Here is a 71,288-nt window from a genome sequence, read left to right on the forward strand (position 1 = left end):
CTCTTTAGTTCCTCTTCACTTTCTGCCACAAGTGTGGAGTCATCTTCATATCTGAGGTTGATATTTCTCTTGGCAATCTTGATTTCAGCTTTCGATTCATTGAGCCAGCAGTTCTCATGACGTACTCTGCATATAAATTAAATAATCAGGGTAACAATATACAGCCTTGACATACTCCTTTCCCAATTTGGAACCAGTCTCTTGTTTTATGTCCAGTTCTAACTGTTGCTTCTTGACCTGCATACATATTTCTCAGGAGGGATTGGGGGCAGGAGGAGAAGGGGATGACAGAGGATGAGATGGTTGGATGGCATCACCGACTCGATGGACATGAGTTTGGGTGAACTCCGGGAGTTGGTGATGGACAGGGAGGTCTGGCGTGCTGCAATTCATGGGGTCTCAAAGAGTTGGACATGACTGAGTGACTGAACTGAACTGAACTGTTGCTTCTTGACCTGCATAAAGATTTCTCAGGAGGAAGGTAAGGTGGTCTGGTATTCTCATCTCTTAAAGAATTTTCCACAGTTTGTTGTGATCCACACATTCAAGGAATCTTGACTTTAGCTTAGTCAATGAAGCAGAAGTAGGTGTTTTTCTGGAATATTCGTGCTTTTTCTATGATCCAGCAGATGTTGGCAATTTGATCTCTGGTTCCTCTGCCTTTTCTAAATCCAGATCGAACATCTGGAAGTTCTTGGTTCACATACTCAGTTCTCAGTTCAAGGTTCAGAAAAGCTGTATAATTAATTCAAGATCATACATCTCACGAGTTTTGGAACCAGCACTGGATTCTGAGCTCAAAGATCTCTTGTAATACATCTTACTGTCTTCTTTCATTGAGAGGTGCTGTGGAAAAATGAAAGCAAGCTTTTTAAATTCAATTTTGGAATTAAAATGAACTGATGACCCAAATTCTTTATATAAGGTATGTTGTTCAGTCACTAAGTTGTGTCCGACTCTTTGTGAACCCATGGACTGCAGCCAGAGCGTCCCCGTCCTTCACCAACTCCCAGAGTTTGCTCAAGTTGTCCGCTGAGTCGGTGATGCCATCCAACCATCTCATCCTCTGTCGTCTCCTTCTCCTCTTGCCTTCAATCTTTCCCAGCATCAGGGTCTTTTCCAATGAGTCAGCTCTTCTCATCAGGTGTCCAAAGTATTCGAGCTTCAGCTTCAGCATCAGTCCTTCCACATAAGACATGTATAATGTATTACCAGCTTAAGTGGGTCATGTGCATGTAATGTGATGAGTGACTAACCAGTGGGACAGTCTTGTCAGCTGCTGACTTATGGGCATCTTGACCATGTGGAGTGAGGTATGGACGCCCCACAGACATACTAGTGACTTTTGCTGGAGACCCCCTTCTGAGAATGCCAGTCAGCTCATCTCAGGCAGGGGCCGTCTGGAACAGTTACTGCTTGCTTTCTCTGGTCCAGAGTTGCTCTGAATCTCAGCGGAACATTAATTCGTGTATAAAAATTGAGGGAGAATACTTAATCTCTTGTCCCCTTTTTTTGTGGTGTTTCACAGCTTGTCGGGCACAAACTTTGAGGGGTGTGACCACAGCTGTCATCCAGCCTCTGCCTTGCCTGTGATGTCACTGGCTGCCTCACTCATGAGAGTTGGCCTTGATTGGGGCAGATTCATGCTGACTCACCAAGAGCTCCCAGTAGCCTGAAGTTTCTGGACACTGTCATTAACTGCCCCACCCACGGTTCCCTTGACTCACCTGTAAGGGGAGGGACAGTATATAGTGCTTCTGGGCTTGCCTGGGCTCAGATGGAAAAGTGTCTGCCTGCAATGCAGGAGACCCGGGTTTGATCGCTGGGTCAGGAAGATCCCCTGGAGAAGGAAATGGCAAAGCATTCCAGTATTCTTGCCTGGAGAATCCCATGGACGGAGGAGCCTGGCAGGCTACAGTCCACGGGGTCACAAAGAGTTGGACACGGCTGAGTGACTTCACTGTGTCTCTTTCAGTTAAATGTAGGACTCGTATATTTTCTGTACTCACATAAGTTTTGAACAGGTACATTTTTGTTAGCGGATCATAACACAAAAACTTTGGTTTTGAATGTAGACTTTGAGTTTGAAAGAGGGATGAGGGTTATTCCAAACACTGGGAATGTTCCGGGTTCTAAGTTGTCCAGTCGTGCTCTGAATGATCGCTAGAACGCTACTGAGTAGGGCTACTTTTGTGCGATGCATAATTGAAACCTGAGTCACCCACTGACGTCTGTATGCCCTGTGTGAATTTCTCTCTCTCCCTTCCTGTGGTCTGAAGCGACAACTTCAACCTGCAGGTGAACGGCAGCCCCTTCTGCCCACCTGCTTCTCTGTGTGGCAGACAATTCTGCCTATATATTAGTATATGTATATATACATCATATGGGCCACCCTACATACATAATATGCGCAGCACTGAAGGGCGAGCGGCCGAGAGGAGATACCCCATGTCAAAGGTCAGGAGTGGTGGCCATGAGGAGGTACACCACGTCCGAGGTTTAAGAGAAATCCCAGTAAGACAGGTGCTGAGAGAGGGCATCAGAGGGCAGACAGACTGAAACCTCAGTCACAGAAAACTAGCCAATCTGATCACACGGACCACAGCCTGGTCTAACTCAGTGACACTAAGCCATGCCCTGTAGGGACACCCAAGACAGACGAGTCACGGTGGAGAGGTGACAGAATGGGGCCCACTGGAGAAGGGAATGGCAAACCACTTCAGTATTCTTGCCTTGAGAGCCCCATGAACAGTATGAAAAAGCAAAATGATAGGATACGGAAAGAGGAACTCCCCAGGTCGGTAGGTGCCCAATATGCTACTGGAGATCAGTGGAGAAATGACTCCAGAGAGAATGAAGAGACGGAGTCACATCCACAACACCCAGCTGTTGCTTCTGACTGGAGACAGAAGCAAGGTCTGAAGCTGTAAAGAGCAAACTGCACAGGAACCTGGAACGTCAGGTCCACGAATCAAGGCAAACTGGAAGTGGTCAGAAAGGAGACGGCAGGAGTGAACGTCAACACTTTAGGAATCAGTGAACTAAAATGGACTGGAATGGGTGAATTTAGCTCAGATGGCCATTATTTCTACCGCTGTCAGCAAGAACCCCTTAGAAGAAATGGAGGAGCCATCATGGTCAACAAAAGAGTCTGAAATGCAGTACTTGGATGCACTCTCAAAAACAACAGAATGATCTCTGTTTTCAAGACAAACCATTCAATATCACGATAATCCAAGTCTAAGCCCCGAGCAGTAACTCTGAAGATGCTGAAGTTGAACGGTTCTATGAAGACCTACAAGACCTTTTAGAACTAACACCCCCAAAAGATGTCCTTTTCATTATAGGGGACTGGAATGCAAAAGTAGGAAGTCAAGAAACACCTGGAGTAACAGGCAAATTTGGCCTTGAAGTACAGAATGAAGCCGGGCAAAGACTAATAGAGTTTTTCTATGAGAACACACTGGTCATAGCAAACACCCTCTTCCAACAACACAAGAGAAGACTCTACACATGGACATCACCAGATGGCCAACACCAAAATCAGATTGATTATATTCATTGCAGCCAAAGATGGAGAAGCTCTATACAGTCAGCAAAATCAAGACCAGGAGCTGACTGTGGCTCAGATCATGAATTCTTTATTGCCAAATTCAGACTTAAACTGAAGAAAGTAGGGAAAACCACTAGACCATTCAGTTCAGTTCAATTCAGTTCAGTTCATTTCAGCCACTCAGTCGTGTCCAACTTTCCACGACCCCATGAACCACAGCACGCCAGGCCTCCCTGTCCATCACCAACTCCCAGAGTCCACCCAAACCAATGTCCATTGAGTTGGTGATGCCATTCAGCCATTTTATCCTCTGTCATCCCCTTCTCCTCCTGCCCTCAATCTTTCCCAGCATCAGGGTCTTTTCAAATGAGTCAGCTCTTCAAATCAGATGGCCAAAGTACTGGAGTTTCAGCTTCAGCATCAGTCCTTCCAATGAACACCCAGGACTGATCTCCTTTAGGATGGACTGGTTTTATCTCCTTGCAGTCCAAGGGACTCTCAAGAGTCTTCTCCAACACCAACACCACAGTTCAAAAGCATCAGTTCTTCAGTGCTCAGCTTTCTTTATAGTTCAACTCTCACATCCATACAGACCATTCAGGTATGACCTAAATCAAATCCCTTACGATTATACAGTGGAAATGAGAAATAGATTTAAGGGCCTAGATCTGATAGACGAGTGCCTGATGAACTGTGGACAGAGGTTCATGACATTGTATAGGAGGCAGGGATCAAGACCATCCCCAAGAAAAAGAAATGCAAAAAAGCAAAATGGCTGTCTGGGGAGGCCTTACAAATAGCTGAGAAAAGAAGAGCAGTGAAAAGCAAAGGAGAAAAGGAAAGATACCCATCTGAATACAGAGCTCCAAAGAATAGCAAGGAGAGATAAGAAAGCCTTCTTCAGTGATCAGTGCAAAGAGATAGAGGAAAACAATAGAATGGGAAAGACTAGAGATCTCTTCAAGAAAATTAGAGATACCAAGGGAACATTTCATGCAAAGATGGGCTCAATAAAGGACGGAAATGGTATGGACCTAACAGAAGCAGAAGATATTAAGAAGAGGTGGTAAGACTACACAGAAGAACTGTACAAAAAAGATCTTCACGACCCAGGTAATCACGATGGTGTGATCACTCACCTAGAGCCAGACATCCTGGAATGTGAAGTCAAGTGGGCCTTAGAAAGCATCACTACGAACAAAGCTAGTAGAGGTGATAGAATTCCAGTTGAGCTATTTCAAATCCTAAAAGATGATGCTGTGAAAGTGCTGCACTTAATATGTCAGCAAATTTGGACAACTCAGCAGTGGCCACAGGACTGGAAAAGGTCAGTTTTCATTCCAATAACAAAGAAAGGCAATACCAAAGAATGCTCAAACTACTGCACAATTGCACTCATCTCACACACTAGTAAAGTAATGCTCAAAATTCTCCAAGCCAGGCTTCAGCAATATGTGAACCGTGAACTTCCAGATGTTCAAGGTGGTTTTAGAAAAGACAGAGGAACCAGAGATCAAATTGCCAACATCCGCTGAATCGTCGAAAAAGCAACAGAGTTCCAGAAAAACATCTGTTTCTGCTTTATTGACTATGCCAAAGCCTTTGACTGTGTGGATCACAATAAACTGTGGAAAATTCTGAAGGAATTGGGAATACCAGACCACCTGACCCACCTCTTGAGAAACCTGTATGCAGGTCAAGAAGCAACAGTTAGAACTGGACATGGAACAACAGACTGGTTCCAAATAGGAAAAGGAGTACGTCAAGGCTGTATATTATCACCCTGCTTATTTAACTTATATGTAGAGTACATCATGAGAAACACTGGGCTGGATTAAGCACAAGCTGGAATCAAGATTGCTGGGAGAAATATTCAATAACCTCAGATATGCAGATGACACCACCCTTATGGCAGAAAGTGAAGAAGAACTAAAGAGTCTCTTGATAAAGTGAAAGAGGAGAGTGAAAAATTTGGCTTAAAGCTCAACATTCAGAAAACGAAGATCATGGCATCTGGTCCCATCACTTCATGGCAAATAGATGGAGAAACAGTGGAAACAGTGTCAGACTTTTTTTTTTGGGCTCCAAAATCACTGCAGATGGTGACTGCAGCCATGAAATCAAAAGAGACTTACTCCTTGGAAGAAAAGTTATGACCAACCTAGACAGCATATCAAAAAGTAGAGACATTACTTTGCCAACAAAGGTCCATCTAGTCAAGGCTATGGTTTTTCCAGTAATCATGTATGTGAGAGTCAGACTATGAAGAAAGCTGAACACCGAAGAATTGATGCTTTTGAACTGTGGTGTTGGAGAAGACTCTTGAGAGTCCCTTGGACTGCAAGGAGATCCAACCAGTCCATCCTAAAGGAGATCAGTCCTGGGTGTTCATTGGAAGGACTGATGCTGAAGCTGAAACTCCAATACTTTGGCCACCTGATTCAAAGAGCTGACTCATTTGAAAAGACCCCAATGCTGGGAAAGATTGAGGGCAGGAGGAGAAGGGGACGACAGAGGATGAGATGGTTGGATAGCATCACCGACTCAATGGACATGAGTTTGGGTAAAACTCCAGGAGTTGGTGAAGGACAGGGAGGCCTGGCATGCTGCGGTCCACGTGTAACAAAGAGTTGGACACGACTGAGCGACTGAACTGAACTAAGCTGAAATGAAGTGATGGGCCTCCTTGGTGGCTCAGGGGTAAAGACTGAGCGACTAAAGCACCACCACCATCACCATGTATAATATGTATAATGTTTATGAATCTATGGCATGCTCTTCTTCGTCATCCTAAAGCTTCCCTTCACACTTGAACATTTTCTAGTACTATGAAGTGCTGGACATGTTGACTACAGGTAGGATTATCCAAAGGTACCACATACCTTAGGTGAGATAGAATTTTAGAGGCTGACAAATGTACTCTAGATCGGAAAAGATACTGAGAATTCACGAGTAATCACTGCGCCTACCTCTTTCCATACATATGTTTATAACGCAATCAATAGGTTTACGGCATCAATTGCTCTATCATAACTGGTAAACATTTTAACTATAGCATTGTCAAGATGAGACCTAGCTTTTGTTTTCCCTGTGTGTTCATCATCGTATATAATCATTTGTCTCAGAGAATTCTAGAAAACTCTTTCTGTGCATAAAGGCCTCCTGTAAGTTTGTGTTCTATCTTCATGTGACTTTTCCCATTGTTATAACACAACCAGACATAATTTTGATAAAATCACAGTTAGCAGCTATAACCTGTGAGTTTTTATCCAGAAAGTTTGCCTGAAAGGGAGAAGTATTGGTCTCTCTTCTTGTCACTTCTGCTGATCACTCCGATGCTACTTGACCTGAAATCTTTCCTTAATTGGCAAAGTGGCCTGTCTCATTCTATCTGGTAGTTTCCTGGGCTTCTCGTGTCTAGAGGCTGTATATTTCTTAAACTCTTCCTCTCTCTTTCTTTTTAAAGCTTTAGTAAGGAATACTGTGCTTCAAATATATTCATAAGTAGAAAAATACTATAATGAGCCTTCATTTCATCTGTAAAAATATGAGTAGGTATCTCTGACTGAGAAGAATTTTAAAAAGTTGTAACCCTGCTATAACAATCACACCTGAAGAAATTATATTGGTTTTGAAATAATATCTTTGGTATCTGATGAGTCTTCAAATCTCAATTTTCTCATATTTTCATTATTTACAATGTGTGTGAAGCATGTTTCAAATAATTGTGATTTTCTGATACCTCACAAATTTATTTATAATATTACAGATTCCCCTTTGAACTCTTTTTGTGCTTGCAGTTTAATTGTTGAGATGCTTGTAGAATTTCTTAGAGCCTGGATTTTGCTGGTGGAATCTCTAGGGTACAGAATTCTCCTTTATTTCTTATATTTCCTGAAATTTGTAGTTAAATTTAGATGCTTGATCATGTTCAAGTTCTACTTGTTTTGGTTAGACTACTTCAAAGGTAGTAAACTTCCATCCAGAAATACACACTGCCTGATTAAATCTCTTTCGTGATGGAATCAATCACAGATGCTCATAGCCTAGATGTATTCGTTTATTAGAGGCTATAAAATGGTGTTCCAATCTTATAATTTCTTTATTCATTAGCTAGAATACGTCTATAAAGAGAAAATGACCAACTATTTGGTTATCTGAGATTTGCATAGAAAAAGCAAAAATAAATGTTGAGTTCCTTCTTCCTTCATCTGTTTTCAAAACAGTTGCTTAGGAGAGTGTATTCTATTAGACGGCAGAAGAATGCAACTATAGAATATATTTGTTCACTTGTTTAGAGTTAACTATACAGATTTTAAGTACAGTCTCATCTTTGGTTTTCCTAAAAACATGCCAAAGCAAATGGAAAATTCAGCATCTTCTGCCAGATAACAAGCACAAAGAATAATGTGGTAATTTTCATCTTCAAAGCATGTCAGTGCTAATTATTTCTCCCACCTCCCCAAGAAGTAGGTGTTATTAACTTCACTTTAGAGATAAGAGAATGAAGACTTGAAGAAGCGATGAGAGCATTTGCTCCCAGCTAAGATGGCGTCACCATGAAAGACGTGAATAAAATTTGTGTTTGGTTTAATTTAAAATTCTATGCCAAGGAAGAGAGATACATGGAAAGCCATAGGGAGCTGAGGCTACTGACTCAGTCCTGACACGACAAGTTGTGCGGTGTGTGGAGAACTGGAAATTGTCTGGGTCGTGGGGATTATCAGCGAAACGTTTGATATTTTAGTCTGATGAATAGTAGGTGATGAGCAAATATTCGTCAGATGACTGAGAACAAATACTTGCCACACTTCGCTCCTATGGATATCCTTATAGCACGACAAGGACAAAACCTTTCCGCTCGATGCTGACCCTCAGTGAGGTATCCCGGTGGCTGGGATATGTGAGTCATTTTTTTTCCCTCTGTGCTGTGCTCAGTCACTCAGTCATGTTCAACTGTTTGTGACATCCTGGATTTTACCCCGCCCGGCTCCTCTGTCCATGGAATTTTCCAGGCAAGAATACTGGAGCGGGTTGCCATTCCCTCCTCCAAGGGATCTTCCCAACCCAGGGATCGAACCAGAGTCTTCTGCACTGCAAGCAGATTCTTTGCCACTGAACCACCTAGGGAGCCTCTTTTTTTCCCCTCTAACTTAGAAGTATTTAGTGTGTGTGATAAAGCAAAGATAGTGTTTTCATTAGACTTGAATATGCTCTATTCATGTTGACAGATCACATGTAATTGTGAGGCTCCATCAAGCAAGAGATGATGCAATTTAGTTCTCCAGAATAGTCTTCTTTATGCCGGGGTTGGTGCTTAGATTTTTCATGGTATAGATGTTGAGGTTAAAATAATATTCCCCACACTTTGGAGCTGGAACACACAAAATTTGTGTTCTCCACCCAGATTAACTGTCTCAACAGACTATATAATTGCTTAGACCTTGGGTTAGACAGCCTCATTAGTGCAAACACCCCTGTCTGTGGTGGAAGAGCGTGAAGAAAAGAACGTTAAGATGTTTTTCAAATGGAAGAAACCCAGAAATTTCTTTCTGACATAGACACATCTTATTAGTCTCCTAAGCAAGAAAGCTGAGCACCACAGAATTGATGCTTTTGAACTGTGGTGTTGGAGAAGTCTTTTGAGAGTCCCTTGGACTGCAAGGAGATCCAACCAGTCCATTCTAAAGGAGATCAGTCCTGGGTGTTCATGGAAAGGACTGATGCTAAAGCTGAAACTACAATACTTTGGCCACCTCATGCGAAGAGTTGACTCATTGGAAAAGGCTCTGATGCTGGGAGGGATTGAGGGCAGGAGAAGGGGACGACAGAGGATGAGATGACTGGATGGCAACACCAGCTTGATGGACATAAGTTGCCTGGAGTTGAGTGAACTCCAGGAGTTGGTGATGGACAGGGAGGCCTGGCGTGCTGCAATTCATGGGGTCGCAAAGAGTCGGACACGACTGAGCGACTGAACTGAACTGAAGCTAAAACCCATCTAAATGAGCTTTATGACGACTTGGTAACTTAGCTCCGCCTTCAAAGGAGCCACTAACAAGGCTGTGGACTGTAGACTTTCGTTTTTCTTAGAAGCCTTTTTGACTTTGCTACAATATTGCTTCTCTTTTGTTTTGTTTTTTTTTGGCGGGAGGCATGTGGGATCTTAGGCCCCTAACCAGGCTTCGAACCGGCACCCCCTGAGTTGGAAGGCAGATTCTTAACCACTGGGCCACCAAGGAAGGCCCGACTTTTAATTCAGGAAACAGATGCTACAGATTTCATTTATCGGATAAGAAATCTCAGTTTAATTCACACCCCGTGTTTCTTCTATTTAATTCTCAACTCATATGCCAATTGGCTTCCCCGGTGGCTCAGATGGTAAAGAATCTGCCTACAATGCAGGAGACCTGGGCTCGATCCCTGAGTTGGGAAGATCCCCTGGAGAAGAGAATGGCTACTCACTCCAGCATTCTTTCCTGGGGAATTTGTTTTTTTGTTTTTTTTTTTTGTTTTTTTTGTTTTTTTTTGTAAAAGGATCCAATCCGGAATGCTAACAGCTTGAAAAGAGCAGATCTGAAACTCCTAGGAAGGGCGCATGATGTTCCACGAGGAGAGTGAGGGCAGCACAGAGGGCGGCGCGACCCTCCGCCAGTGACCGGCCCTGAGCAGAGAGGGGCGGGATTGGGCGTGACGGTGTTAACACCCAAGTGAGGCAGGGGGGTGGCTCAGCCTGCCGTGAGTCTTTGGGCTTCCCCTTCAAAATCGCTTTTGAAAAGGAAGCTGATAATAAATGTATAAGTATTTTCCTTGTTTCATTCATTCCATCCCCCCCACCCGTCTATTAAAAAAAATTGTTTTTAGTAGTGGAGGGATGCTTAGTATTTGACAGGCTCACATTCTGGAGTCTATGTGGGTGTGAGGTGCACTCCATTTCTAATCAGCATTCACTTAAATTCTAATGTCACTTTCCTCACTTGTAAAATTGGAATCATGGTACATGATTGACTTTGAGAGAGATAATATACATGAAATTTCTGTGGGGAAAAGGCTGGATATGCAATAAAAGCCTATGAACTGCAAAGTATCAAAATAGAAGGGAAGTCCTTACACCACTTTTTTTTTTTTTTTTTTTTTTGATGTTTTGGCTGAGCAGCGCACAGGGATCTCAGCGCCTGAGTCCACAGATCTAACAGGCGCCCCTGCCTGGGGAGCTGGAGTCTCAGGCCCTGGACCACCGGGGAAGTCTCCAGTCACTTTGAACACTGCGCATATCTAACACTGTGGGCCTAGTTTTGGCCGCGTGGAGACAAGCGATCTGGACTTGGGCACGGCCAGACTTCCTTCGGAGCACCCCTTCCCCTTGAAGGCTCATTTGCATCCGGTAGCGAGGCTGCTGAGTCAGCGCGGGCGGTGCTGCCCGGGAGGAGGGAGAAGAAGGAGAAACAGGGTCAGACGCGTCCCCACGCGTGCTCCCTCCGGGGCGGGGGTCCCGTGGGAGGAGCCCCAGTGCCGCAGCTCCTCCCGCCCTGCCTGGCCCGGCTCGTCTCAGGGGCTCAGGGCAGCCTGCTGGTCTGGGATGTGACCCCAGCTTCTGCTGGGCCCCTGAGCGGTCCAAGGTGTCATCAAGGGAAACTCAGGAATTTCTAACTTCTTAAGAAGCACAGCTTCTTCTTTTTTAAAAAACCTGGGTGTCCCTTTATTAACAACTAAAATGGACACTATCTGTTTGCATAACAGAGTAGTGGCTGATGGGAGATTTATTATGCAAAGGCCCTGTTGTGGCAGTTTTTGGAAAGTAAGTTGTCAAGAAACATAACTCTTTAATCATAAGAAATGATATATAATGACTGTAGGAAATTTGGAAGATACAGGAAACTATACAAAGAAAAATCCTCTTTAATTTCATTAAACTATTGCTAAAATTATTTTATGCATTTTGTCTTCTAAGAACACACATATACACACTCATGGAATCTCTTAATACAAATCATATAACCTTAAGTGCATTACAGCACAAAGCAAAAGTTTCCAAATATATAAATGCATATATATACATATATTACCTACTCTTAGACAACTTGAGGGCTTCCTTGGTGGCAGAGTCATAAAGAATCTGCCTGATAAGCAGGAGATTCAGGTTCAATCTCTGGGTGGAGAAGCTCCCCTGGAGAAGGAAGTGGCAACCCAGTCTAGTATTCCAGCCTGCTCAACTGCACAGACAGAGGAAGCTGGTGGGCTGCAGTCCATGGGGTCACAGAGAGTCAGAGACGACTTAGTGACTAAACAACAGGGCACCTTGATCTTGCATTATTCTTGGAAAAAATTTCGTTGCTTCCCTATTGACGGACATTCAGGTAGCTTCTAGTTTTCCTGTTATAAATAATACTGCTGCTACTAAGTCACTGCAGTCGTGTCCGACTCTGTGCGACCCCATAGACGGCAGCCCACCAGGCTCCCCCATCCCTGGGATTCTACCATAGACATTTCTGTATACTAATCACTGACCTTATCTGTAATTATTTCCTTAAGAAAGATTTCTAAAAGCTATATTACTGGGTTGAATGAGATGAATATTAAAAAAGTAACATATTGCTAAATTATTTCCCGGAAGAGTTGGCCAATCTACACTCCTATCAGTTGTGTTGAAATTCTAGTTTTTACTACGTAGCTTGGAAAACTTGCATTTTGATTCTTATATTTGCTTCTTTTGTCCTATAAGGATTATACAAGAAAAGAAAACGCAGACTTTTATATACACAGCTATTTGAACTACTGAGTGTGAAGCCAGTGGATCACGCAGCTCTGTTCCCTAAAGAATTCAAATCCAGTCACTAATGAACTAATATGATTAATTTTTTTTTTGCTTTCATGTCACACCCGAATGTATTCCAGACCACCCATTTTCAAGAGTAATTGCACTCTTTTCAGTTGGGTAAAGGGAAGCTTTCACTCTGACCTTTATATGGAAAACGACCACAGTGACAATGGTTCAACCCCTCTCTCCACTTTATTGGAAAGGATTCTGAGGTCCAGGGAAGGTAAATTTTTGCCAGTGATTAATACACAGTGAGCAGCGGAGTGTGGTTCAGAATCAGCTCCAAGGTGGATTTTTTCCCACACTGTCTCCTCTGTTTTCTCGAATCCATCAACCAGATCTAGGGGTTTGATATTGAATTTTCTGTTTGGATTATGCCTCCCACATAATATTATGGATTTCAAAGGCAAATCTGACACTTATGCCACCTGGTTATCTGTGATTTATCTCTGGAGTCCTGATCTTTTTTCACTTAGCCTTTTTTTTCCCCCTTCCTTATGTTCGCCTCTTAGGAGAATTTCACTCAAATTTGTATAAATTAGAATTCATGTAAATTATTTTTCAAAACAGGTTATCATTTCATATAAAATTTCTCCTAGATGGAATTTTAGGTTTCTCAAACACTGGAAGATGATAATACAAACAGCATGAAGCCACATTAAGCTATTCAGTTCTTGAAATAGGGTTGACATGGGGTAACCCTTGACATAGGGTTAAAGACTGTATATCTGGCGTTTTGGAAACTCTTTGTGTATTCCAGTCAGAAACTCTGAGGTAAAGTTGCCTTATCTTCCTTGACTCAGTTTCTCCTTGTGCGAAAAGGTGATAACAGTCCTCAGTGGCTAGGGAAGACTTCTGTGAGATTGCTTTGCTTTTGGAAGCACGTAAGGCTCAAGTTATTCCTCTGTTGGACAGGGGAGCTGTCGTAGGCATTGGTGAACATCACACTGACCTGTTTGAAAAAACAACACTTGATGATTTGAGGGATTTGGGGAGAGTGTTCAAGAATTTGTGACTGAAATTCGTCTTCTTGGAAGAGAAGCCAGAGAGGGAGAAAGAGATTCTAAGCGTGCTGTAACAAAGCTCCTTTGAGCTGTTCTGGGAGCGGCTGGGTGTGGCAGGCTTTCCCCAGTCAGAATGCTGAGTAATCAACTCATAATACTTGCAATGATTCAACCTGCAGGTAAGAAAAAGCACCAACAAAACAGTCTCCTAGGTTATTAAATATTTGAGCTGATGACTATTTTTGTTGAGCTAGAGGAAACCATTGCTCAATAAAACTGTACAATGAATGGATGCTGTATTTCTTTAAGCTGTATTTCTTCCCTCCACCCCCCACTAACATCTACTCTTTTAAATACAAAGTCAACAACAAGGTTTTTGTGGCAAATCAAAGAGAGTAAAGAAAGTTAGAGATCACTGGGATGTCTCTGGTGGTCCAGTGGCTAAGACTCTATTCTTCCACTGCAGGGGGCACAGGTTTGATCCCTGGTAGGGGAAGGTCCACATGCCGTATGGTATGGCCAGTAAAAAGAAAATTATAGATTCTTTTTGGAGTTATAAAACAAACACTTTCCCCCACAAACAGGGGTATCTAACTTCCCACTAAATATTTTTAAAGAAACATTTATTTCCAAGAATTAGAGTTATATTTGGGTTTCCCTAGGTATTGCTGAATTCCTGTCTCTGGAAGTGTTTCTGCTGAGGTTAGACAAGCCCCGAACAGGAGTGTTGTAGAGATAATTTACACTTGAAAAGAGAGAGTGGACAAAGATTTCTGATTTAAATGCAAGTCTCTTGAAACCTTTGGGTCACAGTAGCAAGCAGAGGGGCTTCCCTGGTGGTTCAGTGATAAAGAACATGCCTGCCAATGAAGGAGACATGGGTTTGATCCCTGGGTTAGGAAGATCCCTTGGAGAAGGGAATGGCAACTCACTCCAGTATTCTTCCCTGGGAAATCCCATGGACAGAGGAGACTGGCGGGCTACAGTTCATGGAGTCACGGACAGCTGGACACAACTGAGCGACTAAAGAACAACAACAGAGCAAGCAGGCTGCAGGAGCTTTTGGTAAATTGCCGCAGTAGCCTAACTGTGAATATCCTGCACCAGCCTTGTGGTCATTATGATTATTCCCCGAGACCGAGCCTGACTAATAAATAGGCAAAGTGCTGATCACCCGCGCTGATCACCAGCGCTGATCACCAGCTATGATCACCAGCTATGATCACCAGCGCTGATCACCAGCTATGATCCCCACCACTGATCCCCAGCACTGATCCCCAGCTATGATCACCAGCTATGATCACCAGCGCTGATCACCAGCACTGATCCCCACCACTGATCCCCAGCACTGATCCCCAGCACTGATCCCCAGCTATGATCACCAGCGCTGATCCCCAGCTATGATCACCAGCACTGATCACCAGCGCTGATCCCCAGCTATGATCACCAGCGCTGATCCCCACCACTGATCCCCAGCTATGATCACCAGTGCTGATCACCAGCACTGATCCCCAGCTATGATCACCAGCGCTGATCACCAGCACTGATCCCCACCACTGATCCCCAGCACTGATCCCCACCACTGATCCCCAGCTATGATCACCAGCGCTGATCCCCAGCTATGATCACCAGCACTGATCACCAGCGCTGATCCCCAGCTATGATCACCAGCTATGATCCCCAGCACTGATCCCCACCACTGATCCCCAGCTATGATCACCAGCGCTGATCCCCAGCTATGATCACCAGCACTGATCACCAGCGCTGATCCCCAGCTATGATCACCAGCTATGATCACCAGCGCTGATCACCAGCACGGATCACCAGCGCTGATCCCCAGCTTTGCGCCAGGCACTTCTTGTTTACCGTCTGTTCATGCGCCATGTGTCTCATTTTACAGATGAGGAAACTGAGGCTAACGAGATTAAGCACTTTGCCTAGGGTTTCTCAGACACTGAATGGTAAGGTAGAGTCATTTTCCAGATTTATGATTTGACTCTTAAACGCACATTTCCCCACCACAGCTCAACGGTGTCATTTTCCAGGGGTAGCTGGCCAACATCACTCTCTAATGACCTTCTTGCCTCTACTAGTTCCCCTGATGCCTGAAATTCTACTTTCAGAGTTCAACTCATTTAGTTTATGACTTTGACCTGGTTCATAATAAAACACCCAAGGCATGGGGAGAAGGGAAGCTATTAGTCACTCTTAGTCACTCTCATTCATATAGCCAATAAGCATTAGTTGGCTGCACAGCTATCAAGACCATACCAAGTGCTGGCATTACAAAAATGAGTGAGGCTTACTTCAAGATTCTCATAGTGAGATAGAGGAGATCGTACAATAAAATAGATGATTATGAGATAACGTGGTAAATGAGCAACAGAGAACATCAAATGAGCATAGCAGATAAGTAATTGGCTCGGATTTAGGTCCTTTCCTGAGAACAGATTCAGGTAGGAAGGGAGTAGCTCCCAGCAAAAGAAGGAGCTGCTGGAAAGCAAGAACACTCTGGAAAACACAAAGAGATTTTCGAGCAAAGCTGGGTACTCCTAATCGCCGTATTTCATCCGAGGCCCGTCAACAATTTCTCCCAATCTGGTCTTACAAATTTTGCTGAGTAGCATGTATTCACAGAGTCTGTTTTGTCTGTGATCACTTTTCTCTTTTCTGGCATCTAGCAGAATGAGCTATGGAGGTGAGAGTACTTTCTGCGGCACCACCGTATTTGAAGAGTATGAATTGTCACGACCATCACATAGTCCTTCTATTTTATGTAATGTCACCTTCCGGCCCCACGTGGCCTGCTAGGGTAGCCCGTCTGTGTGTATGCATGTTAGCCTCAGGGAGAATCCGCCGACAGTCCCGTCCTGCCTGAGCACGTTGGAGGCCTTCAGAAGCTGTGCGGACAACAGCAACTTCAGTCTGAATCATTCTTTTCAATCGTGGACAAGCTGCCAAGAGGCGGGAGCCAGAAGAGCAGGCGCAGAAGTGGGCGGGCCCTAAGGGCGTGGCGTGGCCCGGTGGGCGGGGCCCCAGTCGCGTCGGGACTCCGGTGGGCGGGACCCAGGGGGCGTGGCGGGCCCGGTGGGCGTGGCCGCGGGCGAGTTCAGGTGAGCCGCTCCGGCCCAGCAGAGCTCCTCTCACGCCCAGGTCTGTCTGCATCTGGCTTGCCTTTCCCCGACCGTGCTGTAACTTCAGGTAAGCAAAGCGCAGGTAGCAGGGCTTGGTGGTGTCCCTGTTTTGGGCAAGTCTTAAAAGAAAGTAGCACTTTGAGATGATTTGCCATGGTGCGGAGGGGGCAGCACCGCGTCTTTTCGCCGGTGGGCTGTCGGCTGCGCGTGGCCATCATCCCTGCAAGGGCAGCGTTTGCTGCGCCCGGTCCTTTGGGAGCCAGGCATGCCAGGTACAAGGTCAGAATATGCAGAAACGGCAGGGGCGGGAGGTTTGGTGTATATGGAGAGGGGAGCCGGCGGGAAAGAGTGATCTACGGGGGAGAGTTGTCTCTGAGGACGTTTTCAGCCCTGCTTTGGAGCTCAGACTGTTTTGCGGCGCTGGTTCCAGAGAGGGTGTGGCGCCCTACCCTGAGGAAGCGGAGACGCACGGGACCGTCTGGGCGCCTTCCTGGCTGGCGCTGAGCGGGGAGGTTCAGACTTCGGAATCGCTCTTCTGCGCATTTTAAAGCATCCAGTTGCTGTCCGTTTATTTGCACCAGCGTTCTTCAGGGCTGGAAGTAGTCTCTCTCCCTATCTGGATTTCAAGATACTTGAAGCGAATCACATATTTCCAGCGTGTGTTCCTGGGCGACTTTTCGAACAGGTTGGCTCCTAGTTTCTTCCTCAGGGAAGCTACTGTGTTGATGGTTTTCTTCAAGCCTGTCACTCACACTAAAGAGCGGTTAACAGGCCAGGCTGTTCTCTAGGCTCCTAATCAGCTCAGGCTCAGATGAACAGAACTGGGGGCTCTGACACACCCTTCGGGTCCCCATCCCCTGTCTTGTGGGTCCCTCAGCCGATACAGGGCAGGACGAAGTGGAATCCAAACCGTCAGGCTCACAGCTCGCGGTCTCTTCCAGGTCACCATGAATTTTCTTTTCATTTTTGGCCGCGCCCTTTGGCGTGCGGGATTTTCATTTTCAGAGCAGGGTTGAACCCATGGCCCTTGTATTGGAAGTGCAGAGTCTTAACCACTGGGCAGCCAGGGAGGTCCCACCAGGAATTTTCTTAACAGCTCTGCCACCCCCACATCACGGAAGAGGGCTTGAGTAGAGCTGGGTGCCTCCAAACCTTGGTCCCGCCTGTATATGTGAGTGTTTGATAGGTTCCTGGCTGGGCCTAGAGACGGAAGCTTGTCTGAAGAAAGGACTCTCCGTATGAGTTGGCAAGTTTATACCTTTGCTTCCGAGCACCTGAGCTCTGCCACTTCGGTTCTTCTGGTCTGCGGGTTCAGTTTGAGGGTGTGAAGTCTCGGCAGTCTTGGTCGTCCTGATGTGGAGAGTCTGGCTCTAGTTTATGGTTAGGCAGCAGACAGATGGCTTGACGGTAAAGATCAGGCTTCTAAGCAGGTGGGAGCAAGTGTGATGGTTCAGGATATCTGTGAGAAGCAGAGGCTCCTCTCCATCGGAAATCAAGCATTCGACCTTACCACTGAGAATCACGTTCTTTCCCGCTAACAAGAGCTTTTCAGGTTACTTACTCGTTTCATTCAGACTCACACTATTCTTTCACACGGAAGAAGCTGGGAGACCTCCTGTTTTCTTAGTTTTCTTTCTCTGACTTCTTTCCTTGTGAGGTTGGAAAGCAAAAAGCAGAGACCATGTTTTTATTTTTTATGTATTTTTAGCCACACTGTGTGGCATATGGGATCTTAGTTCCCCGCGCAGGGATCGAACCTGTGTCCCTGCCTTGGGAGCTCGGAGTCTTAACCACGGGACCACCAGGGAAGTCCTGATACTGTGTTTCTAGACATTCCATTATAGTTGTTCCAACAGGCAAAATTTCTCAAGCGTTGCCTAAGGCCTGTCTCCACCAAAGGACCTTTATCTCACCCAGATGGTCTACAGATGAGAAGTCTAGGGGAATATTGGCTTAGATGCATCAGAAGTGTTAGAAATTGTGCAGGGGCCGATGAGCAGCTGTGAGTCTGAGGAGCGAGTCCCCTGCCTGTCCTCACACCCCAGTGCGTGTGTCCCCGTTGGTTCAGGACCCCTTTCACTGCCGTCTCTGAACTCAGTTCTCTCTGATCCACCTGGGAGCATGGCTCGCTCCTCCTTGTCCCTCAGGACCCCCGTTAGTGTGCCTTATCAGATGTCGCTGTCTCTGAGGAGGCCTCGCTGAGATTTCTACTAGGAGTGCACCGTCTCGCCTAAGAGCTGCGTGGTAACTTGTGCCCCCTGTCAAAACACCCATTGCGCCTGCAGACGCATCGTGCCATTAGGTGTCAGCTCTTCGGAGGCAGAAACCTGAATTACTCATATCTAGCGCGGTGCTGACACACCCTGCTAGGTGCTCAGTTGCAACTTATTAAATGAAAGCAGTGTAATGTCGATAGTTTCAACACTAATGGTAGAGAACAAGAGTTTCTTCCAGTAGGAAAATCAAGGTGGGGGGGGACTTTTGTTTTGATAAAAAAGAAAGAAATCATGTAAGTAAAAAAAAAGAAGAAAACATGTAAGGTACCCTGATGTCTCTAAGGGGGTAATCCAAGGCATGGAGGGTTTTTGGAACTCTAAAGGCTCCTGAGCGAGCAAATGCCAGCAAAGACACAATTACTGAGAAGGAAGGTGATAGGTGTGGTTGGGAACCAGGAGCTCAGAAGTAAGTGCCAGGTCTGGTCTGACCACTCTCACTCCCTGCGTGGGTGGCCTGGGAGAACCACTTTATCTCTGTGTCCCTCCCTTCCCTCACCTTTAAAATGAAGAGGTGGGGCCAGATTAAATCCAAACCAGGACCTTGTCTGCCTTTAAACGCCTATGACTTTAGGACGTATTGCAAATAAGAAAAACAAGGCAGCAGCTTCACAATGATGTTCCTACAGCTTTCTGTTGCTTATTGTTTTTGCATTACTACTGTAACTCCTCTCTCACGTTTCTCTGATTAAAATAAAAGTGTCTTTTAAACTTTTAAGTGACTAGAGGATGTCGTGTCTTCCATGTTGAAACTGTGAATGAAATTCTCCTTGTTCTAATCATTAGGTTTTCATGAAAATGAAAGACATTATCTCTGTAATAATGGAGTAACAAAATGAAGACTCTGCAGAGACTTTAGCACTCTGACCAGGTCATTCGATATGTACATTTACCGTGTAGGAATTGCTAATCTCTGTTCTTGTATCCATAATTTTCTTTTTGGTTTGATGTTTTTATTTATTTTTTTCTGGAGTAGAGTTGCTTTACAAAGTTGTATAAGTTTCTGCTGTGCATATCGCCTCCCTCTTGGGCCTCCCTCCCATCCCTCTCCCCCAGTCCCAGCCCTCTGGATCCCTCAGAGCCCCAGGCTGAGCTCCCAGTGTGATTCAGCAGGTTCTGACCTATCCATTTTATCCATGGTAGTGTGCCTACATCACGCTTAATCTCCCAGCTAGCTCGTCCTGCCTGCCCCCCAGCACCCTGGCCCACACATTGTTCTCCGTTTGTATGTCTATTCCCGCCTGGAAGTAGATTGGTTTGTACCAGATGAATCTAGATTTCGCCATCATGATTTCACACACATGCGTTAGTATACGATACTTGTTTTTCTCTTTCTGACTTGCTTCACTCTGTATGACAGACTCTGGGTCCATCCACATGTCTAAAGTGATCCAGTTTTGTTCCTTTTTGTGGCTGAGTGATATTCCATGGTATATGTGTACCGCATCCTCTTTACCCATTCATCTGTTGATAGACTTTTAAGTTGCTTCCATGTCCTGGCTATTGTGTTAATAAATAGTGCTGCAACGGACATTGGAGTACATGTCCGCTTTTGAATTATCGTTTTCTCAGGGTATATGCCCAGTACTGTGATTGCTGGGCCGTATGGTAGTTCTAATTTTCACAGCATTTGCTCTTGCAAGATGGTCTGCTTAGGAACCTGACCCATTTTCTTGTGCATGCTTTGCTAAAGTTGCCAAGATTTGTTGAAACGCTTCAACTTGCAGCACAAGGAGGTAGCCATTGTCTGTGACCAAATTCTTCCCTTGAACTATCTCAGACCAGAAAGCTTTACAGTGTTTTTAGGTCACTTTGAGCTAATTACCAAGCAACTGATCAGATTTACCAGGCAACACTTGACTAATTACTTGTCTCTGTGGCCAACTTAGATGTTAAGCGTGTCCTGATTTACATTCTCCAACAGGGACTGAAGCTAAGCCTTGGATTGCAACAGTGTTAGCTATGTTGTGTAACTAACTGTGCTTAAAGGCGCCATGATCTTGTATCCACTTAGAGCCATTTGGATGAAGTGCTCTCAAATGCTACAATGAATGAATGAGAGATGCTTTGGTCCTCACCCTTTGATCCACTTGTGGGATCCGCACTTAGACGTTTGCAGTCAAACTTCCTCAGCAGACTACTCCAAGGCTTTAAACACACAAAAGGCATCAAGCTTTAATGTTTGTTATAAATGATGCAAAATTATTCGGCTTTCTTCTCTTAGCTGGTTGGAAATATATGCCTGGAAGAAACAGGCATGTTTTAACAAACACAAGTAGTTGGTGTGTTTTCGTATTGTGTGGTTAGGGCTTCAGTTGTTTGAGAAGTTTGCAGGCATTTGGGTTTAGGTTTCTCTACTGGGTGAAAAAATAGCCTTTTCTATTTGGAGAGAAATAGCTCCTGTTGAATTTTAGTCACAGATAAGCTCAGTATTATTGTTAAACTCGCTGTTGGAAAAAGCCGGGCTTCTTGTCCTGAAAGTTTGGGATTCCCCAGACCTTTAAATTTCCCTGTGAGGGGCGCATGCTTCTGTGCATCTCACTGCCCTCTGCCCTCCTGCTGGGGGTCCTCTTCCCCCGAGAGTTCACTCTCCTTTCACGGCCCCCGCCCTCCCCAGAGGAGAGAGAGTAAGGTACTAGGCCTTAAAGAAATGTAAGGTCCCTGGCCTGACTTCAGGTTACCTTTTTTTTTTTTTAATGTTTTTAATGTCTATTTTTATTTATTTATTTGGCTGCGGTTGGTCTCACTTGCCACACGTGGGATCTAAATCCCTGACCGGAGACCAAACCCGGGCCCCTGCACTGGGAGCTTGGAATCTTAGTCCCTGGATCTCCAGGGAAGCCCCAGTTACCTTATCATAGGTTCATAATGGAAACGCTGAGGTCGCTTGGCTGTACTTATCAGACATGGGAGAAAGCAGTCACTGGAGAAGATCAGTGAGCATGAACAGGGCAACAGAAAAGTGTTTCTTTTTGCTAATAAACTTATGACTGAGACTCATTATGATCTTTTGAGGTCTGCCCTATACACAAGCCACATGTCTCAAAAAAGGGAGAATTCTGAAGGACTGTGTGGAGACCTAGGGCACGCTCCTTGATCTTAGTCTCTTGCCTTGGCATTTTGAAATTCTGTTCAGGGATAAGGTGCACAGTTGAGATCCTGTTCATGCATTCGACCCTAACGCGTCCTTGGCTCCTGACTGACGGAAGCCCTCTGTCTCGAGCGGCGATGCTTCGTCTGCGGCCAGGGAGCGCTTCCTACCCGAGGACCGTCAATGTCGTGTTCGCTCTTGCTGTCTGAATACGCGGCTGCACAGTGCTCGAGTGCCTTGGGGGAATGCTTCAAACCTCGACCCGTGGGATGGCCATCCACGGGTAATGATGCCCCTTACGTGCCATCCTGGGGTCAGGCAGAGCTGAGGGGCTCATGCAGCTCAGCTTGGCTTCTAGAAGGGACTATGCCCTGACCGCTGGATTTACCCGGGAGCCTTCAGGCTTCATCAGGCAATATCTGCTGCTCTAGGACTAGACAGACAGACCTTTCAGTAGCACAGCGGTTGTCAAACTTTAACCTCCAGATCCCTTTACACTCCTAAAAATAACTGAGAATCCCAAAGAGTTTTTTTTTAATGTTGCTTATATCTATTGATATGTTAGAAATTAAAGCTGAAAAATTTCTGAAAAACTCATTAACAATAATGGAACCATTACATAGTACCATGGATAGCATACTTTTATGAAAAATAACTTTTCTAAAGTGAAATAATACAAAGAGAAGAGTAACATCATTTTTCATTTCTGCAAATATCTCTAACGTTTGGCTTCACAGACGACTGAGCAACTCCACCACCACCAGCACTGCAGGCTCTGGAAAACTCCACTGTGCATCTGTGAGAGAGTAAGAGTGAACGGAAGTGGTGTCTAAGCGCTGTTATGAAAATAGTCTCAGCCTCATGGACCCTGCGAAAGGACCTTCGGGCCGCCAGGGCATCTGTAGGGAAGCTCGGCTTCAGAGCAATGAGGTTCTCAGGCGAGACCAGAGGAGGCCACTGCTTCGGTCCCCACTTCTGTCGCTGAGTCGCTCAGTCGCGTCCGACTCTTTCGGAGACCCCGTGGACGGCAGCCCATCAGGCTCCTCTGTCCATGGGATTCTCCAGGCAAGAACGCTGGAGAGAATTGCCATCCCCTTCTCCAGGGAATCTTCCCAACCCAGGGACTGAACCTGGGTCTGCTTCACTGCAGGCAGATTCTTTACCACTGAGCCCTGGGCTCCATATTTTTAGCTGAAGCTGCCTTCTCTCTCTTTAACTGAAATCACACAGAACTGCTGTGACTTGACTGTTTTTGAAATCTACAAAAAATTCAATTTTATATGGTTTAACCTAAATCCTAATTGAAACAATATAGATAAATAAACTGATTTTCATCAGTGTTGACGATTGTCCTGACTACATGCAGAGAAGAGGTGTCCCGACTGACAGTTAATCTAATTAGTTACACTAATCCCACTCCTGACAGACAGTGGTCATTGTAGCCGAGTGGGCCTGGATTCAGAGGTTCAGGGCAGAGCTGTCCCGAGAGAGGGCCTCGCATCTGGACACTCAGACCTCAGGCCGTGCAGGCAGGAGCTTCGTCACCGCTGGCTTTAGGTTCACATTTACCGGAGGGCCCTGCCTCTCTTCCGCCCTAGCCCATGGCTTTGACTTGGATTCTTACTGAGTTGGCCGGATGCAGTCGAGGACACTCGAAAGATGCTTTGGAAATAACCTCTCTCTTGTCCTTTGTTCCAGGCCCACAATGGAGGCCCTGCGACTGGCGAATTCTGCTTTTGCAGTCGACCTGTACAAACAGCTGTGCGAAAAGGAGCCGGCGGACAACATCCTCTTCTCTCCTATCTGTCTGTCCACCTCTCTGTCACTTGCTCAAGTCGGTGCCAAAGGGGACACAGCAGATGAAATTGGGCAGGTAAGGCCCGTAGCTTGCCTCTGCTTTGAGTAGGAAAGAATAATCAAGACGCACCGGTGGTGTCTGGGGAAAGGCAGTGAGGCTCTGTGGTCAGGTTTGCTCAGGCCTGAGTATTTTCCCACTTTTAGCGCTCTCTCAATTTACTTTTTAAATGTGAAAGCTCATAAGTCTGGCCTGCAACCCACGTTTAGAACAGGCACTGTGTTGTGAGGGAGAACCCGGGGATTAACTAGGCAATCAGAAGCATTTCCACTAACAAGTGGCCTTTGACAAGTCATGTGACATCTTTCTACCTGTTAGAATGTAAGTGTCAGTCAAAAGGATTTTTGTTAATGTTCCACTGCAAATACCCCAACCAGGAAGAGTGTATGTCTATACCCTCTGTCTTACGCACAGAATTTATTTATAGCATCCTGCTTTATATTAACATGCAGGCTCCACTATATTTCAATCCATAGTATATTCTGCCCTGTTCTATATCCCTTCCCTACTGGATAGATAGAATGTATCCATGCTTATTTCAGTGGAGAATTTACACTTGAGATTGAGTGGGACTTGAAGAGGAAACTTCCTTTGTGGGGAGAGGAGCTTCGTCTCTTCATCTCTCTTTCTCCCACCGCACCACCCCTACCCCACCTCCCTCTCCTCACCCCTCACCTACCATTAGAGAAGAGACGGAAGAGAGCGCTTCTGGCCCTGTGCCTGCTCCTGGGTGAGAGTAAAGGCCCTTTCTGCGCTTGCTATTGTGCTCCTACAGTGGTTACCTGGGTTCTTTAACTTTCTGGTCTCTTTGCTGTTCAGTAGGCGTGACAGTCATGTACCACTTTGGACCAGCCACTTCGACCCTGCAGGGCTGAGGCTGTGTGACTCACGGGTGCAGCGTGCCCATAAGTGACGTCACCTGAGGCGTGGCATCAGGTCAGGATGGGGAGAGAAGCACCTTATCCTGATGTCATGTTTTGGGCACCATGGAGCCGAGAAGATGCTGGGTTATTGGTTGGAACCAAAAAGTTAGGGATAAAATAAAAGGTTTTAAGCCTTCCAGGAAATAGCATCCTGGTTTTAAGTGGCTTATTACTATAAAAATAACTATTAACATTTCGAATCCATATAATATTTTAGATGGTTCACAGATGGTGTCTGTAACCCTCACAGCAATTTAGACAGCTAGGTGTTGTCAGCCCATTTTGCAGAGCAGAGAGTGAAGTTCTGAGAGTTGGGCAGGACATTTCCAGTAGGTACAGGCTGGGATGAAAGGCCGGACTGCTAACCCGTAGGCCATGGATGGCGCGGAGCTGCCTACCTTAAATGACTCCATCAGCGCATTGGCACTAGTTAGGACACCGCAGGAACTCTGGAGACACCTGTACACTGGAATCTGACACTTGCCTAGTGATTGTCTCTTGGCATTAATTTCTCTCTTCTTGTCTCTGCATTGGGTAGAAATCTTAACCTACCTTCATCTTTTCCAAGTTTGGAGAAAAGCATAGAGGCGTCATTCTGAAGAAAGGGCAAATTTCCCTTGCAGTTAAAGCAAGAGACGGACCCCTCTATGCCGGTGTTTCTCAGCTGGGGACAGTCTGCCCTTCCCTCTCACCCTCTCAGGGACACTCAGCAGTGACCGGGGCACCTCTGTTGCCACGGTGGAAGAAGGCATGCTGCTGGCGTCCGGGGTGTCGGGGTGCCCTAGCACTGCCCCCTGCGCCCCTCCCCCTGGAATTACCCCGTCTGAACTGCCAGCAGCGCTAAGGTTGAGCAGCCGTGCTCTCTGGGAAGCTCTGTGTCAGACGGTCAGGCCCCGTCCCCAGGAGGCTGGCCATCGCCGTGTGTCCACTGCCAGGGAGCAGGCAGCGCTTCATGGGTGATGGGGATTTTTTTTCTTCACAGGTCCTTCATTTTGAAAATGTCAAAGACGTGCCCTTTGGGTTTCAAACAGTGACATCGGATGTCAACAAGCTGAGCTCCTTTTACTCCCTGAAGTTAATCAAACGGCTCTACGTAGAAAAATCTCTGAATCTTTCTACAGTAAGTGGCTCAGTGGAATTAGTAAGATTCAGCTGTTTACCAGGGGTAACATTTTCTCATGGTTAGACCAACGACTTTTTCTAGATGCTCATTTATGGTTTATTTAAAATAAATTAATCCCAGGGGAGAGGCTGAATACAGTGGGAATTAATTGCAGTCACATATTTTAACTTACAATACAGAGGAGCTATGAGCTTCCTTTTCCCTCTCAAACACCCACACACCCTACCCTTTGGCTTAGCTTCCTCACTGAGAGAGGTGGAAAATGGGTTTAATAACTCTCTAACAAATGCGTCTCTGTAGATGTAAGACAGCCCGTAATTTAAACCTCTTTCTCCTTCAGCGTCGGGGCGGGTGACCTGGGGAGATTTTAGGCTCTTTACCTTGCTTGTTCATGCACATGGTGTTCTTCTGATGTTTCCCAAAATCAGTCAGAAAAATACTAATTGTGTGAAGTGACAGTTTTCATCAGCCATGGACTAGTTTTGTTTGTTTTACCAGGCCGGTCAGGTCCATACAAGGCTGTGGTGGTAATTCTAGCTGTTTCTTGGAGGAATCATATAAAGAACACTGAAATATCCTTAACTTTGATCCAGAGTGTATCATAATATTTTAAAAATCTCCACTTGAAACACGTAGCCAACTTCCTCAACTACAGAGATGCTCATTCTCTACTTTAGTAATATTGAGTTCAGTTTGTGTTTGGATGGTCAGAATTTCAAGCTTTCTGACTCTTGACTCCCAGTTAAATATTTTGCCCTAGTTTTCCTGTCTTCAGGTAAGTGTTTGTTATTCTGGCAAGGATCTTCTGGGGATGTAGATCGCTAGATACTGTTGAGAGTTTCTTTTTGTTGCTTAAAGACACACACACACAGCCTTCTCCCAAAACAACCTCGGGGAATTAAAGAAATATTGAGATGTGAGTTGGGGCCCAAGAATGAAAACATTTAAAACCTCCTTGGTCCTTAAGGATGCTTAAACACATTCTGCTGCTGGCAGCAAAGACAGTGGAGGCCCTTCCTCTCCCAAGGTCTCTGGAATGTTCTAAGCTCTGTCAGTAAATGGTAACTCTTAGTCCCAAGGTTGGGTTGCAATGAACAGAATCCAACTGGCTAAGGCTCTGACTGCTCTGGAAAAAATCCAGGGAGTCCTGTACTCAGAAGTGAAGTGACGTGGCATTTAATCAGTCTGTGTTTAGTTTGGTTGAACTTCCATTCAACGTTTCGAATTATTTCAAACCAGGAGTTGCAAGCAATTTTTTAAAAGAGTGCTTTCCATTGCTTCCGCGGGTTGTATGTCATCTACAGATTTACTAGTAACAGTACACACAAGTGTGGTCTGTGGAGGGCCAATTTCGTCACAACTGCCTGGTGTTGAAAATGTGTATCCTCGGCTTTGGGTCACTTGAATCAAGATCAGCAGGGATGGGATTTAGCCTTTTGCGTTTTTAAGAAGCATTATAATTAGAAACACTGCTCTGTTCTTTGCAGCGCTGTTTCAAACTTTAATGTGCAGGTGAGTCATCTGGGAATCTTGTTAAAAATTCAGATTCTGATTCAGTAGGTCCAGGCTGGGGCCTGAGATTCTGCGTTTTTCCCTAAATATTTAAAATTTTACTTGGCTGCGCTGGGCCTTAGTTGCTGCATGTCAGCTCAGTTCCGTGACCAGGGACTGAACCCAGACCCTCTGCACGGGGAGCGTGGAGTCTTAGCTGCTGGACCACCAGGGAAGTCCTGAGATTCTGCGCTTTTAACAAGGTCCCAGGTGACACTGCCCATCTTGGTCCTTGGACCAGACTTTGAGTAGCAAGCATCTTTATAATCTTTATTTCAGTGTGGGTTAGATTTTTCTTCTCATAGAGTTCCCTTTTCCGTGCATTTCTTCCATTCTAAAACATCATATATAAATGTACACTTTTGTGTTTCTGAAATTGGAATTCATATAATTGTTGTGTGCCTTTACCGTAATGTTTCTTTTCTCCCCAAAGAAAGAAACTGATGGAGGCATTTAATACTCGTATTGTCTTAGAACTGAACAAATGAAGCAATACAAAGAAAATTCATTGATTTTTACACGAAGTTTCCATTTATATTATGTTACAGATTTTGAAAGGGCATCCATAGTAATAGACATTTAGAAGTCCTTGTGCTGGAATTGTGTAAGGGCACAATGGTTTGACTTCAGACTTTAAGGACTTTGTGATTTTATGAACTGGATGTTTTTTAGGAGTTCATCAGCTCCACCAAGAGACCCTATGCAAAAGAGATGGAGACTGTTGATTTTAAAGATAAATTGGAAGAAACGAAAGGTCAGATCAACAACTCAATTAAGGAACTCACAGATGGCAAGTATCCTTTACTTATCCTGCTATAAATCACTAAGTAAATTGACGGTGTCTTCTCATGAGTCTGCTAAGTATAAAATTGAACATCTGGAGGGTTCTTTGAATGTTTTCAGTACACGAGCCGAATTCTTGTGCACCAAGCCATTTCAACCACGCGGGTTTCTGGGTGTCTCCTGCCTCGGTCACGAGTTGGTGGAATTCCAGATGCTTCGGTTTAGTCTGCCTTGTCATGTTCCCAGACGGGCTGCCGCAAGCCCTGCTGGAGCCCCAGATGTGCCTCTAACAAAGGACAGCTTGGGGCAGTTTCCGAGGCTGGTTTTTCAATCAGGAAATGAAGGGCTTGGAATGCAAACTGATTATCCTCCAAGCTACTTTCAGCTCAGAATTCTACAAATTTATTAAGGAAAAAAGGACAAAAGGCCTTAGGTCATAAAAAAGGTGTTGAGAAAGTGGAACAAGACGACCACCATGGGGGAATCTTGTCTCAGCCTCCATCCGGTCGACCCTCTAGACGACCCTCTAGACGGCCCTCTAGACGGCCCTCTGGACGGCCCTCTGGACGGCCCTCTAGACGGCCCTCTGGACGGCCCTCTGGACGGCCCTCTAGACGACCCTCTAGACGGCCCAGGCCCCGGGTCTCTAGACGACCCTCTGGACGGCCCTCTAGACGGCCCTCTAGACGACCCTCTGGACGGCCCTCTAGACGACCCTCTGGACGGCCCTCTAGACGGCCCTCTAGACGGCCCTCTGGACGGCCCAGGCCCCGGGTCTCTAGACGACCCTCTAGACGACCCTCTGGATGGCCCTCTAGACGGCCCTCTAGACGGCCCTCTAGACGACCCTCTAGACGACCCTCTGGACGGCCCTCTGGACGGCCCTCTGGACGGCCCAGCCCCGGGTCTCTAGACGGCCCTCTGGACGGCCCTCTAGACGGCCCAGGCCCCGGGTCTCTAGACGGCCCTCTGGACGGCCCTCTAGACGGCCCTCTAGATGGCCCTCTAGACGGCCCTCTGGACGGCCCTCTAGACGGCCCAGGCCCCGGGTCTCTAGACGGCCCTCTGGACGGCCCTCTAGACGGCCCAGGCCCCGGGTCTCTAGACGGCCCTCTGGACGGCCCTCTGGACGGCCCTCTAGACGGCCCAGGCCCCGGGTCTCTAGACGGCCCTCTGGACGGCCCTCTAGACGGCCCTCTAGACGGCCCTCTAGACGGCCCTCTGGACGGCCCTCTGGACGGCCCTCTGGACGGCCCTCTAGACGGCCCAGGCCCCGGGTCTCTAGACGGCCCTCTGGACGGCCCTCTAGATGGCCCAGGCCCCGGGTCTCTAGACGGCCCTCTGGACGGCCCTCTGGACGGCCCAGGCCCCGGGTCTCTAGACGGCCCTCTGGACGGCCCTCTAGACGGCCCTCTAGATGGCCCTCTAGACGGCCCTCTGGACGGCCCTCTAGACAGCCCAGGCCCCGGGTCTCTAGACGGCCCTCTGGACGGCCCTCTAGACGGCCCAGGCCCCGGGTCTCTAGACGGCCCTCTGGACGGCCCTCTAGACGGCCCTCTAGATGGCCCTCTAGACGGCCCTCTGGACGGCCCTCTAGACGGCCCAGGCCCCGGGTCTCTAGACGGCCCTCTGGACGGCCCTCTGGACGGCCCTCTAGACGGGCCCGGGCTCTAGACTGGCCCTCTAGACGGCCCTCTGGACGGCCCTCTAGACGGCCCCAGGCCCCGGGTCTCTAGACGGCCCTCTAGATGGCCCTCTAGACGGCCCTCTGGACGGCCCTCTAGACGGCCTCTGGACGGCCCAGGCCCCGGGTCTCTAGACGGCCCTCTGGACGGCCCTCTGGACGGCCCAGCCCCGGGTCTCTAGACGGCCCTCTGGACGACCCTCTGGACGGCCCTCTGGACGGCCCAGCCCCGGGTCTCTAGACGGCCCTCTGGACGGCCCTCTGGACGGCCCAGCCCCGGGTCTCTAGACGGCCCCTCTGGACGCCCAGCCCCCTCTAGACGGCCCTCTGGACGGCCCCAGCCCCCGGGTCTCTAGACGGCCCTCTGGACGGCCCTCTGGACGGCCCAGCCCCGGGTCTCTAGACGGCCCTCTGGACGGCCCTCTGGACGGCCCAGCCCCGGGTCTCTAGACGGCCCTCTGGACGGCCCTCTGGACGGCCCAGCCCCGGGTCTCTAGACGGCCCTCTGGACGGCCCTCTGGACGGCCCAGCCCCGGGTCTCTAGACGGCCCTCTGGACGGCCCTCTGGACGGCCCAGCCCCGGGTCTCTAGACGGCCCTCTGGACGGCCCTCTGGACGGCCCAGCCCCGGGTCTCTAGACGGCCCTCTGGACGGCCCTCTGGACGGCCCAGCCCCGGGTCTCTAGACGGCCCTCTGGACGGCCCTCTGGACGGCCCAGCCCCGGGTCTCTAGACGGCCCTCTGGACGGCCCTCTGGACGGCCCAGCCCCGGGTCTCTAGACGGCCCTCTGGACGGCCCTCTGGACGGCCCAGCCCCGGGTCTCTAGACGGCCCTCTGGACGGCCCTCTGGACGGCCCAGCCCCGGGTCTCTAGACGGCCCTCTGGACGGCCCTCTGGACGGCCCAGCCCCGGGTCTCTAGACCGGCGCCTCTGGACGCGCCCTCTGACGGCCCTCTGGACGGCCCAGCCCCGGGTCTCTAGACGGCCCTCTGGACGACCCTCTGGACGGCCCAGCCCCGGGTCTCTAGACGGCCCTCTGGACGGCCCTCTGGACGGCCCTCTGGACGGCCCAGCCCCGGGTCTCTAGACGGCCCTCTGGACGGCCCTCTGGACGGCCCAGCCCCGGGTCTCTAGACGGCCCTCTGGACGACCCTCTGGACGGCCCAGCCCCGGGTCTCTAGACGGCCCTCTGGACGGCCCTCTGGACGGCCCAGCCCCGGGTCTCTGGACGGCCCTCTGGACGGCCCTCTGGACGGCCCAGGCCCCGGGTCTCTAGACGGCCCTCTGGACGGCCCTCTGGACGGCCCAGCCCCGGGTCTCTAGACGGCCCTCTGGACGGCCCTCTGGACGGCCCTCTGGACGGCCCAGCCCCGGGTCTCTAGACGGCCCTCTGGACGGCCCTCTGGACGGCCCTCTGGACGGCCCAGCCCCGGGTCTCTAGACGGCCCTCTGGACGGCCCTCTGGACGGCCCTCTGGACGGCCCAGCCCCGGGTCTCTAGACGGCCCTCTGGACGGCCCTCTGGACGGCCCAGCCCCGGGTCTCTAGCAGCACAGCTGCTGCCTCTGGCTCAGCGCTTCTCTGAGGCCGCTCCCTTTCCTGGCTCCTGCCTCCATGAAAATTCTCTGTGAGTTGCCTTCCTTGCTAAGAAGGAATCGGAGCTAAGATGGATTTGGGTGCCAATCGGTGTTCGCGTCCCCTTGCCCCCGACACAAGGAGAGATCTGCGGGGGACACAGAGCCTCGCGGGGCTTTCGGGTGCTTTGCGCTCCCCGGAGCCTGGGAAGGGACGTGTTTCCGCAGCAGAGGCCCAGCGCCGTGAGGTGGCCCCCTGGGCACTCTGACTCAGGAGTGGCAGAGCCGTCACTGTGACCGCAGGCCCACTGGTGGGGAGGACGTGGGCTGGGAGTCGTTCAAGCCTAGATTCAAACCCAGACACTGCCATTATTAATGGAGGGATTTGGACATGGAGTCTCAGTTTACAGTACAATGGAGCATATATTGCCTAACTTAAGCTTCACATGGCCGTCTGTGTGTGTGCTAAGTCACTTCAGTTGTGTCCGACTCTTGTTGATAGGTACTTGTTGTCTAGTTGCTAAGTTGTGTCTGACTCTTTTGCAACCCCATGAACTGTAGCCTGCCAGGACTGTAGCTTCTGTCCATGGGATTTTCCAGACAAGAATACTGGAGTAAGTTGCCATTTTTCTCCTCCAGGGGACCTTGTCAACCCAGGGATCAAACCCACGTCTCCTGCATCTGTAGGCGGCTTCCCGACCACTGTGGGAAGCCCATCGCATGCCCACACGCAGATGCGCACGTTGGCGTATATTTGTTATTGAAATGAACTTTCTTTGACTTTGTATACAAAGAAAGATCTGGCCTAGGTAACACTAGGTTAGGCACAATTTTAAAATGCATACCTGAAGAAGAGCTCCTTTTAAATTGCTGTGTAAGTTTTGCTTTAAAAACTGTTAACAAGTTGCACTTCGTCTCCAGCGGCCTCCATTTTAAAATCTTCAGAAGTTTGAATTTCTTCCTGGAGAAGGTAGTTAAGTGAAAACCTTCTGAATTTGAAATCAGAAGCTTGAGGTTTATTTAAGTCAATGCACTTGAGCTTCCGTGGTGGCTCAGACAGTAAAGAATCGGCCTCCAGTGCAGGAAACCCTGGTTCGCCGATCCCTGGGTCAGGAAGATCCCCTAGAGAAGGAAACGGCTCCTCACTCCAGTATTCTTCCCTGGGAAATCCCAGGGACAGAGTGGGAGCCTGGTGGGCTACAGTCCATGGAATCTCGAAGAGTTGGACACGCCTGAGCATCTAACACACACACACCCCCCACCATTAACCAGCTCCCTCCTTCTTCAGTGAGGCTGTTACGTAGTCAGCCCGTCACCTAGAACTGGCAGGATGGGTTACAACATTTGCAGGTCCCAGTGCAGAATGAAAACACAGGGCCCTTGGATAAAAACCACTGAGAATTTTAAGATGGCGATGAAACCCGTGCAGGCCCCTGCACACCTGGCCACAGCCCGGGGAGGGGGTCTGAGCCGTGGTGCGAAGATCTAAGAGATTAAGGCAAAGAAAAATCTTTTGCAAAGACATCAGTGCTAATCAGAAGCAAAGACTTTAAGGGTTTGCCATCATCGAACTGTTCTGTGTGTCGAGGGCTGAGCTCCGCGGTAGTCGCAGTTGTTCTGAGCCCATGGTGGGGATTATGGCTGACCTGGAGGCAGACACACCGGCAACAGAGCAGTCTGAGGAGGAGGGGCGGGAGCCTCGGGGTAAAGAGGAGAGCTCTGTCCAGGCATCAAACGTGCTTGACAGCTGGGTGAACCTGGAGAGCCACGTGGCCTCTCTGAGCCTCAGTGTCCTCATCTGTGAAATGGGGATGATGACCTTTGCCCTCCAGGATCGTCATGAGGGAAGTGAGATAGGACACGTGATAGTGCTGAGTGCAGGGCTGGGTAGGAAATAAGGTTTCTGGCATTTTTTTTTTTTTTTCCCATGAGCACAGGCTTTGAAGTCACAAAGAACTGGCTTTGAATCCTGAATTCCCCATTGCTCACGCATCGTGTTGGGCAAGGGACTTAACAGGGAGTCTCAGCTTCCTCATCTGTAAAGGGGGAGACGTGCAGGGCACCGCGCCTTAGTGTCCAGCATGGCCTTCCTCAGCGCGGTGGAGACGCCACGGCGGGGGCTGTGCTTTCCTCCTTCCTGCCCTGTTCCCTGTCACCCTCCTCCCCAGGTCTCTTGGAGAGGCTGGGTGTGGCGGGATGGAAGGAGAGAAGGGATCCTTTTGAAATGAGATGGGCTGGGCTACCAAGCCACATTATAGGTGTGGCTCTAGCCAGTGAGTGGACTTGTGTGTGGACATCAGAGGCGGTTTGGAAGAATAACCCTGTGCAATTTGTGGTTTCCTAAAATTGTTTGCAGGCCACTTTGAGAACATTTTAGCTGACAACAGTGTGAATGACCAGACCAAAATTCTTGTGGTTAATGCTGCCTACTTTGTTGGAAAGTGGATGAAGAAATTTCCTGAGTCAGAAACCAAAGAATGCCCTTTCAGAATCAACAAGGTACGTGGGCTGCATGGGGCAGACAGAGGATCCCAGCTGCAGGTCCAAAAAGTTACAGCCACGCAAGGGACCCTGGGGATTCACTCTGATGAGGGCAATTAAGGCACGAAAGGTGATCTTTTCCCAAGACAGCTGCCAGGGGTGAGTGTAGGAGAGACTCCATAATCCAGAGACTCGCAGTCTCTTTCTGGGATGTCCTTAGAGTCTGAGTAAGATTTTACAGAGCTTATAATACAGTGTGTGGTTAGTCGCTCAGTTGTGACCAATTGTTTTGTGACCCTGTGGACTGTAGCCCGTCAGGCTTCTCTGTCCATGGGATTCTCCAGGCAAGAAGACTGGAGTGGGTTTTCATTCCCTTCTCCAGGGGCTCTTCCTGACCCAGGGGTCGATCTCAGGTCTCCTGCATGGCAGGCAGACTCTTTACCGTCTGAGCCTCCAGGGCAGCCTTATAACATAGTGGTTAAATCTAAATCACCAACCAGAAAACAGCTATAGATGTTTGGGGCCATTAATAAGAAAGGAAAAGAAAAGAAACAAAGTAAATCCCAACGTCAGAGGTCTTTGGATCATCACGAAACATAACCATTTGGGAATCCTATTCCAGGTTAATAAACTCTGTGATTTCATTTCTCACCCGTTAGCAGTAGAGTACATGGTTCTGATATTTTAATTTAGAAAGTGCTTTGAGGTGCTTGCTGACCGTGCAGGAGAAAGCAGAGCTTGCTCATCTCCAGGGCTGGGAGTCATTATGGAGAAGAGTCACGAGCCTGCGTTGCAGGGAAGTACAGTTTCAATACTGCTGAGTGAGTGATGAAGTCCTAGACCCGAGACTGGAAAGCTGGCCCTTTCGTTGTGAGGTGGGAGACAGTGGGCCTCTGGGCTGGATGCCTGGTGTTTGTCACGTGGAGTAAAGCTGAGCTTTTGTTTTCCCCCAGACACTCCCGAGGACAAAGCTAGTGGCAGAAGCTGAGCTCTGCTAAAGCAGAGAGATAAGGTGCCCACTCCTGAGGTCAAGGAGTCTCCCCTGTCTGCAGGAGTGCAGGGAGGCTTCCTGGGGGCTGAATAGGGAGGGGACCTCACCCCATTCTAAGTGTGGACACACACCCATAGACCTCTGCCGTGGGATCCATTTTAGAAGAAAAGTTGTGCATGGATCTTGGGGAGGGTCCCTGGACCAGTCAGGTGTGAAGAAAGAAACAAGGTGATTGGCCAAAGGGAAACAAATACGGGGGCGGGGGGGGGGGGGACTGTCGCGCGTGAGTGGCTTGCGTCGCCTCCTCACTCAGGACGTCTCCGGGGGGTCTCTGCCCAGCTTCCGACTCACCCACGCCCCCTCGCTGCAGAGGCAGCCGATACCCTTTCTCTCTGTGTGTGCATCTCTGCTCTGCTTCTGAGGGAGATAAACAGACTGTTTTCCCGTTTGCTCACCCATACACTGTGGTGTGTCTCTAATAATAAACGTTGTACCTGTTTTTATAGTTTTTGCCTCCTTGAAACATTCTTGCTTTCAAACAGGGGCAAGAGCCAGGCCTACTTTTCTTCTAGCCTGTAGCCCCTGGTGGTTTAGCGGCTAGGACTCTTGGTTTTCAGCTGGGTTACCCAGGTTTAATTCCTGGGCAAGGATCTAAGATCTCTCTTCAGGACCGCTCACTGCTCTCCTGCTGAGAGCAGGTAGAGGACCTGGGAAACTCCAGACATTCATAGGATGGTGCGATTTGGTTTCGCTTGATGAGATCTGGCTTGTGATAAGAACACAGATTCAGAACTGTTCATCAGTCAGCAATATGGTGGAAGGAGCTCATTTACCCTGCAGCCCTGTCATGGACTCTAGTTCTCAGGTCTCTCCTAGAACCCACAGCTGTTTAGCCGCTCATTCGTCCGACTTCTGGCGATCCCGTGGACTGCAGTGCACCAGGCTTCCCTGCCCTTCACATCTCCTGGACTTTGCTCAGACTCATGTCCATTGAGCTGATGTTGCTAATGGTGCTTCTCACACCAGCTGCGGGGCCAGCCCAGAAAGTCATCAGGACCCTGCAATAGTGAGTGAGTTCACCACGAACTCTCGTGCTGATCAGGCTCACGTCTGTGTTTTTACATTTGTTAGTGAGTGTTTTACAGAGGTGGGTAGGACATGTGCAGCTCCTTTATTCTTGTTATTAAATCATGAAGCTAGGTCAGATCAACATCCTGGAGTCTTAGACTCTAGAAAGAGAATTAATAGGGATTTAAAATGCCATTGATCTCTCAGAGGTTCATCAAATGAAACACTATTCAAGGCTGTGTGGGGCTACACCCTGCTTTTGAATGAACAGGTTATTATCTTTCCTTTGAGTTGCTTTTGTCAGCTCCTAAACTTTCCGATGATGCTACTAAAACTTTTCCCATGCCCTTCCGTCTCATGTCTTTTAAGGGCTAGACTAAACTAATGAAGTTATATTATTAAACGTTTAGTATAATGCCTCTTCTGACAAAGCTGAACACACACACACGCACACACACACAGACACACACACACACATACACACACATGCACACGCACGCACGCACACACGCACACACGCACTCTGCATTTTCTGGGATGGTCGTTACTTAGTCTTATTTTCAGAGACATGTCTTAATTTATAATTTAGAAAATGGGATTATTGTTTCCACAGTCAGTGCTGAAAAATGAAATGGATTACAGTTTTTGATGATCACAGTTTTTGTGAATTCAGAAATGATTAGTAATCTAAACTAATGGAGATTTTTAGACAAATCTGTATCTTCTGTAAGAAATGGAAGAATTACCAGTTAATTGCAAAAGTAGTATTTTTTTTAAAATCATAATTTTGTTTTTCGTTATATGTAGAGGCAAAGTCTTCAATTATTTAATAACAACCAAATGTTTAATGAGCAGTTGTTCTATGCTGGGATACACCAGGTATAGACGTGGCTCCTACTTTGACTGTGGTCCAGAAGAGGCGGGGGCTGTTACATGCACACATACTTCTTTTCTGAAGCATTTCCCCCTTTTTGGCGTTTACACGCTGCTGTTTAGTTTCGGTTGTCCTGGGTCTTCAGTGCTGCCCTCGGGCTTTCTCCGGGTGCACAGTCTCCGAACTGCGGGCTCCTCTCTGTGGATCACAGGCTCTGGGCCCTTGGGCTTTCTCCGGGTGCAGTCTCCGCACGGCGGGGCTCCTCTCCGAGGAACACAGGCTCTGGGCTCGGGCTTTCTCCGGGTGCAGTCTCCGCACTGCGGGCTCCTCTCCGAGGAGCACAGGCTCTGGGCCCTCGGGCTCAGGAGCCGTAGTTCGCGGGCTCTAGGGCACGGGCACAGGAGATGCAGCATGAAGGCTCAGTTGCTCCACGGTGTGTGGGGTCTTCCTGGGCCAGGGATCTAACCTGCGCCCTCTGCATTGGCAGGTGGATTGTTATCCACCAGGAAAGGCTTACACACGTATTTCTAACACCGTGATGTGTTAAAATGGATATATATAGAAACAGTAGAAAAGGAATGTCTAGTTGGCTTGAAAATAGCTCTGGGTAAGGTTCAGCTTACTGTTGAAGATGCCAGATAAGAACTGTCCTATTATTTCTGCAGACTTGATGTTTGAAATTTCCCCCCAAAGAAATTCAGTTAACAGGCAAATATCCCGTGAGAGGTATAAACCCAGACAATAAGTTGGACTAAATTGCTATCAGTCTTTACTCCCTAGTATGAATTAATTTTTCTTTAGAAAATGAGTCACCTCTGTGGCGACAAGGTCAGATATTAACGGGGACACAGAGGAAATGGCCTGGGATGCTGCCTGGAGAGAAGGACTGTGTGATAGGAGCTGTAAAGGACTTCGAGAGAATTTTATTTGTAATCATTCTTAATTTTTAAAATTAGGAAATATTTCAAGTGTACAGTAAATTATGGAGGATAATATAACAAGAACCAATGAACCAACAAACACCTTTGTAAAATCTTTATATTTTGCCATTTCCGATATTTCAAAGGAAAAGTGTAGCCAGAGTTGCCCTGTCTTGCGTAGCCCCCTCCCCTCCCCTCTGCAGCGCCCCACTCCTGCCTCCCACCTTCCCCCCAGAGGGATGGCCATCCTGAGACCTCCAGTTCCCTCATGCTGCTGACAGAGAAACTGAGACCCAGGGAGGCTGCAGTGATTCCCTGAATGTCACGGCATCTGTTTATGTCACATCTGAGACCGAAACCCGAGGCCCTCCTGTCTAATCAGATCGGAGCAAGAAGAGGGGGTGGGGAGGGGTGACGGAACTCACAGGCAGACGGAGGACTAGGCGAGCGTGATTTTGCTCTGCTATGTGCTGACTTCTCCGTAATAGGCATTTTATGAGGAGAGGCTACGTAAATGGATATGCGGGTGTGTGCTGGAGTTGACTTTCAAGTGAGCTCCACCAGCAGTGGTTGAAAGATCTCATAACTACAAGCATCTATAAAGCCTAAGTTAATGTTTGCTTGGCCAGTCAGTCCATCTTATTGTTAAAGTTTTATATGCACAAGTCCAGCATCATATCATGTATAGTTCCTGTAGTTATAAAGCACATGAATGGCTTTTCAGAGGAAGTCATAAACTCTTGACAGGACTGTGTCTGTCTGTGTGGATCCCCCTGCCACCGCTTTAAGCCATGACGACTTGAAGCTATATTAGGAACAAATTTATGTGCTGTGTGTGTGTGTATATATATACACACATTGTGTGTGTGTGTGTATATACACACATTGTGTGTGTGTGTGTATATACACACACATTGTGTGTGTGTGTGTATATACACACACATTGTGTGTGTGTATATATACACATTGTGTGTGTGTGTATATACACATTGTGTGTGCGTATACACACATTGTGTGTGTGTGTATATACACACATTGTGTGTGTGTATACACACATTCTGTGTGTGTATATACACACATTGTGTGTGTATGTGTATATATACACATTGTGTGTGTGTGTGTGTGTGTGTGTGTGTGTGCGAAAAGCAGGCGGAGCAAATTTCTTCTCGTTTTACAGACAGACACCAAGCCGGTGCAGATGATGAACATGGAGGCCACGTTCTGTATGGGCCACATCGATGGTGTCAACTGTAAGATCATAGAGCTTCCCTTTCAGAACAAGCACCTGAGCATGCTCATCCTGCTACCCAAGGACGTGGAGGATGGGCCCACGGGCCTGGAGCAGGTGAGGGCGGCGGGATGCAGCGCGCATGCGCAGTGGCGCCAGGAGGCGCTGGGCGGCCTCGAGGGGCCGACGGAGGGCGCCCGGTAGCCTTGCCCAATGGGCTCCAACGGTTTCAGGGTTCTTTTGGGGTTTTCCTCCTCAATATTAAAACAGCTAATATTTATTTGGTACTTACAGTGCGCCAGGAACTGTAAGTTCACGCACGCACTGGTCATCCGATTCTCACTGCAGTCGCAGGAGGTAGAAGCTGTTCCCCCGAGTCCTGAGTTCACCAGGGCACGCAGGCACAGAGGGCTGGGTGCGTGGCGCGAACGCGTGCCTGGGACGCAGAGTCGGAGTGTGAGCCCAGGAGCTTGGAGCCTGCGCTCTTTACGTTCCGAACGCCAGGCTGTGCTGCGCCCTGCTGTCACTCAGGCGTGTCCACTCTTTACGACCCCATGGCCTGCGGCTCAGCAGGCTCCTCTGCCTGCGGATTCTCCAGGCAAGAAGGCTGGAGTGGGTTGCCGTGTCCTTCTCCAGCGGATCACCCCCACCCAGGGATCGAACCCAGGCCTCCCGCATTGCGGGCGGATTCTCCGCCTCTGCGCCCCCGGAAGTGCCTCTCTGGGGAGCCTAGGACTCGCTTCTTTACTTCCGGCCGCTCAGCTACTGCCTGCTGCGGTGGGTGGGCCCGCTCGGTCTCGACCTCCCTGCTGCTTTGGTTCTCATCATGCTCTATCTGTTACTGTATGAACTGAGTCATAGCTCCTGTCTCCCTTTTCCTTCTGTTCCTTCTTCTCTCTCCCTTTTATAGCCCAGCAGGTTCCTCTGTCCCTGGGATTTCTCGGGCAAGAATATTAGAGTGGGCTGCCATTTTCTTCTCCAGGGGCTCTTCCTGACCCAGGCGTTGAACTGGCGTCTCGTGATTCTCCTGCATTGGCAGGCGGGTTCTTTAACCACTGCACCACCTGGGAAGCTTTGGTCTTAATAATTTGTTTTAAGTGAAACAGTATCCATGAAGAATACTTATCATAGATTAGCAAGAGAGTCCAATGGTTCCCTCCCCCATTAGAAAACAAGCTGATGATCCGCTTGTGACCTTGTCATCTCCCTGATTTTTATAGGTTTCTTAGGAGTAACTTCAGTGCAGATTGCCTCATGTAGTAACAGTCAAGATATTATTCTCTGTTTAACAGGCATGTCTCCTCTAGCCAGTGCAGAGACTGCAAGGGCAAGGAGCAATTTGAGATTTGCTCAATGAACAATTTTAGGACCAAATCATTTCATGCATCATTGCATATCTCTCATTTTAAACATAACCAACTGAAATGGATGCATTCAGCACCTATGGTCTCAAAGAATGACCTTAGACAGTTCAAATTCTCATTTTGAAAAGGGTAACTTTAGCTTAAATTTATTAAATTTGATGCTCTGCCTAGGGCATGAATATTTTAGGTTTCCTAGTAGAGGAATTAAAGTAAGAATTCAGTAAATACAATGCATAGACAGTTTTCTAATTTCATATTTGTCACCATTATCCATGCATCGTCATAAACCATGGACTTGTCTCTGTAGAGCTCCTCTCTATTAGAAGAAATGCTCTCATAAGTTTCAGAGCGGAGGGACCACTGTCATGAGGTGTATGGGAGTATGACGCTGGGCGGCTTGGTGGCCATTTTTAAGAGAACCTCATCACATACCTAAACTGCAGAGTCGGTTCTGTCTTTGATGGACCATCTGTACTACTTCCAAATCAGGTCCTCAGTGACGCTGTATGCTTTTAATCGAGTAGGATCTTTTACAGTTGGAAATTAAAAAAATAATTTCCTCTGCTTTTTGTCCTTCAGGTCGAAAAACAACTCAACTCAGAGACGCTCTTGCAGTGGACAAATCCCAGCATGATGGCCAACGCCAAAGTCAAACTGTCCATTCCAAAATTTAAGGTGGAAAAGATGATTGATCCCAAGGCTAGTCTGGAAAACTTAGGGCTGAAAAACATCTTTAATGAGGATACCTCTGATTTCTCTGGGATGTCAGAGACAAAGGGAGTGGCCCTCTCAAATGTCATTCACAGAGTGTCCTTAGAAATAACTGAAGATGGTGGGGATTCCATAGAGGTGCCAGGGTCACGGATCCTGCAGCACAAGGATGAGTTCAATGCCGACCACCCCTTTATTTACATCGTCAGGCACAACAAAACTCGAAACATCGTTTTCTTTGGCAAGTTCTGTTCTCCTTAAGTGGCGGAGCCCGGGCTAAGTCCACCCAGCTTCTCTGCCGACTCTGCATCCAGAGAACCATTTTCTGAATAAATACATTGTTAATACTGCTGGGTCGGGAAGCCACCGGCGCACACCCCAGTGGACCTTTTTTCTAATCCTTTTTTTGGTTTTTTATTTTCCCTCCCACTCCCTTAGAAGACGGTGCTTTAAGGAATCACCTTAGAGAAAAAAAATTCGTGTTCATTATTTGTCAGACAATCCAGGGTTATTGGCAGGAACACAGTCTTTCTCAAAGAAAATTCCTCTAGGGAGGATCTAAAGAATTTTTATTACCAAAGCTTAGCCTTCCCTCTCTGGGATGCAGAATGCACTAAACGTCCTCTTTTTCCTGGGACATGGGCGCTGCAAGGCTTTCCTGGCATGAATGAGACTTGGGGGCAGTACATCCACAGCTCCTTATGCTGAACATAAGGGAGCAATATTTCCTTCAAAGTCTGACTTTGGGGGGATTTTAGAAAGATAATATGTTGCATATACTGTATGTTATGGGGTTCCACTGACAGAAGCTGGAACATCACCCTATAAAACCAACACCTTAATATTTCTGCCATGAAATGTAGGACATTGGCACAAAGCAAACAAAGACACTGGGGAGCCCCAAATGTCAGGCTTTGCTGCCAAATGGGCATGTCTCCTGCTTACAAAAGGACTTTGTTTTCAGAACTTTGTGGACTTTTGGAGAGTTGGACCTGCGGTAACCAAGGGGCAGCACCTCAGTGGGAAGTTCAGGTCTCAATAAAAATCCGCCATAGGGCAGCACAGCGGGTTAAGCAGAGTTCTCCGTGCCAGGCAGCAAGCCCATCACTTGTCTGTCTCGCACATATTATCCACAGTGTGTATGTGACAGTTCTAATCTCCTAGTTCCTCCCACCCCACCCCTTCCCCCCTTGGTATCCACTAGTTGACAATACCGTATCCTATATTTGAAAGTTGCTAAGACAGCAGATCTTAAAAGTTCTCACCACACTCATGCAAAGCTGTAAGTGGGTGAGGCGATCGATGTGTTAACTCACTTTATTGCGGTGGTCATTTCGCAATATATTACAAATACTCAATCATTACATTGTCCACCTTAAACTGGTACAATGTTTTATGTCAAGTATATCTCAGTGAAGGTCAACAACAACAGCAACGAAAAAGATTTAACAGATTGCTGCAGAATAAATAATTTAAGCCTAACTTAAAAAAAATCACTTTCACTTTTGATAGAATGCCCACCTGTTGCTGGGTTGGCGAGAGACCACTGGCAGGAAACTCTAACCGACTCAAGCTTGTGGATGTCTGACCACCAGGGACTTAAATGCATCTGGACTCTCACAGTAGGCAGTAGAGGAATGCTAGGGTGTTGCAGGGGCTTGCGTCCTTGCTGTGATTTAGTGGGACGGGGGGAGGAGCTTAATGCTTTGGGCGGGCAACTGAAAACGCTCCTGCTGCCTCAGTGCATATGTTTCTCAGCGTCTACGGGCTCAGTTACTGAGGATAGCTGGTCGGTAACGCGTAACAATAGCAAGTTTTCAAAGATGTTTCTGAGAAGTTACCTGTGTCACAAGTTCAAGTGTTAATTCACTGCAGAAAGAGGGTGGCTGGGAGGTTTGAATTTGGAAGGACGGCAGAAGTCCTTCCCCACCCCTCCAAACCCCCGCCGGCTTCCTTGTAAATAGGTTGGTTCAACTTTCTTCTTGCTCTGAAGGCTCAGTATTGAATTCCTTTTATGCTGTTGAAAATAAAATATTATTGAATTACAAGACTTTTTTCCATGAAAGTTGGATTTTCTATTTTGAAATAGAACCAAGCCAACCACTGACAAAATGTTTTTTTGCGGGGAGGATTGATGTAGAATAAACAGAAAGAAGAATAATGACTGCCCCTATTTCTGGTCTGTCTTCCTTCCTGCACACCAGCTCTTGCTTCCTGCTTCTATCCCCTATCATCCTGGGAGGAAAGCACCGGGGAAATGGTTGATTAACTTCCAACTCCATAAAAGTGTTTAATGAAACCAGGGGCCTTGTAGGAGGCTATGGAACTTCCCTCCAGCCTTTTCCACCTTGGGCCCTGCCTCAAAATGTAATTTTATCAAGTAAGCTGTGTATGCCTAGAATGTTTTCTTATTAAGTACTCTTCCCGTCCCCAGTGTCAGGCACGTTGTTTTAAATCAATTACCATGTCTCTGAACCTAATATTCAACACAGCCCTTTTCCTGTCCCTGCAGAGTGCTCAAATAGAACATGTCTCCTCTTGCACTAAAAGCTGAGTGCAAGAATGGACAAACGCCCCGCGTTCTCAAAAGGAAAAGGCCATTTGGGCAGGATTTCTGGGTGTGGCACTCTTGGCTCATTATCCCTCTTCTCTAGACTGTGAGAAGGGAAGTGGGGGATGGCCTTGAAACAAGCTTCAGGGTTATTTAGAGGAGGGGAGAGGTCAGTGCTCCTTCAAGCCAAGTAAGTGTTCAGGGAACGCAGCGTGTCTCCTTTGGGATTGACTTGCCAGGGAGGGTTGCACCCGGCGCCCGCAGTGCCGCAGAGCTGCCTGGTGGTGGCTGTGCAGAAGAGCAGAGCACCCACAGGGACTTCCTGGCAGTTCCACGGTTCCAGCTCCACAGCTGCACTGCTGGTTGGAGAGCTACCAGCCTGCACGGCCGAAAAATTAAAAAAAAAAAATTGCATGCTTGTTCACACACATGCATCCCTGGGGATGACATCATGAGCCATAGACTGCTCAGGGCTCAGCTTCGGGGGCGCTCAGATGGTTTCCAGTGCGTTCTACCGGTGCTTCTCCATCTTCACTACCATTGCTATCACATCACTACTGCTGGTGATGATTTTCCCAGCTGGGACTCTTACCAGCTCCGCTGTTGTTCTTGGAGTAATTATGGGCCAGGCACTGTGCTAGACATGACATGTATTATAATTCCGCTTCCACAACAATCCTGTGAGGACTCATTCAAGGTTAAGGAACAGAGGATCAGAGACACCGGGAAACTCTGGAACACAGAGGCTAGTGAGTCGTGCTGTTAGAATCTAAACCTCAGCTCTCTGATTTCAGAGCCTGTGTTCATAATTTCTGTGCATTTGGGTATTAAACATTTTCCACTTGGTATTATACGATATGGCCAGGTGGCTCAGTGGTAAAGAATCCACCTGCCAGTGAGGGAGACGTGGGTTTGATCCCTGGGTCGAGAAGATCCCCTGGAGAAGGAAATGACAACTTGCTTCAGCATTCTTGCCTGAAAAATCCCATGGACAGAGGAGCCTGGTGGGCAACAGTCCATGGAGTCTCAAAGAGTCAGACACGACTAGGTGGCTGAGCATTCACACATTACGTGATATTTCTTATATGTGGAATCTTAAAAAATGGTACAAATAGTCTTAAAAAACAGACTCACAGATACAGAGAACAAACATGGGCGCCAAAGGGGAAGTGGTGGGGGGTGACTGAGGAGGGGGATGAACACCCACACGCTGCCAGGTATGAAACGCATGACCAACCAGAAAAGCACAGAAAACTGGGCTCAGTACCTCCTGATGACCTATAAGGGAAAAGACTTTGAAAAAGAATATATATACGAAAAAAGAAAATACATAGCATATATATACACATCTGAATCACTTCGCTGTACCCCTGAAACTAACCCAACATTGTAAATCAACTATATTTCAATAGAAATTTTTAACAAATGCCTTCTGTTTACATTAAAATGAAATATTATGTTAAATATAAGACAAACGAATGGAGATAAAGAGAAATCTTAGCTAAATATTTACATAATAAGCAAGTCTTCTAGGAATGTTTACTTTTTGAGCATTCCTGGTTAACTAATACATTTTTTGAAAATTCTGAGCTTTTCCCTCAGGGGTCATATTTGGTCAACTGTATGCCATTTGCTATTAACATCGGATTTGAAAAGCTTCTCTTTTTTTAGTTTTAGCTCTTAGACCTGAAACTGCTTCTACAACATTCTTGCCCTCAGCCGCACCCCGGTCCGGGGAGGATTCGGGAGACGGGCGGTTCCAGGTTCCGTGGCTCCTGTCCCCACTGCATCCTCCCCAGGACAGCAGGGGCTGCTCCGGTTTGTTAGGGCTTTCAAGGGAGGGGATCGAAGTCTCCCACTGACAGCAAATGATTATTCCTGACCCAGGTCCTGCTGCAGAAAGAGTTCAGTTCAGTTCAGTCGCTCAGTCGTGTCCGACTTTTTGAGACCCCATGAATCGCAGCATGCCAGGCCTCCTTGTCCATCACCAACTCCTGGAGTTCACTCAGACTTATGTCCATCGAGTTGGTGATGCCATCCAGCCATCTCATCCTCTGTTGTCCCCTTCTCCTCCTGCCCCCAATCCCTCCCAGCATCGGAGTCTTTTCCAATGAGTCAACTCTTCGCATGAGGTGGCCAAAGTATTGTAGTTTCAGCTTTAGCATCAGTTCTTCCAATGAACACCCAGGGCTGATCTCCTTTAGAATGGGCTGGTTGGATCTCCTTGCAGTCCAAGGGGCGCTCAAGAGTCTTCTTCAACACCACAGTTCAAAAGCAGAAAAAGTAGGTGGCCTTATTCACCTCTATCTGCTTGCTCAGGCCTGTCCCACTCTGCGTCCCATGGGTTGTAGCCCTCCAGCTCCTCCGTCCATGGATTCTCCAGCAAGAAGGCTGGGATGGGGTGCCATGCCCTCCTCCAGGAGACACCCCCCACCCAGAGATCGAAGCCGCAGCTCTTGCTTGGCCGCAGCCTGTTGACGCCAAGAAGTTGGTCTTCTAGCGTCGGTTCCTCTTACCGGCCACCAGGCGGCGCTGAAGGTCTCGCCGTCACGTCGCTGCTCGCGGTCTCAAGCCGGGATCCCACTCTCAGCAGCTTTTCCGTAAGACGCACCCACTCAGGCGGCGCCCCGGGCCTGCCGCTCCGGCCCCTCTGGGGGCGTTCCTGAAGTCCCTGCTTCCCCTTGCCTGCGGGACACAAACTCTGCAGCCCCCGCCGCGCGCCCCTTCCGTGCGGACAGTTCTCAGAGTTTTATTCTGGGGCCGCGGTTGGTTCCTGAGGCAGCTGCCTGGCCTTCCTGCTGAGCTCCAGCCGCAGGCGATGCGGCGGCTCTGCGAAGACCTGCGAGCGACACAGGCACGCGGAGTTAGGGGCCCGCGCGGAACGCACCTCCCCTGCCCTTTCCTTGGTGCAGGCCCGCACCACCCGCTCCGCAGCAGCCCCGGGCCCGCATTCCACAGCCGACCACTGCACCCTGTGTCTCAAGCCCACCTACTTCTCTGCTGCCACTGTCCCGACTCAAACTCCATGTCTCTTCTTTGAAAAACAGAAGCAGATCCTTAAATGGCCTGCGATTTTCCTTTTCCTCCATCCAGTCATACACATACAGATGTGTAATCCAACTCTTTGTGGCCCAGCGGGCGGTGGCCCGCCAGGGTCCTCTGTCCCTGGGAGTCTCCAGGCAAGAATCCTGGAGTGGGTTTGCTGTGCCCTCCTCCAGGGGGGGTCTTCCCGACCAGGGATCGAACCCGCGCCTCTTGCATCTCCTGAACCGGTAGGTGCGTTCTTCATCGCTAGCGCCACCCGGGAAGTCCGATATAGTAGAAAATGACAACCCACTCTCGTATTTTGTCTGGAGAATCCCATGGGCAGAGGAGCCTGGCCGGCTACAGTCCATAATGGCACAGAGTCGGACACGACTGAGCGGCTAAGCACACACACACGGGCGTCCCTGGCGGCTCAGCGGCAAAGAATCCGCCCGCCAAGGCAGGAAACGCGGGAGACGTGGGCTCGATCCTCGGGTGGGGGAGACCCCCTGGAGGAGGGTCTGGCAACTCCCTCCAGGGTTCTTGCCTGAAGAGTCCCCTGGACAGAGGAGCCTGGCGGGCTACAGTCCATGGGGTTGCAGAGTGGGACACGACTGAAGTCACTGAGCACGCATGCGCGGGCGCGCACACACACACACACACACACACACACGCACACACACACGCACACACACACACACGCATTCTTGTAGAGAGATACTTGAAGAAACGTGTATGGAAGTGTTTCGTTTATTTGCAGTGTCTCCTCCTCACCCCTCTGTAAGAGCCACGAGGTCAGCGTCTTGTCCATTTTGATTTGTGCAGAATCCCTCTGTCCACAGCAGTGCCTGATGCAGAGGGCGCGCTCAGTATTTGTTCAGTGGCCGAACTCACCGCTGAGCCAGTAATTGTAGCCAGAAGAGCGCTGTGCGTCGGTCGGCTTCGATGCTGGTTGTATACGCTGCTCACAGGGCTGCGGGTGCTCCGGGGGATGTCATCCAGCGTGGGTTTCCACCCTCCTCAGTTGATAACACGCGTGAAGTCTGTTCTTCTGATGGCGGCGGACCCGGGGCGCCGGGGGCTGAGTGTCCGCGCGGGCGCCGGCCGCTTGCGGCCCCGGAGTCACCCCTAGGGCGGGCTCTCACACTGAGGGACGCGCAGCGCCTCTTTCCTTCCCGGCTCCTCCTGGCGCTGCGCCTGATTTCCAGCAGTTGTGGCGCTCCTCAAGGGACATCGGTAATGGAATCCTAAAGCGGCGTCTAATTGGGAGAGGCAGCTCATCAACTCTGAAAATATACAAGCCCTGACTGGTTTATCTGACCATTTTAATTGTCATCTTTCATATCTTGACAGTGCTGGCTTGGGCGAGGGCGTGTGTAATGAGCTTGAATGGACTGGGGGCAGTGTGGGGCAGCTGGGCACCTGGACGCCCTGTAGAAGACGCTTGAAAATGAGACAGGCACTTCCAAGAGCTGGTAGGACAGAGAAGAAAGCCGCCTATGTTATCGTGTTGCTTGGGTCTGTTTCTGCTGATAAGACTGTGCTTTCAGAATCTGTGGATTCACGTTATTTCATCAGTTCTGGTAATTTCTCAGCCACCGTCTCTTTAAATTAGCCTCTCCATTTTCTGCTTCTGAGACTCAAAATACACATCTTTGTTTTATCCTATTTTCCACATATATTAATCTTTTTGGCAATATTTTCCACCTCCTTGCATCTTACACTTCATTCTGGGTTACCCTGTATATTGGTCTTTTATCCATTAATGTTTTCTTCAGCTGTGTCTAACTTGTTCAACCCTCTATTCAGGTTTTTACTTTAATAGTTAAATATTTAATCTCTAAAACTTGTTTGGTTCCTTTTCAAATGTGCCTGATCACATACTTTTTCTAAAGACACTTTACATACGGCTGTGTTATATTGTGTGTACAGTGATTCTAATAGCTGAAAACCTTGGGTTCTAAATCCTCTTTCAGGGTGGCTTATTTCTTTGTTTATCTGGGGATATTTTATTGTAAAACCGCAGTTGCTTCTAATCGCTGATCTGGAGGAACACTGGAGGCGTTTCTTCTCCAGTGTTTGCATGTTCCTTTTCTGAGCGCCAGGGGGCGCTACTGAGCTGTGATTGGTCTGGCTTCCAGGAGTCCAGGGATTCGAGTTTCCATTTTTGAGTTTTCTTACCCTTTAAAGCTCAGACTTCATCTCACAGGTGTTTTTTTGTTTGTTTGTTTGTTTGTTTTTTAAACTCTGAAAGCATATTGTCCCGTATGATAGCTGCTAGCCATATGTTGTTGGTAAATTAAGTAAAATTAAAGATACAGGTTCTCTGTCACAACAGCCCCATTTCTAGAGATCAGTAGCCACAAGGAGGCAGTGGCAACCGCAGTGAACAGCAGAGACGCGGGGCACTGTCTTCACTGCAGACCACCCTACTGGACAGTGCTGTTCCTTTTTAAATGAGAATATTTTAGTCAATGAACTGTTTTGACCTTGCAGAGTTGTGGCCCTTGGGACCTTGGCTGCGGCCCGCAGACTTCCCCCTAGCAGCAGCGGGTGGGCTTTCTGGGTGCAGATTGAGGACCCCACGGTTGTAGTGTGCAGGCTTAGTTGCCTCATGGCGTGTGAGATCTTAGTTCCCTGATTAGGGATTGAACCCACGTCCCATCCCCCTGCATTATATGACAGATTCTCAGCCACTGGGCCACCAGGCAAGTCGCCGACAGTGCTATTCTCGACCATCCCGTTTACATCATGAGAGCACAACAGTGTGTTAAGCAGCACATAGCGGGGGGGCCCTCCAGGTGGCCAGTACTCCACGCTGTCAGAGGAACAGTGCAAAGATCGTTTATGCGTCTTTCTGGATACCAATGCAATAAACGAGGGAGAAAATGGTGGAGATTTTTTAATAGGAGATAGAGTACGGTCAGGCTTCCCTGGTGGCTCAGACTATAAAGAATCCACCTGCAATGTGAGAGACCTAGGTTTGATCCCTGGGTTGGGAAGATCCCCTGAAGGAGGGCATGGCCACCCACTCCAGTGTTCTCGCCTGGAGAATCCCCATGGAGAGAAGAGCCTGGCGGGCCACAGTCCACGGGTCACAAAGAGTTGGACACGACTGAGGGACTAAGCACAGCACGCATAGAGTACGGCCATCTCGTTTATGAAGAAGAATCACCGAGACAGCACTGTGGCAAAGGGGAGAAGGAGCAGCAGCAGGCAACACAGCCAGGAGGCTCCTGCAAGATTCCGGGTGGGAAATGCTGAGGACATGAACTGAGTCAATGAATGACAAGGGAGGTGGAGGGGAGCAAGGGGAGAGAACATCTGAGGAGGAGCTACCTTGACAGGAAGTGCGGGTGAAGACAAAGAAGAATGCGAGTGGAAAACGGCTCAGGCTTCTCGGTGCCTCAGTAGCAAGATGGCGATGCTGTGTTAGGGACTTCCTGGGTGACGCGGGTTCGGTTCGGTCCCTGGTTAGGGAACTAGGGGAGCTCAGCCCGCAAGCTGCACCTACCGAGCCTGCGCAGCACAGCGGGGGAGGGGAGAGCCCTGGGCTGCAGTGAAGACCCCAGGCAGCCAAAAATAAGCAAAGTAAAGCCAGGCCACGCTCGAGAAGGAAAGTGCTTAGAAGGGGGAGATGGCGAGTTCAGTCTGGGTCATCTTACGTACAAGGTGCTCAGCTTCACACAACGTTGTTCGCAGTCACTTTTGTGCCAAAGGGAAAGGCCTACAGGTTGTCAGACGCTGGGCCAAAGGGAGCCCCGGCGATGAGGCGCGTGCATGGGGAGACGGAGCGTGGAACCTGCCCCGGGCCCCTCCCGTGACTCTTCAGCTGCTGCACGCTGAGGAAGGCTGGAAGACAGACAGCTCCAGGCCCACCCTGCCTGGGTGCTCGCGTCTCTTGCCTTCCGCACAGTTATCTGGGATTTCACCGCTGCTTTACTTTCAGTTTCTCTGGATTTCATTTTATACCCGATGTTACTCTGACTTACCCTCACACCCTCTTCCAGGAGATGGCCAGGGATGTGAGCTGGTGCATTTAAAGATGAAAGTGCTGAGAAAAAGCAGAGCTGGGGGAGATGGATTGAAGCAGGGGGACTCAGTGGGAGATAGAACAGTTAAACCAGGATGGTGTCCGGAGGCCAGAGAACAAGGCAGGGGTGGGCAGGAGTCTGCAGGCCAAGCGCAGCCTCCTGGTGCCCAGTGGGAGGGAGGGGTGGTCGAAGTGGAGACGGGCAGACTCGCCAAGATTTTAAACTTCAGAGAATGAACAGATAGTGAGGGTGTTCCATGAGATAAGACACGTGCAGGAAAGCCGGTTTGGAGGAAATAGTTGGAATTCAGTGTTGGATGTGTTGACTTTGATTATGTTGACAGATTTCTATTGAGCCAAATGTCAGCACTTCAGCGTGCAATCATACAGTGGAATATTCTTTCATAAGCAGCTGGTAAGATATGGTGCATAAGCTGACAGAGGGCTGTGGGTGTGTAGGAGGAGAAGTGGCTTCGGGGGAGGGGGAAGAGGAGCTCAAATCAGTGAAAACACATGTGTGCAATTAAAAATAAAACAATCTATCATTCCAATATTTTGGCCACCTGATGTGAAGAGCTGACTCATTGGAAAAGATCCTGATGCTGGGAAAGACTGAAGGCGGGAGGAGAAGGGGACGACAGAGGATGAGATGGTTGGATGGCATCACCGACTTGATGGACATGGATTTGGGTAAACTCCAGGAGGTGGTGGTGGACTGGAAGGCCTGGCGTACTGCAGTTCATGGGGTCGCAAAGTGTTGGACACAACTGAGGGACTGAACTGAGCTGAACTAAATCTATCACTCAGAAACTTATGTCTTGCTCATCAACTTGGTGCACAAAATCCGCTTACCCTTTTTTCTTCACTCTACTTAAAGGCCTCTGTTGTTCATCATCTTGCTTATGACTTTTTTCCCTTCTTCAGTTACTTCCTCCCATGAGAATTTAAAAACCTGCAAGATTCTTTCTTGCTCCAAGGAATCATTGCTGCTTACCATCCTATAGAGAAAGAAAACAGCAAAGGCACCTAAGTCTGCAGAGGAGTCCCGTCCTGTCTCCATGGTTACCGCAGCGCAGGCGTCGCAGGCGTTCCAGGCGCCCCAAGCACCCGTCAGCAGGTGGTCCAGCTGCCCTGGGCTTGAAGCGCTCCAGCGCATCACCCCGAGTCGTAGGTCACCCCCGTCCACGGCGGCGAGCTCTCTGGCGCCCCGAGGCGGCAGCTCCCACGCCATGACCGGGTGTTGAGGACTGGGTGGGCGATGCCGCGGCCCAGTCTTTCCTCTCCGCTGGAAGACCTCTCCCTCCAGGCTTTGCGTCTCCCGGTTTCGCGGCGGGCGAGGCTGTGGTTGGTCTGTTCCTCTGTACACGTGCCGCGGTTGTTCTGAGGGGTTCGGCAGGAGGCAGCCCGACCTGCCCGACTCTAGCGTCTCAGCCTGTGAAGCAGAACATGACCCTCCCTCCCTTGGATTCAGGGGTAGGTTCTATTTCTTTTCCGCTGTGGTTCAGTCACTGAGCCGTGTCTGACCCTTTGTGACCTCATGGACTGCAGCACGCCAGGCTTCCCTGTGCTCCACTATCTCCCGGAATTTGCTCTAATTCAGGCCGCTGAGTCAGTGATGCTGTCTAACCGCCTCTTCCTCTGCCACCTCATTTTCCTTTTGTCTTCAGTCTTTCCCAGGATCAGGGTCTTTTCCAGTGAGTTGGCTCTTTCTTATCTTAGGATGAGTCATATTTCTCTACTCAACTTGCTAAACATCGGTCAAAACACTACTTGCCAAAGCCAGAAACTGCTATCATGCTGCTGCCTTCAAATGTCTTACCTTCAAAGACTTGTCCTCAGTGACTGACTGGTATCAGGTTACATCAGTCAGCAAGTACTTATCAGGCTCCCACAGCCTGCGTAACTTACCACGTTTATAGACACAGGCCCTTAGGTTGCAAGTGTGTAATTAAGTGAAGTAGGTACACAGAAGCACAATAATTAGAACAGCATCTCTAAGTGGGTTAGAGACGTCGAGAGTGAGTTGAGAAAGCCTTCAGAAACAGTAGACTCTGAACATTTCAGAAGCTCAGATTATATTTAATAAAGATTTGCTGGTCTCCTACCCAGTACCAGAAGACACTTCCACGTTATTTTGTTACAAGAAATAGGATTCATACTTAAGCACACACCATGTGACAGAGGAGAGTTATTAAAGCAATAATCCCTTAAAATCAGTAGCGTTCCTCCAAGGCACTCTAGACGTCCGTCTTTCATCACAAACTTCGTAGCCCAAAGGGCAAACCCCCAACATTTGGGGTAGTTCAGTCCATGTTTGCTGATACTAACAAATCCATGCACACAAATAACTGACTGTTCCCGTGGGTCTTTAATTTTCCTTTGCCTTACCGATCCTGGACTTGCTAAGCTTGCAACGTCCAAGCCTTTGTTGTGTGTGTTTGTGCTAACTCACTTCAGTCGTGTCTGACTCTTCGTGGCCCCGTGGACTGTAGCCCTAGCCTGCTGGGCTCCTCTGTCCATGGGATTTCCCAGGCCAGAATACTGGAATGGCTGTCATTTCTTTCTCCAGGGGATCTTCCCAGCCGAGGAGCAAACCCATGTCTGTTAGGTCTCCTGCGTTGACAGGTGGGTTCTTTACCACTATCACCACCAAAGCTGTTCTTAAATTCTAGTAAACTATGGGTCAGTAATTGTGCAGACTTCCCAAGGAGGGAGGAAAAACTGCTAGAGTTACAGTCTTGGTCTGTAGTTTAGAAATGGTTCAAGGATAGACTACGGTAGAATTTTCACTGTTAAACTCAAACAGCATTTTTTTTTTTTTTGATGTAAAACACAGGCATATAGTTTTGAAGGTAGCGCAGATTTCAGAAGAAGGAAGATATGGGTTTGAATCACATGATCTAGAGTTTAGTAAGCTTGGGCAAGTCACTTAACCTCTCAGTTTCCATTTCCTAATCTGTAAAATAGATGTTGCTGTTTAGTCACTGAGTTGTGTCCAATTCTATTGCAACCCCGTGTACTCTAGCCCTCCAGGCTCCTCCATCCATGGGATTTCCCAGGCAAGAATACTGGAGTGGGTTGCCGCTTCCTTCTCCAGGGGACCTTCCTGACCCAGGGACTGAACCTGCACGTCCTGTGTGTTCTGCACTGACAGGTGGACCCTTCACCACCAGCACCATCTAGGAAGCCCAGTGTCGAGACAGTGGCGCCAATCTGCTGTCGAGGTTTAAATGAGATAAACTGAAGTACTGAGTTTGAGCCTGGTGACAGCGATCGTTCAACAAACATCTGTGACTTCTGCTTTTTCCATTCTCCTAAATTAAACACCATTTCACCTGTTTCTAATATAGGGCCCTTGCAACAAGTGCCAAAAGTTTAACAGATTATTTAAATGGAAACTGTCATGTATATTCATATTATTAATAATTTTATATAATAATCATATGTATTAATTTGCTTGAACTGGGAAAATGGTACTTAATTGTAGCTGAGGAGCATTTTGATTCAAATTTGTGGCACCCAGGACACTGTTAGGGGCACAGTTTGGGAACCTCCAACTGCTGTGATTCAGGAATGCTGCCATGGAATCACATAATTCCCATTGATTTAAAGGGTTTTTCCTAAGGTCTTGAGAATAGAATCTTTGTAATTAATACAAACCCGTTAGTTGGTCCCCAAGGCTTACGGGGCTCTAGCTCGCACTTTTGCTCCTGTATCCTCCTGGGCACTGACTGAAGACAGCATGCTTGTTTTCTTGGTTTTGGCCTCGTCAGTGGCATGTGGACTCTTACTCTCCTACCAGGCATTAGCCTGCACCCCCTGAACTGAAAGGTGGCGTCTTGACCACTGGACCTCCAGGGAAGCCCCCGAAGACCTCATTCTGGAGGAAGACACGCTCTACAGACATAGGACTCAATTATGTTAGCTCAGGAGACTCAGTGATGGCTCATTCCTGTCTTTTCCTTACAAGTTCACACTGCCCTGATGTTTCCTTTCCTCGGTTTGAAGATAATCCTCACTGATGTGTACAAATCCAGGGATGTCTAGAGGTTGCGTATGGGAAAAGTTCCATTTGGCACTAGCTTTTCAGACCAGCTAGTTGACACACATTCCGCTTTAAAGGGCATGATGGGGAGGTTGGGACGTGAATGTGGGGGTATGGGATAGAGATTGCTGATTAGGGACATGGGCATGACCCAGTGGAATCCTGGGCTGGGTGTCCTGAGAGCAGTGGGGATTTTGTAGGTGGAGCTGAAAGCCTTGGAAGAAGTTTGCCTGCTCAACAGTTTTGGCTTTCGCCCCTCCCTGTGCTCACCCTAGAATCAGGGTTGTTTGAGATTAAAGGGATTGTCTCCATGGTAGATGCAAAGGGTTCTTGAAGCCCGGTATGAAGAGTTTGCTAAAGGGTTTCCTCTAAGGGTGTGTCTACAAATCAGGCGGTGCAAATCCTGGCTTCTGGGTTATGTTTGAAGATGAGGATGATTAGAAAAATAAGAACAATAACAGCAGCCGCAACAGCAGGAACAGCGAATCCCGCCACCATTCTTGCTTCTCAGAGTCAGGATATTTGCGTAGTGTGTCCGTAAACCTCCCCTAGCCTGAGAAGGTTGACTTTGGTTTCCAGAGATGGTTATAGATTAGTTAACATGCTTTCATTGTCTGGGTCTTTGTCTAAAATTTTGCTTGATAAATATTAAGTGCCTTATTATGGGCAAAGCATGTGCTCAGACACTCAGTCGTGTCTGACTTTTTGCGACCCCGTGGTCTGTAGCCCACCAGGCTCCGTTGTCCATGGGATTCTCCAGGCAAGAATACTGGAGTGGGTCACCACTTCCTCCTTCGTGGGGTCGTCCCGACCCAGAGATTGAACCCGTGTCTCTTGAGTCTCCTGCATTGGCAGGTGGATTCTTTATCACTAGCACCAGGGGTTAAAAAAAAAGTTGGCCTTGGGAGTGAGAGACACTCCTTATAAATAAATTCTTGGTCCATTGTAAGCATTCAGTGTATGTCTATGAAGTGAATGAATCTGAAGTTAAGTCCTTGTGGCTGGGGTGTGTAAGAAGGTTGAGTCATGACTGTGGCATTCAGTGAGGTCTTTCGACCTTGACATTTTGGTGTGACCACCAGTCAGTCCAGTTGCCCTCCCATTCAGTTCTCATGTGAATAAATACGGCATCTCACGATCCCTCAGACCAAGGGTGAAATTACAGAATGTCAGCACTGAGAGTTCATTTTACCCAACCTAATTTTACAGATAATGAAACAGAGACATAGTTTTTAATCCCTTTGAAAACATGTTAATCTAGATTGCCTCATGACTGTAATGAATGGGCGCTGGTCCTCAGTGCTGGCCCAGAGCTGGGGTAGAGACTAGTTTGCATAACTCCATCTACAATGGTGCATTTGTAACCTGGACAGCCTCCCACCTCCTTTTCTAGAGCATTCTCCCCACTCTTGGATTTCCTTGGTCCAAGGAATATAATCTGCAAGAGTAGAATCATAGGGATCTGCATAGGTCTGTGGGAAATATCCATGTTTGGAGGAGGGGGAATTTTTTTCCTCCCTAATATTTTTCTAGGTCTAAACTTTTACGGCCTGTTGAAAAAAATTTGGGGGGTGGTGGCTATGCAATAGGTTTAGATAAAGAGGATAGTGCTTGAATGAGAATGGGTTGAAATCTTCAATTTTCCTCCGGAGAAGACGCGTGAGGTGCGGGGGTGCTGGGGTGCACAGAGAATGGTGCTCAGAGCCTCGAATCACGTTAACGGAGCCTGTTGCTTCCAGTTTTGCCTGTTGCTTCCAGTTTTGCCTGTTGCTTCCAGTTTTGCCTGTTGCTTCCAGTTTTGCTTGCTGTGGACTCAATTCCATTTTGGCTTTACTGTGTGGTATTTTAAGCTGACACATCTTCCCAGGTGGCTAAAGCGGTAAAGAACCTGCCTGCAACGCTGGAGACAAACAGGTTCGGTCAATTTGTGGGGAAGCTGCCCTGGAGGAGGAAATGGCCACACACTTCCATATTCTTGCCTGGAAAATCTCATGGACAGAGGAGCCTGGTGGGCTAAGTCTATTGGGTTGCAAAGAATTGGAGATGACTTAGCGACTGAGCGCATTTTGACACTGTGCCCACTAGATTCACTTACCTTCTTAAAAAACTCTTCACCAGTACTTTCGAATTAATGTGTCTTCCCTCACACTCTCAGTATGTCAAAAAAGAACAATATTCAATAAAAGGGCCCAATTACGCTTCATCAAGCTCGCCTTAGCCACTGAATCTGTTGTGTATTTATTGAGCACAGTAATATGTATCTTTGACAAAAATACTTTCCCAGCCCCCTTTTAGATCCTTGAGTGGATCGGACCATATCTTCAGCTCCAATTAACCACAGCTTTTCCTATTATATGAGTTTTTTCACTTTCCGACTGATTTTGAAATTGACCTTGAAGGAATTTCAGAGTAGTCTTTTACTGCTTATTCGATATAATTTTTCATGCATTTTTTCTAGCTAAGACATCTTAATTAGAAAAATTTTAAATGTGATGACTGAATTAATTTTTTTTTAAAGACTGGTGCATTTATGCCTTTAAGGCACATTTAAGCATCAATGACAAAGGTTTCCCTTGCCTCCTCCCCTTGTTCACCTAACAGAAGAAATACCAAGATTCTGACTTATTTGCATTTCCTTATAAAAGCTTATTTTAAAAATAAGCCTTTAAGTGCAGTTTCAGACTGACTACTCTGCTTCCCTCTCAATTGCTTGGTTATAGGAGCTCATGATTTTATGTGTCATCAAAAGCAATGTAAAGTCAATGGTAATTGAGATCTGTGTTTAATGAAGACACCCATTAAAAAAGCAAACCTATGTATGAGGCCTGCAGGGATTTTCTAAATTTAATTAGTTTAATTGGAAGCTATTTACTTTACAATATTGTGGTGGTTTTTGCCATACATTGACATGAATCAGCCATGGGTGTACACATGTCCCCCACCCTGAACCCCCCTCCCACCTCCCTCCCCACCCCATCCCTCAGGGTCATCCCAGTGCACCAGCCTTGAGCGCCCTGTCTCATGCATCGAACCTGGACTGGCGATCTGTTTCGCATATGGTAATATACATGTTTCAATGCTATTCTCTCAAATCATCCCACCTTTGCCTGGATTTTAAGTGAGAGGACCCTGAATTTTTTATGCTGTATACCATCAGTGACTCTAAGAGGCCAGCTTTTTCCACATTACTTTTCACAGAATTGTCTTGTTCCATGAACTTTCATGAAAAAGCATGGTATTAGCCAGCACAGAAGAGCTAGGCTTTGCTGATTTTGACTGTACAATTATATTCTGAGGATTAAATCTAATGGAATATGAAAGACCTTTAAGTCCACAAGTTTGCCTTCTGCTTTTTCTCCCAGAGAAGCCCAGCCAAGCAAAGTCCCCGGTGATCTGTGCTCAGTCATATTCTGATGTGGTGTTTCTGTACCTTCGTCAGTGGAACCTGTCTTTCGAGTTGCTTTTCCAGGAGTGGTGAGACGCTGCAGTAGCATTTTGGACTTGCCTGGCTTCTGGCATAATGACTGGGTGGCTGAGGAAGGCAAGTGCCTGAGATGAAGCGTGTTTGGAAACTGAAACCGCAAAACAAGGATTCATTCACATCATGGAGCCAGAGTCTCAGAAATGACAATCTTTTTCTTAAATGAAATTTAGATGAAAGGTTGAAGGCAGAATATAGACAAGCTAGGTTCAATCTTTTTTCTTTTTCAAATGTTTTTCTGATTCTGAGAATGGCTTCCAAGAAAGCCAACTTACAGATATAGAAGGAATACTGATTAGAAAAACGTTATATTGAAACAGTGATAGTAATAATTGATTCAAGCGTGGATCGTTAATGATGCTGATATGTGAAAATGTTTGATGAAGGCAGGTGAGGATGTGTCCTAGCCCGACAGGCTTCTCTGTCCATGGGAAGAGACTGGAGTAGGTTGTTATTTCCTCCTCCAGGGGATCTTCCCGACCCAGGGATCGATGATGCGTGTCTTGGGTCTCCTGCATCGGGCAGGTAGATTCTTTACCACTGGGCCACCGGGGAAGTCCCATAGTTTCAAACCATCTCCCTCTTATTTTATAACATAGAAAGGGACCATGGTGACTTTACAATGAAGAAATCTAGAGAACACCACCCAACCAAATGATCAACGTTAAAATCACTGGTCAGAAGATAAATGGACGTGATGTGCTTCTGATATGCTGCCCAAGAGGGATTATTCTTGTTAAAAACGCGTAACTTTAATCACGAGGAAACTTGAATCACCACAAACTAAACTGACAGACATTTTACAAAATAATTAGTCTGTGCTCTTCAAAATGTCAATTCCATGAAAGTGAAGAAAGGCAGGGAAACTGGTTCAGATAAGACGGAAGAGACAGGAGAGCTAAATGGAGCATGTGAGCCGGGGTTGGATCCTGGACTGGGAGAGTTGCTATGAAGGACATTTTGGATAATTAGCGAGATTGGAGTAAGAACTGTGGATTGACTACTGTATCAATGTTAAAATTTCAGATTTCAATAATTACACTGTGGTTATGTAAGAAAACATCATTTTTCTTAGGGAATATATGACTAAGTATTTGGGGATGAAGCGGCATGATGTTTGCAACTTATGTACCAATACTTCTGAATTTATGTGTGTGTGTATATATATATATATATGTATATATATGAGAGAGAGAGGGAGGGAGAGAGAGAGGGAAGCAGGGGTAGGGTAGAGATGAATTATGAAACAAATTAGACAAAAAGTTAGTGAATGGTAAATCTGAATAAAGGTTATGTAGTTATTGTTTGTAACATCCTTGCAACCTTGGCAAATTTAAAATAGTTTCAAATAAAAAAAACCAAAAACTTTTCCTAGAAAAGTCATAAAGAAAAAGGCAGATTTGATTTAATAAAAATTTTAAATGGCTATGCTTTGAGAGAAATAATCACATTAAAAGGTCAAATGGCAGAAATGAAAGAGTGGATGGAGTTTAGATGTACGTATAACATCAGCTGAGCATCTATAAGTTAATAAGAAAATACAAACACCTCAAAGTTAAAAAATATAATGGATACAAACAAGCATTTAACAGAAAAAAATATAAATGCTAATGACTGAACAGATGATTAATCTATAATTAATCAGAGGAATGCAAATTAAATTAAAACAAGAGTAATTCTATTTTTACCTTTTTTGGAAAATTTATTAAAATTTTTTTAAATTAAAAAGTTTTTTATTGGAGTATCCTTGATTTACAACGTTTCGTTAGTTTCGGGTACAGGGAAGTGAGTCAGCATACACATATATCCACCATTTGGGGCATATTAAAAAAAACTGCTTTTAGGAGAAATTTGGAGCTTTTCCTTCTTTCTACTTCCACGAAGGGAGCATAGATGGACTGACTCTTTCACCTCTTTCTACTACCGATCATTCCACCCAATATTGATGACTTAAATTATTTAGAACCTGATATCCACTGGACTAGGAAAACCATGGTCTTTTTAGCCTTCATTTGTTAAAATTAGATGCTAATTGCTTTATAATGTTCTGTTGGTTTCTGCCGCCCAGCAAGCTTGGCTGCTCAGCACCACGCTGAGCTCCCCGTATTGTGCAGCAGCGTCTCACCGGCTCTCTCTTTTACACACGGAGTGTGTACAGGTCAGGGCTACTCTCTCGGTTCATCCTGCCCTCTCCTTCCCTGGCTGTGCCCACAAGTCCTTTGTCTACGTCTGCATCTCCACTCTTTCCTGCAAACAGGTCCATTTCAGCGCGTTTAGGCCGCTCCCTGTCCTGGCTGTCGCAGACAGTGGTGCAGGGAGCGCTGGGCGCGAAGCCCCCGCTGGGAGCTCTCCCGCGCTGCATCCCGCGTGGGGCGCGTCATGGACGCAGTTTATTCAGCCTGTAAAACAGTTCTGTAACGGTGTACTATTATCACTTGTATTTTATCAACGTCTAACTTTATGATATATTGAAACTAACTGGATGGTAAGAGAAGCAATTCCAGTCGAAGGAGAAGGAGTCGATAATCCATCAGACAGCTCTGGGAACGTCGGTGGAAACGTGCGCGTTGACATCCAGCGCACTGAGTCTTTCCTGCTGGACGGTGCTCCTCCCGGGAGGGACCGTCCTCCACCCTGCTGTGTCCTTGGAGTCCTGTGCAGACTTGACCCAGCTTGTTGTTCTGTCCTCTGTTTGGACAGCCTGAGTGAACGGAGGAGCAGGGTTCAGGTGCGGCCCGCGGAGGACAATACAGGCACGGCGGCGCCTGCAGAGGGGCGGGCCGGACGGGTGAGGGCAGAGCGGGGACAGCCGCGGGCCTGGAGGAGGATTTGAATGACTGAGTTCTACACCCGTATTTCTAAATTCAATAGGAGTGTGGATGGATGGTATGACTATGCTTTTGTGCCCAGTAATTTGTTATGGGAAACCTGGGAGAATAAAACAAACCCATAAAGCTCTGAGCTTCTAACGAGGCAGTACAAACTGTCAAGGCACAGCGTTGTACGCATTCTGTGTGAGTACTTAGTTGCTCAGTCATGTCTGACTCTTTGTGACCCTATGGACTGTAGCCCTCCAGGCTCCTCAGTCCCCTGGATTTTCCAGGCAAGAAGACTGGAGTGGTTCGCCATTATCTTCTGCAGGGGATCTTGCCAACCCAGGGATTGAATCTGCGTCTCCTGTGTCTCCTGCACTGTGCCTGGATTCTTCACCCCCTGAGCCTTCAGGGATTCCCATAACTTTATACAAATCAGATATTATTGAATGGAAACCCCTGGGGCTGGGTTAAAACATCCCCATGAGAATAGGCCATATCTATGAATTCATATCTAATGGCTAATCTTTAGAAGTACTTGATCACTGTTATTCAAAAGTAGCATTAGGTTTGTGTACTTTGAGGTGAGGTTAAGCCCAGGAGAGCACATTTGGCTGGATAGAAAGGGAATAAGGACAGGTGGGACGGGTAATGAAATGTGGGCTGTGGTGGATGCTTTTCTGATGAATAATGGAAGTTCCACCAGATGCCAACCTTAGATCTGTCTTTATTTCTAAAAGCACGCTTTTAGTGTACAGTAGCTGTTTAACGACTGCTTCTTGAATGGTACTTTGTATAAAAGCAACATGGAAAAAGGACATGAAAAGGCCTCAAGCGCTTGGACTTCGGTTGGAAGTTTTGATCTGCTGAAAGCAGTATTTCAAATAAGTCTCTCAGTTGTGTCCGACTCTGTGACCCCATGGACTATAGCCCATCAGGCTCCTCAGTCCATGGGATTTTCCAGGCATGAATACTGGAGTGGGTTTCCGTTTCCATCTCCAGGGGGTCTTCCTGACCCAGGGATCGAACCCGGGCCTCCTGCATTGTAGGCAGACACTTTACAGTCCAAGCTACCAGGGAAGCCCAAAAGCAGCTTTATAGAGATGTAATTCACAGGTGATCAAATTCCCTCATTTTTTAAAAAGCCACCTCTTTAAAGTGGGTGCTTGGTGCTCACGCATGCTCAGTCGTGTCTGACTCTGCGTCCCCCTAGGCTCCTCTGTCCATGGGATGCTGGAGCGGGTTGCCACGCCCTCCTCCAGGGATCCTCCCGGCCCGGGGATCGAAGCCGTGTCTCTGACGTCCTGCACTGGCAGGGAGGTTCTTAGGACTGGCCTGTTTCAGGCGTTTCACGCAGACGGAATCACGCAGCGTGCAGCCTTTTGTGACGCTCTCTGTGCAGCGCAGTGTCCTCGAGATGCATCTATGGGGCAGCGTGTGTTGATAGCTCATTACTTTGTAAGGTCTCATAGAATTCCGTTGTATGGATAAACCTCATTTCGTTTCTCCATTCATCAGCCTTGTTGGCTGTTATAAAGAATACTGCTGTCACCATTTCAGTATGAGGTTTTGTGTGTACCTATGTTTTCATTTCTCTTGAGTGTATATCTAGGCGTGAACTTGCTGGATTTTATGTTGACTCTATGTTTAAGATTTTGAAGAACCGCCAGTCTGTTTTCCAAATTGGCTGCATCATTTTGCATTCTTGTCGGATATGTATGAGGGTTCCAATGTTTCCACATCTTCAGCAGCACCTCACTTTGATTATGGCCATCCTAGGGGGTAGAGTCAGTATGTCGCTGGGCTTCGACATGCCTCTTCCTACTGACTAATAATATGATTATTGGCCATTTGAAAATCTCCTCTGGAGACATTTCTTTTGAAGTTATCTGCCCATTTGAAAACTTAGTTGTTTATGTTTTAATTGTTGAATTGCAAGTTCTGAATATCCTGGATACAAGTTCTTTATCTGACATGTGACTTGAAAATATCTTCCATTTAGTTGGTGGTCTTTTTAGCTTCTTGTTGGTGTCTTTTGTCATTGCAAAGTTTTAAATTTTGATAAATTCCAACTTAGCAATTTTTTCTTCTGATGCTGTGTTTCTGGTGTCATATCTAAGACATCATTGTCGGACCCAAAGTCACAAAGATTTACCTTTATGTCTTTCTCTCTAAAAATCTTTTAGTGTTAACTTTTACATCAATTTCGAGTTAATTCTTGCGTATGATATTAGGAGAGTCCACTTTTATTCTTTTGTTTGTGTAATCAAGATGGTGAACTACTGGCATTAAGGTAGACGGATAGATCAATGAAGCAGAATTGAGACTCTAGAAATAGACTCTTGCATTTATGGTCAATTGATTTTTTTCTTTTTTACAAGAGCACAAGACACTTTTAAATTGTCCTTGAGAATAAATTAATCTCTTAGGTGGATAAACAAGCGCTTTAAAAGGGCAAGTCTTAATGTTATCACTACTGGAACATAGCAACGACTTAATCCTAATATGATGAACAAATTCATGCAAGAAGGAAAATCAGTGCTGTGGATTTAACTGTGAGTAATAAGAAAAGATCTAACTGGTATGATGGAAGCCCTAGGAGTGAGTCCCAAGGCGAGGAATGGAAGGACAGTGGAGGTGTGATTCATAGATTTTCTAAGAATTATTTTGAGCTGTATACCTTTTACAATTACTGTTTTTTACAATTTATTTTAAATTGTTTTGGCTGTGCTGGCTTTCCTTGTGATACTCAGGCTTCTATAGTCGTGCCAGGCAGTTGCCTTGCAATAAGTTCCCCTTAGTTCCCCAAACAGGGATTGAACCTGCATCCCCTGCATTAGAAGGCAGATTCTTAACCCCTGGACCACCAGCGAAGCCCCTGAGCATAATTATTAAATCAGACTGAAACATATATTTTCTGTTCTTGGTGTTCTATCCATAACCATGTTCCCTTAGCTTCACTAGATGCCTGGGAACCCCATAATAGCTCAAACAGAAGTTCAGTTGTGGCAAAGTAAATGAGGCAAATCCCCTGACTTGGTACCTAGTTCTTTACTCTTTCCTCAAAAGTCCAAGGTAACTGGATGAAATTGCATGGGATTGAATTATCCTCGAAACTCCCCCCTTAATTTCTGGTCAGCGTCTAACCTAAGGACCCCTGCCCGGGCCGGCTGAGACACCACTAGCTCAGTCTTTGAAAGAGAGAGCTGAGATTCCGCGCTCAGCAGCCATCTCCTCTCTCTTTATGTCCTTCGCGGCCGTCGCTAGTCAGTAAGCTGTCTGGTCGTCTCTATTTGCGACCCCACGGTCTGCAGCCTGCCAGGCTCCTCCGTTTATGGGATCTCCCAGGCAAGAGTGCTGGAGCGGGCTGCCATCTCTTTCTCCGGGGAATCTTCCTGATCCGGGGATCAGACCCACATCTCTTGTGTCTCCTGCATTGCCAGCAGGATACTTCACCACTGGCGCCAGCAAGTCCTTGTTAGTTATCGATTTTATATACAGTAGTGCGTGTATTTTAACTCCAAACTGACCGTTTATCTCTTCCCCCAGTTCTCCCTTTGGTAGCCATAAATTTGTTTTCTATGTTTGGAGTTTATTTCTGTTTTATAGATAAGTTTATTGAATCATTTTGTTTTTTGATTCTACATATAAATGATATCATATGACATTTGACTTTGTCTGACTTTCTTCACTTAGTATTACAATCTCTAGGTTAATCTATGTCACTGCAGAAGAGCATTATTTCATTTTTTTATGGCTGAGTAATATACCATTGTGCATACATATCACACCTTTATCCATTCAGCATTTAGGCTGCTTCCATATTTTGGTTATTGTAAATAGCGTTGCTGTGAAATGGGGGTGCGTGCATCTCTTCAGAGCTTGGATTTTTCTGGGTATATGCCCAAGAGTGGGATTGTCAGTTCACAGGGTAGATCTATTTTTAGTTTTTTAAGGAACCTCTGTATTGTTTTCCATGCCAATTTACATTCTCACCAAGAGTGCAGGAGTGTCGCTTTTATCCATACCCTTTCCAGCATTTTTTATTTGTAGACTTTGATGACGGCCATTCTGACTGCCGTGGGTGGTATTGTGGTTTTGATTTTGATCTCTAGTATAGCCGGCTAAGGAGGAGACAACGCACCGCACTCCAGCGCTCTTGCCTGGAAAATCCCATGGACGGAGGAGTCTGGCAGGCTTCAGTCGGGCACGACTGAGCGGCTTCCCTTTCACTTTTCACTTTCATACGCTGGAGAAGGAAATGGCAACCCACTCCAGGGTTCTTGCCTGGAGAATCCCAGGGACGGGAGAGCCTAGTGGGCTGCCGTCTCTGGGGTCGCACAGAGTCGGACACGACTGACGCGACTCGGCAGCAGCAGCAGCGGCAGAATCAGCTAAATTACATTTCTGAGATTTGTCTTCTGTTTTGCGATAGCAAATCCTATTGGCATAGCGTATGTAAGTCATTGCTGGGTCACAGGAAACACTCAACACCTGGACACAGAGAATTACAGCAGGAGTCACAGGGAAGAGTATGATAAAGGTGTTCCCTTAAGAAGACTCAGAAAGTTAGGTGGTTACTCCCTGTCCCTGCCCCAGAGAGACTGGCTGAAGGAGGCTCCAAACCCGACTTGAGAGCGTCGCCGACTCTGAACAGCCGCCCGCGGAGCCGCGCGCTGAAGTGAACGGAGAAGCGCCGTGGAGAGAGTACTGCCCCGTTCATGCGTCTCTCGGGCGCCTGTCTTAGGGGAGTGAAGGTTTGGTTTCCAGGTTTTAGAGGAGGAGAAACTGGTTAGTAAGTCACAGTGGAAAGGCAACCCTTCTCTGCACTAGTGGAGTACATTTGACATGATGTGGTCAAGCCCCAAACTGTTCATGAGTGTTAGCCATTAATTCAACACCTAGATCTCTCTGCTAATGAAACTATCTGAGATTCCAATAAAAAGGCTGAAACCAAAGATTAAAAAAAAAAATGTCTGTGTTTATTTATTGGCTGCGCTGCGTCTTGGTCGCTGCGCACGGGCGGTCTCTACCCGCAGGGCTGGGCGGCTCTCTGCTCGAGCGGCGCGGGCTTCTCGCCGCGGCGGCTCCTTTCGCCGGGAGCACCAGCTCGGGAGCATAGCTCAGGGCTTGCGGCGAGTGGGCCTAGTTGTCCCGGGGCGCGGTGGGATATTCCCGGAGCAGGGATTGAACCCTTGTCCCCTGCATTGGCGGGCAGATTCCCGACCACTGGACCACCTGAGACTTTTAATAGCACTGTTTATATAAATCGGAAACCCCCGAAACGTTTAATTAGTAAGGGAGTGAAAGTCGCTCAGTCGTGTCCAACTCTGTGACCCCATGGGCTGTACAGGCCATGGGATTCTCCAGGCCAGACTGCTGCAGTGGGTCAGCTTTCCCTTCTCCAGGGGGTCAGACCTGGGTCTTCTGCACTGCAGGTGAATTCTTCACCAGCTGAGCCACAAGGGAAGCCCAATTAGTAAGGGCAGAGGTGACTAGTTTATGGCACATTCACATAACCATTAAAAGTAATTTTTATAAACAGACTTTTATAATATGGAGAAATATTTTCTTTGTGGTGTTAAATGAAAAAAATGCAAAACTACAAATGTGGTGTGAGGTCAACCATGTACATAGAGAGCATGGAAAAAGGAAGCGTAAATTCTGATGGGCTTATGATTAGCTTTATTTGCATTTATATTCATATATTATGTATATTACTAAATATCTCAGCATTCTCAAATGACATGGATTATTTAAAATTCATTCATAGTCCACTGCCCCAAATTTCTGATCATCTCTCTAAAGCAAAATGTTTATCACTTTTACAGTTATATTCCTAGTTATATTATTATTACCCTGTGAGTTAATTCTGACTTATGACAACTCAATTTCATATTAGCAAGTTATATGTACCCTTGCCTGGAAAATCCCATGGACAGAGGAGCCTGGTGGGCTGCAGTCCATGGGGTCACGAAGAGTCAGACACGACTGAGCGACTTCACTTTCACTTTCATGCATTGGAGAAGGAAGTGGCAACCCACTTCAGTGTTCTTGCCTGGAGAATCCCAGGGACAGCGGAGCCTGGTGGGCTGCCGTCTATGGGGTGGCACAGAGTCGGACACGACTGAAGCGACTTGGCGGCGGCAGCAGCAGCAGCTACTTTAAGTTCCTTTAAAGTCTCTGATTCTCTGGTTTATAGGGAAGAGTTCACCACTTTAACATTCCACAGAATTTTAGGGTTTTCTTTTGTAGTGGGATAAGGTTTTCTGTATTGATACAATGCAGACAGTATTATTTACTCCTCAAATTCTGATGCTCATTCAGTCATGGCTTGGGGATGATTTCTGGTAGGACACTGAGTGCACTGTCCTGAAATTTCATGAAGAGGAAGAGCGCTTTCTATGGAAATTCAATGACCTCAGAAGTCCTCTAAGGACGCATTTTCCTTCAGATATGAACTATGCTTTGAAAAAGAGTCCGTGTTGCTGTAATGATGATGGGTAGTCCCTGGCGAGCTGTGCAAGTGAATCGTTTCTCTGAAATAGCCTAACTCTGAGAGAAAGAGAGAGCGAGAGCCCAACAAGGTTAGGGCGGGACTCACTGAAAGACAGGGAATGAGAGATGAGGGAGACAGAGGCAGAGAAGGCACCAGGGACTTTCTGGCGGTCCCAGTGCGAGGGCCCCGGGTTTGCCCGTGGTCAGGGAACGAGATCTCGAGCGTTGTAACGAAGGGCTTGCTGCAGTGGAGACAAAGGTTCCTGCATGCTGCGGCCGAGACCAGCGCAGCCCGGCAAATAAGCGAATGGCTTAAAAACTGAAGCCCTCATTAAAGAATGAGAAGGAACCAGGGAGACAAAGGAAGAGGGGAGAGAGTTTGTGCATTAGTTAGGGTCTGTCTGAGATGCTACAGGAAGACAATCAGGCTGGTGACAACGCTCGGCGAGCTTCCTGGACGCTGCAGTCACGGCTGGGCAGGTCACAGAGGCAGGAAGACGGTGTTTGCAATGCCCCCTCTCAGCTACACTTTGCTTGCCTCACACTCACTAATACTTGAAACCGAAGGGTGTTGAAACCTCTCAGTCCGTTGGCTGGGAGTGGACTGGGGCAAGCTATGAACACCATTCCCTGTGGATTTTGCGCATCACATTCACAAACAGAACTCGTGCAGTTTCACAGTGCTCCAAGGGCTCTGTAAGGTGCTCAGGGAGAATAAGGAGCAGAGAGAGAGCATCCAGGAAGGAAGGGGCGGTACATATACACAATGGAATACTACTCAGCCGTGTAAAGAACGAAATGACGCCATCTGCAGCCACAGGGATAGACCTGGAGATGATCACACCAGGTGCAGTAAGTCAGAGAGAGACAAGCATCGTGCGATATCACTTGCACGTGAATCTAAAGTAAGGAACAGCTGATCTTATCAATGAAACAAACAGACCTACAGACGCTGAGAACAGACTCCTGGTTGCCGAGGGGTGTGGTGGGGGAGGGGTGGATTGGGAGTGCGGGATTAGCAGATGTGAACTATTATGTATAGAATGGATAGACAGCAAGGTCCTTTTGTGTGACAAAAGGAACTGTATCCATATTCCGTGATGAACTGTAACAGAAGAGAATATGAAACAGAACATATGTATATGGTTGGCCAAAAAGTTCATTTGAGCTTTTCCATAACATGTGCTGGAAAAAGCTGAACAGGCCTTTTGGCTCTGTATCACTGTGCTGTACCGTAGACAGTAACATGATATTATGAATCAGCTATACTTCCATAAAAAGAGAAAGTCCAGGCTTGCTAGCAGCCCTTTGTAAAGGCTTCCTCTGTAACCTGTGTCTTCCAGGAATGACAGGCTGTGGGAGACTGTGTAAAGAGAGGCTGTGTTAGTGGAACATTCTAGTCTAAAGGAGTGATAACGCAGAATTAGAGATAACTGCTTTAATTTAAAACTCATTGCTCTAATGACCACGGATGTAGGTCTTCCTCCCCCTCCCCCCTGACTTATAGGTTAATTATTCTGATTTATGGTCCTTAGTTAAGACACATAGAATTACTTGCTCAACACCTATCCTTGGCCATTTCCGCAGGCTGTAAGACGTGGCTGTTTCTTCCTCTGTCTGGTCTTGAACTGACTTCATCAGAGCACAGACTTTAGCTGGAGACAGTCCTCACTAACTTCTAGGTATGTGCTTGGATGGGACAAACTGTTGATGGTGGAGGTACCTTTTGGGGCTCATTGTCTTGGTATCGAAGCTGTATGTGTTTCAGATCTTAGTTTTGGGATCAGAGAGGCAGGCAGGTGCTAATACCATGCTGCTATTTTCTAGCATCATGACTGAGCACCTTAACTTGCCTGAATCCTAGTTTCCTCATTTATCACCTTGGGATAATAATATCTCCCTCCCTGAAATATTGGAAGGACTCAGGGAGATAATGAACCTGGAAGGCCCTCTGTGCATGTTTATTATTTGTAGACACAGGTCATACAGTCTGGATAATGAGCTCTTATTAGGGGTCATGGGTGCAGGAACAATCACACGCTTGACATTGTACACCCAGTGTCTGACATGTAGTAGGCACTCAGAACTTAGTTTTTCATCAGATAAATGTCGGGACCATTATTTTATTGCAGTACTCAAGGAGCTTAGAGTTTTGTCTGAGGTTAAGTTCAAACCAAGATGCATATTTTTATTACATTTGTTCTATGTAAGGAGAGGTTATGTATCTAAGGATGTAAGATTTTCATAGACTTTAAAAGTTATAATATGTTGTCATTTAAAGCAAGGATGAGCAAGTGCTAATCACTCACTCGTGTCCGGCTCTTTGCCACTCCATGGACTGTAGCCCCCCAGGCTCCGCTGTTCAAGGGATTTCCCAGGCAAGAATACTGGAGTGGGTTGCCATTTCCTTCTTCAGGGGATCTTCCCGACCCAGGGACATGAAACACATCTCTGATGCCTCCTGCATTGGCAGGCAGGTTCTTTACCACTAGCGCCACCTGGGAAGCCCCGTACCAGATGTAATATTCCAGGCAGAAAAGACTAGTTACTAAAGGGTTAACTGGTTGGCGCATACATAACTCATGGTGCGTCTTTACGTATGTAGGTGAAGTTATCTTACTCTACACTTGATGAAACCCTGTTTTTACAGCTGTTGCCACAGAAAAACTTCTTTAACTTGCCTTGAGCATAGCACTGACCTTCAAAATTCCTTCAAACTCTAGCCTAATTCTCTGACACCGTAAGTCATTGGTATTGGAGACTGACCTTCCTCAGTCACTGACATGAAGTCACATACGGAAAGTTCCAAGTGGTGCTTGACCCGTGGTGGAGATGCTCAACGAACTCTCTTGCCCTCTCTAGTGATTTATCATAGATCTCCATATCTAGCTACACTCAGTGGAGGGTTTCATCACTACAAATCTCCAGGGGATCTTCCCGGCTCAGGGCTCGAACCCCAATCTCCCACATTGCAAGCAGCTTCTTTACCATCTGAGCTACTTGAGAAGCCCATAGAACAATCACACTACCCCAACTTTTTTAGGGTTGCAAGACACAGTCATCTGTAACTAGGTCTTTGTTGGATTATTTGAAAGAATGAACAGATGCAATCCTAGATGAAAGATATTCAAACAAGCATTGGATCTGCCCAGGCACCCAAACTGGAGCTGGGCAGAGCTCCAGGGGGCTGGGCAAATAATCATCCTGCTGTAAACGTCCTCAGTACGCGTCTTGACCTGGCGGCGTGGAAGCAATCTCGGGAAGCAGTTACTGATCAACTGGCATGAAATAGTAGCTGATTCACAGGCTAAAATTTTCCAACCCTTGTAAATCAAAAGCAATGACCAAACTCAACTGAAAAATGATGGCTTTAGAAGTTTATGGAAACATTTAGAGAAAAAAATCCATACGCATTTTCTCGTGAAAAAATGAAGGCAAGTCACAGCAAAAGTGAGTCAGCAAGGACGGCCAAGGCAGGGCAGGTGGCTCTGACCTGTGGTTCACACACCCAGTTGCATTTGGGTGTAAAGTGTGTTCTTTTTCTCCCCCGCTTTACCGAGGTATAACTGACAAACAAAAACTGTATGTGTTTAAGGTATGCAAATATCTTGATATCTGCATACATTGTGGAATGGTCACTGCTATGGAGCTAATTAACATCTGTTCCACCTCACAGCATAAAGCATTCTCAAAGTGCTGGACGTTATCTTGGTAAATTCATGTCATTCGCTTTATGGTCTTACTGAAATTTTTATCTCTCTCTGTCTCACTGTTGAAGTACACTGTCAGCAGTCCTTATTACAAAGGGTTAAACCAAAAAAGGAAGCTAACAGCACTTTTG

The 71,288-nt window shown here is 47.3% G+C and overlaps 1 protein-coding gene across 1 annotated transcript; it reads left to right on the forward strand.

Annotated features, from left to right (window-relative positions):
- SERPINB5 (serpin family B member 5) lies at positions 16,445 to 43,163 on the forward strand. Its single transcript, XM_005697305.3, has 7 exons — positions 16,445 to 16,576; positions 23,572 to 23,746; positions 25,634 to 25,771; positions 27,998 to 28,115; positions 33,722 to 33,864; positions 38,877 to 39,044; positions 40,871 to 43,163. Exons 2-7 carry the CDS (start codon positions 23,579 to 23,581, stop codon positions 41,261 to 41,263), a joined length of 1,128 nt encoding a protein of 375 aa, XP_005697362.1. The 5' UTR covers positions 16,445 to 16,576; positions 23,572 to 23,578; the 3' UTR covers positions 41,264 to 43,163.

This window comes from Capra hircus, chromosome 24, assembly GCF_001704415.2.
Source record: "Capra hircus breed San Clemente chromosome 24, ASM170441v1, whole genome shotgun sequence".
Classification (NCBI taxonomy): Eukaryota; Metazoa; Chordata; class Mammalia; order Artiodactyla; family Bovidae; genus Capra; species Capra hircus.

Coding starts and splice junctions, on each gene's coding strand:
- SERPINB5 (XM_005697305.3), top strand. CDS start 23,579: ATGGAGGCCCTGCGACTGGCGAATTCTGCTTTTGCAGTCGACCTGTAC. Junction 28,116..33,721: donor AATTAAGGAACTCACAGATG/GCAAGTATCCTT, acceptor AATTGTTTGCAG/GCCACTTTGAGAACATTTTA. Junction 39,045..40,870: donor GGCCCACGGGCCTGGAGCAG/GTGAGGGCGGCG, acceptor TTTGTCCTTCAG/GTCGAAAAACAACTCAACTC.